At 38.6% G+C, this 57,500-nt stretch overlaps 1 protein-coding gene across 1 annotated transcript; it reads right to left on the bottom strand.

Annotated features, from left to right (window-relative positions):
- Positions 1-2,991: 2,991 nt before the first annotated feature.
- Positions 2,992-18,546, bottom strand: LOC127793435 (origin of replication complex subunit 4-like). The gene is made up of 10 exons (XM_052324163.1): positions 18,273-18,546; positions 17,944-18,034; positions 17,762-17,818; positions 5,129-5,176; positions 4,543-4,593; positions 4,415-4,458; positions 4,214-4,277; positions 3,837-3,923; positions 3,400-3,491; positions 2,992-3,290 (listed from the first exon to the last, which is right to left on the bottom strand). Exons 1-10 carry the CDS (start codon positions 18,380-18,382, stop codon positions 3,122-3,124), a joined length of 813 nt encoding a protein of 270 aa, XP_052180123.1. The 5' UTR covers positions 18,383-18,546; the 3' UTR covers positions 2,992-3,121.
- Positions 18,547-57,500: the final 38,954 nt, after the last annotated feature.

Below are 57,500 nucleotides of genomic sequence, written 5' to 3'. Positions count from 1 at the left end.
GAATTTACATTCTATATACCTAGTTTTGACCTACTTAATTTAAAACATTTGGATACTACTTCGTGCCTTTCTTTTCTCTCATCCATCAAGACAATATTGTTTGTAAATAAAACAACATACACCAAGGCAATTATTCTTCGATGTGCTTTGTGAGTTCATCCATCACAAGAGCAAAGAGACAAATGGGCAAAAAATCCTACTGTAATCAAAAAAGCCTTGATATCTTCTCCACAAATCCTAATACTTTGCTTGGCGACACATGTCCTTAATAATATGAATATAAGCAATCCAAACTCCTTTCTTCTCCAACACCTTCTACAAGACATATTTGGAGACTATCATAGCTTTTTCCAAGTATATGAATACTATATGCAAATCTTTTTATCAAAGGGAAGAAATGCATTCGACATTTTGTGCAATTGTAAAATCTCTCTTCAAAGCTAAAGGGAAGCTTTATCTAAAAGCTATAAGACCATCTTTGTTGTATAGCTCAAAATGTTGGGCAATTAATTACCAACATTTGCAAAATATAAGCATAACTAAGATGATGCAACAATGAATGTCCAATCATACAAGAAAAGGAAAAATAAGTGTGAGAAGTTAGAGGTAGAACTCCAACCTGAAAAGCTAGCTTAACAGGTGGAGGGATCTTCCTCCTTATATATAGCCCAGGTCTCCCTTGTGGAGGCGATGTGGGATTCTCAACACTCCCCCCGCCCCACGCCGAAGCTTCTCCAGTAACTGATACATGCCCAAGTGATCGGGCAAGGTACTAGTCCATGACCACGACAGCCAAGGGTTAGCTCTGATACCATGTGAGAAGTTAGAGGTAGAACTTCAACCTGAAAAGCTAGCTTAACAGGTGAAGGGATCATTTTCCTTATATATAACCCAGGTCTCCCTTGTGGAGGCGATGTGGGATTCTCAACAATAAGAAATGAAATTATAGGCAATAAGATAATAAGGTGCCTATTGAAGGTAAGGTGCAAAAGACACAATTAAGGTGGTTTGGATATATTAGTAGAAGAGCAATAGATTGGCGTGTGATACAAGTGGAAAATGGAGGAAGTTTGTAGTAAATATCGAAGCAAAGGCCAAAAGAGGCTTATGACAAACCCTTAAACATGAAATAGGATACAACAACCTTACAGAGAAGGATAAAGACGGTTGGAGGTCTAGAATTATGTAGTACTAGGATTAAACTTTGGGATCGTTGTTGTTGTTCTTGTTGTTCAAATGTTAGATCCATGAATCTAAAATGTTATTGAGATATATTTGTTTCTCTAGATGCTTGAATAGGATAGTCTACTTGTGGTTTCAAACAATTTACTTAATACTCTCATCATAAGTTAAGCATTAGCATTCTAATAAATGCTCTCTACATTAATAAGAAAAATGCCCAAGTGATGGAGGATATTGGAAGCAACCTCTAAAGACATATAAGAAGTGTTAAAATTGGTTTCAAGGCCCAAGCACTGAATTGGGATGTTTTGGCTGAAGAAAAGCCTCTAGTATATCAAGGGGTATTTTTGTCATTTTGCATAATATTTCCTAAAGTTTTGGTAACTCTAATTATTTGTTCGGGTTTCGTTTTATAGTGTTCAGGTTTTATTTATAATATTCTCCAAGCGGGTTAGCTCTACTTTGAAGGGTGGTATGCGTAAAGAGTTACAATTTGAATAATGAAATCCAGTTGCATGAGTTTGGTGGCAGACATGTGGAGGACTGGGAAGTTTCTTCAGATATTATGGCAAAGGCTGAGGCAACTTGGTTTATTGGCAAAACTCTGGGACTGTCCACTATTGGCTATGAATCCAGATTCTGAATTTAATTATTGCTCGAGATCATGCTATTCAAGGGAGAGGGATGAGATAGTAAGAGCAGCATCTGAGTTATCTTTATAATGATTTTGGGTTGCAATATTGTGAGTTGGTTTTCAGAATTTAAGGCTTGCAGTGTTAGGGGGTCAGGGAATGATGAGTGATGGCCATGGGGAGATTGGAAGTATCAGATCATGTTCTATTTTAATGAGTTCTACTCCTGGTCGGATTTTGCAGGTCTTTGTCTATTTAGGTCAGTCTAATGTGTGGTTGGAAATTCAGTGATCCATGTATTTTTTGGCTTCTCCTTGCTGTGCCTTTGATAGTTTGAAGGTTGTCCTAAAGGATGAGTGTATTGAGTTGAGCTGAAGCAGTTTGTTTCTTCATCTTTTCAAGGGCAAGGGCAAATTTGGTTGAACTTGGAAGCAATGGGTCTCCGAGGTCATGTTCCTGTTTTGAATATTCAGTGCAATCAAGCTTCAGGTCAAATTTTGGTCTGGCATCAGTCTCTACTGGCTATTTTTCATTGTCTAAGGGTGATGATTTCTCAATGTTCCTTGGTAGCAATTCTGTTGTTGCAAGGCTTTTGATTTCAGTATCACATTCTCTGTCTAGTCCAGGCTTTCTTGGGGCTGTTCATATTAGGTAGGGTTGTTGTATCGCTGCTTCTACTGGACTTACAAATTGGAAAAGGATTTCCAAATCCTAGTAAGAATAGGATTACTAGAACTCTATAAATATCATTGTAATCTCTTTTTTCCAATAGTAAATGAATGATTATTTTCAGTTTTCTCTAATCATTGATGCTGTCTTTGAATTGTGTGAAGCAATTTTAACCCAAGATGTGACGCCTAAGGTACCCTATGTATGATGCCCAGAATTCTGATTTTCGTAATGTTTCAATTTCAAATTCTGATTTTCGTAACCCTAGTTTCAATTCAGTTTTCAGCCCCCAAAATCCATCTTTTCAGCCTTCTTTTGCTTGAAATTGCAACCCACCAACCCATTACATATCAAAACCCTAGACTTCTCTACAATTTTTCCTAGCCTTCTAACTCTTACCCTAATTAAGGCTCGAATCAGTTGGTATTAGCAGATTCCAGATCCGTCCTACATCTCCAAGATAAACAATTAAACCTTGTAACAGCTTCATAGGGAAAGGAAAATGGCAGGTGGGGAAGGGGGTAATGAGCTTGAAATGGAAAAATAAAGATACTAGTCAGGTATAGCATCCTATTCATGTTTAAACTTGAAAACACTAAGCAATTAATATGAGTTGGAGCTCCTATCTTCCCTAAAGTTCAAGATACTATTGCTACTAAGGTGTTTGTATGCCCTATACCAAAGATGGCTATGCAATTAGGAAGAACAAATATAGCAAAGGATACAACAAGTTTCTCATTGAACTCAGCTACATAATCACTAGGAATGCTTGAATCTGTTGGCAAGAGTAGGACATGCTTTAACAGTCTGCAAAATAAACAGGAAAGAAGATCAATGCAAAAGTGCTTTTATCTAGAATCATAGACCAGGCAAAAAGCTACAGCAGTATTCTAAAGGCATATAATAGAGAAATTACCTATGCAAATCCTCTTTTGATGGAGGAAGAAACAACAGTTTCCTATGTGAGAAACGAGATCTTACTCTTTTTTCCAAGAGCTGATCAGCATCCTGTATGATATACCACTAAATTTATCAGTGTTCTCAAGAAATTGCAGAACATTTTTCCAATCAGCTTTACATGAGTAGCCCATGCATTACTGATGAGTATTCCACTCAAACAGGCCTTTTGAATGCAATTTTGTTTTATTCTTAAGAAGTTTAAAACTCAAGTTCAACAATAGATAACCAAAACTTTATTTTATTTTTTTGGGATAAGTATCATAAATTACTAAACCTAAGTTTCCATGCACTGACATTCAGATTTCAAACCTATTGGATGCTAATGAAGCTCTTAACTTTTGGAAGAAGGAAATATTCACCACATAAAATTATATTAAATGTGAAGCAACTTACCAATCGACAACTCATGCCAACTACAACAGCTTGTGATGCTACAGATTGCATTGCATCTAGCAAGCTATAAAGCAGCCGTTGCTTGCCCTGACAAAGTGTTGGAGGAAAGAAGAGAACAAACCTCAAAACCATAATACCACTCGCAGATGTCTCTACAAGATAGTTTACAAGGACTATCATCCATGTACAGACACAAAATAATCATGCACATACTTGTCACAAGTAACAAAGGAAAAAGAGATGGACAAGGAAGGAGAAGGAGAAGAAGAAGAAAAGAAGAAAAAGATTTAGAGGCCAATGGGAGGTCTGAGCTCAACTTCCAGATCTCAATACTGAGCAAAGAGAACAGAAACCAAATGGGATTAAGGGAATCACACCTGTGCAAATAGGTCAAACTCATCCAACACAAAAATAACTGTTTTATGAGCTAACCCACATTCCCTGCCAACAATTTATCACAAGTGAGTAGCATATACAAAAAGAACAAGAGATTGAAAAATCATAGAATAAAATTAACAAGAGATTGAATTAGAGGACAACAATGGTACATCAGGGACATATTTCAATAGCACACTCACTTTAACATTGCTATCATGAACTGGGAGTTATCATCAAATGATGCCTACAGGAATCATCTCAAGATCAGAAATGCTTACTCAACTGGCTTTAAAATGCAGCATAAGGTCTGAAACAGTAGCCACATTACCATTTTTGAGAACAATAATTCATGCTCTGCACATAATTGTCTAGCAATTTCCTGAAGAAAATTAGACAAGAATGTAAAGAATAGAAAGATAGAAAGTTACATTTTCTAATAGAGAATATCAATACAAAACCCTTATTTTAACTTGAACTTCAAAAGAGGAGCTGTGTGAAATATATTGCATAAACAGACAACTTTGTTTCAGACAACCACAAGCAGATAACATACACCAAAAGTAATTAGTATAGCTGTATGGTTTTGCACCCAGACAGTTAGGAAGGTATTATTTATTCAGGCTTTTCCATGCACTACTTTACATGGTCTGTCAACCTCCTCTCCCTTGAGTTTAGGATTCCAGCCAAATGTTATGAAATTCAGAAAACGTTTCTTTGTTTCTCTGAAATAATGCTGTCAGATTTATGAACAGTGATTCAGTAGCAATATATAGTTACATAATTTTGCAGCGAAATGAATTGGCTTAAATTCAGTGACTTCCAGGCATATCACCATGAAAGGGAACTTAAATTTAATGCAATACGCATGGCAAGGGATCAAGTTAGTGGAAACAACTGTATCTGAGAAGCTTAACCTTGAGTGCGCAGTTGTCATCACTATGTAAAAGCCCATCCAGTTTTATCTGAAATCATCAAAAGATTACTTAGGCAATCAGAAGAACATCAAATAAGAAAATACTTACATGTTCAAGAAAACTAATAAGACACCACTACAATCATAGAATTTAGAAAAACATAATCAGATTTTTTTGGCATTCAACGTTAACAAACCTAAGGATCTCTCACTTTTCTTTTCAAAGGGGGTAACCAGCTAGGCAATTTGGAAGCTATTCCAGAATTCCCAATGACTCACCCTCAAAATAACACTTCAATAACATTGAGAACTTGAGATCAATGTCACGACCCCAAAGGCAGGTAAGGGCATGGATGTAATTGGTGGTTAGGGGGCAAGGCTGTAATTAGCCAGGTATTGTAATAAGCCTAGTTGTACTTAAAGATTGTAGCTTTAACAACTTGTACTCTTGCGGTTACAACTGTAAGGCTGCCTATAAAAGGGTTAACAGGTGCTGAGGATGGGATTTATGCAATTGAATAGAACATAAATCTTTCCCTCCAAATTCTCTCCCTCTCTTTTCCTCTCAATTCTCCCTCCTTTCAAATTCTATCTCTCCCTCCAATTTGAATTCTACGACTACTTAATTTCCCAAACTGCATAAGTCTCAGATCTGAGACTGTCATTTGGTATTAGAGTTGGACGTCCTCAGAGATTGAAGGCGAAGCCCGTTTGAGCAGAATCGATGGCGGAAGGCACTCGTATGAAGCAATTGGAGACGCACATGGAGGTGCTAGAGTTTGGAATGAACCAAACTCACGAAGATATTGCGCAGGGCAAGGAAGATCAAGTCACTGCCAAAAAGGCGATGCAGCGGGAACTAGAGAAGCACCAGGAGACCATTGATTAGTACGGGCAAAAAATTCATAGCATATTCAATATGCTCTTTGCCCTTCCGCAATTCAGGCTGTCGCCTGAATTCCCACCCTGATCGACGACAAATCCAAGCCATTCCGGCCACGGGATACTCCCACGACCTAGCATTGGGTGAGCCAAGTGAGCCGTCAAAGGCGGACACCGGGACACCAGTAAGAGGTTCGAATTCTCACACTACTACTTCCACTCCTATGCCTCATTTGGAGATTCCCTTGTTTGACGGATCCAAGCCAAGGTGGTGGATCCATCAATATGAGAGATTTTTTCAGTTGTATAATGTGCCCGAGGTGTAGAGTGTCATGGCAGCGGTGTATCTTAATGATACTACCAATTCCTGGTATCAAGGGTGGACCAAGGTGAGGGAGGAGGAGGTTGGATGGAATGAGTTCATGGAAGAGCTACGTGTCTAAGGTTCGGGGAGAAGAACATGTCAGATGTGATTGAGGAGTTCAAGATGTTAAAGCAAACGGGAACGGTGATTGACTACTTGGACAAATTCAAAGAATTAAGGGCTCTTATGTGGAATGCATAGCCATACCTGACGAAGCAATATTTTGTATCAAATTTTGTGAGTGGCCTTAGAGGAGAATTATGATCTATGGTCAAAATGATGTTGCCTACCACTGTGAGGCAAGCCGTGGAGAAGGCCAGGCTTCAAGAACTGACGCTAGAGGCCATCTTTGGGAGGGGTAAGCCGTGGCTTAGGAGTAATGTGAACCCTCCACAACCTATGGGGGTGAACATGAAGGGGATGAATGCTGGATTAGCATTGGGACCCCCTAAGACAAATTACAATAACGTGAAGGGTACTACAATTGAGCAAAGAAGGCAGCTCGAGCTCTGTTACTGAACAAATTTGGTTCCTAAAGTATGGAACCTAGAAACGAGAGACTGATTTGGTGGAAATCCAAAACATAATTGATTTCTCATGAAATAAGAATTATATACAGCTTTCTATGTTATCAATTCCTAATTTCTAGTAGATAATAAGCAACATAATTGAGAATATTTATAAGATAATTTACAAATCTACTCCTATAATTTCTCCTACTTGATTAGGAGACTTATCTTGTTTTTTATCTTTTTATTTCTCCTCCTTTATCTTGATGCGCCAGCCCACAACCGAAGCCCACATCAACAGTAATCTTCTTCTTTGCTTTGGACTCTTTTTTACTTTGAGGTTCCCTCGGATCCTAGGAATCTCCAACACCCCCCCTCAAGCTAAGGAATAGATATCTCTCATTCCTAGCTTATCAATAAGGATCTCAAAACTAGGTCTTGACATGGCTTTAGTCAACACATCTGCTATCTGCTCTGTTGTAGGAATTAAAGCAAATTTATGCCTCCTTCATTAATTTCTCTTTGGATGAAGTTGCGATCAATCTTGACGTGTTTCATTCTATCATGCTATACTGGGTTATTAACAATGCATATGGCTGACTTGCTGTCACTATATAGTTTCGTTGGTTGAGTCAGGGGTATTTGTAGGTCCTCCATAAGCCTCACCAGCCAAATAAGCTCACATATGCCTTGAGCTATTGCCCTAAATTCTGCTTTTGCACTGCTTCTTGCCACTACTGATTGTTTCTTGCTTCTCCATGTAACTAGGTTTCCCCATAATTTAGTGCAAAATCCTGATGTTGACCGACTATCTATTACTGATCCAGCCCAATCTGGATCAAAAAACCCTTCAGCCCCTCTTTCATCGCTCTTTTGAAACAACAGTCCCTTACCAGGAGTTCCTTTTAAGTATCTCAATATGTGATACACAGTCGTCATATGTTGTTGGATTGGAGCATGCATATACTGGCTAACAATACTCATTGCATATTCTATATCTGGGCGAGTTAGGGAGAGATAGATTAACCTCCCTACGAGTCTTTGATATCTATCTTTATCAACCACCAAGTCATCATCCTTTTTCACATATTTCCAATTTCTTTCTAGTGGAGTATACCTAGGTTTGCATCCCAACATTCCAGTTTCTTTTAAGAGATCAAGAGCGTATTTTCGTTGGAGATAACTATACCTAGTTTGCTCCTTGCTACTTCCATTCCAAGAAAGTACTTCATTTCACCCAAATCTTTGACTTCAAATTCTTCTTTCAATTTCTGTTTCAAGGCTACTATCTCATGAGTATCATCTCCTGTAATGATTATATCATCTACATACACAATTAAGATACACTTTTTTCCATTAGCAGCATGTTTAACAAAGAGAGTATGGTCGGCATCACCTTGTTTGTATCCAAATTTAATGAGAGTAGAGCTGAATTTTTTGAACCATGCCCTTGGGGACTGTTTCAATCCATAAAGAGATTTTTGTAATTTGCACACCTTTCCACTTTCTTCAGTATCAAAACCAGGTGGAATCCGCATATATACTTCTTCTTCTAACTCCCCATTCAAGAATGCATTTTTTATGTCAAATTGAAGCAATTCTCAATCCATATTTACTGCAATAGATAACAGTACTCTTATAGAATTTAGTTTTGCGACTGGTGCGAATGTCTCCTCATAATCTATCCCATAGGTTTGAGAGAAACCTTGGGCAACCAGCCTAGCCTTGTATCTGTCCACACTCCCATCTGATTTGTATTTGATGGTGAATACCCATTTGTAGCCTATAATCTTCTTGTTTTCCAGAAAGTCAACAACTTCCCATGTGTGGTTGCCTTTTAGTGCCTTCATCTCTTCCATCACTGCCTCTTTCCACTTGGGATCATTTAATGCCTCTTGAATATTCCGAGGTATAGCAACTGTATCTAAATTAGTGGTGAAAGCCTTGAATTCGGGAGATAACCTGGAATATGTCAAGTAATTTGAAATATGATGCTTTACACATGATCTTACCCCTTTTCTAACAGCAATCGGGAGATGCAAGTCACTGTCAACAGCTGTAATTTCTTCCTCATTCACTGGACTTTCCCTCGGTTCTAGCAGTTGGCAGTTTTGAGGAGCTGGTTGTTTACCTCTTCTTGAGTAGACTTGTATTGGCTTTTCTAGATTCAAGTTGTCCCCTAAATCAGTTTCCATAGATTCAACTGGGATTTGGGGTTCTTGAGGAGATAATAGACTCGGGTGATTAGGTTTAGAGCATACTAGCTGGGAAGGATCAGCTACAGCAATTTGATTAAAAACATTATTTGGGTTAAGCTGAGGTATAGGTAATGAAATAGGCATAGGTACTGCTGGATCCCAATGATTATCTTTCAATTGTAGAGAGGTATTTGAGTAATATGACTCACTCTCCATAAATGTTACATCACAAGAGATGAAGACTTTTTGTGATGTAGGGCAGAAACATTTATAACCCTTTTGGGTAGGAGAATACCCAATGAATATGCACTTTAATGCTCTTGGTTCAAGTTTATGCTGATTTGGACTGGTTTGATGGACATACACCACACATCCAAGAACTTTGGGAGGAAGAGTATTTAGAATACGAGCATGGGGAAAGATGGAAGTGAGATTATGTAGTGGGACTTGGTACTTCAAGACTTTGGTAGGCAATCTATTAATTAGATAGGCAGCTGTTAGAACTGCCTCCCCCCAATATCTATTAGGCATGAAACTTGTGAACATAAGAGATCTAGCCACCTCAAGCAAGTGTCGATTTTTCCTTTCAGCTATTCCATTTTGTTGAGGGGTATAGGGACAAGTGCTTTGATAGAAGATCCCATTGGTAGTAAGATATTGGGTAAACGAGTGAGAGAAGTATTCCCGGCCATTGTCAGTCCTAAGGATACAAATAGAGGACTGGAAGACATTTAAAATGAGTTTATGGAAAGTTTGAAAGATTGCACATGCCTCAAATTTTTCTTTCATCAAGTATACCCAACACACTCTTGTGTGGTCATCAATAAAAGTTATAAACCATCTTGCCCCATTTAGATTTGGTACTCTAGCCAATCCCCATATATCACTATAGATCAAATAAAACGGTTTAGAAGGAGTATAGAGGACTGATTGATAAGTACTATGAGTTTGTTTAGCAAGGATGCAATGATCACACTTAAGTACCACTTTTTCTTTATTGATAAATAGGTTAGGGTACAAGTGTTTCAAATAGGAAAAACTAGAATGACCAAGGCGTTTATGCCATAACAAAATTTCAGAATCTGAACTAACCATAAGAGAAAACCTATGAGAAACTTGACTAAGAGACTCCTTATTATCAGAAAGCCAATAAAGTCCCTCCTTCTCCTCAGCACTGCCAATCACCTTCCCCGAGGATCGGTCATGAAAAATGCAATATGAATGAAAGAATGTTACAATACAATCCAAGTCTCTCGTTAGTTTGCTTACTGATAACAGATTACAACTTAGGTTTGGCACATGCAATACTGATTCAAGTAATAAATCAGCAACACAAACACTTCCCTTTCCTTTCACCAATGATTGAGTCCCATCAGCCATCAAAACAGTTAGATCCTTATCTCCTATCTGAAAATTATCAAGAGTAGTAGTAGATCCGGTCATGTGGTCGAATGCCCCGGTATCTACTACCCAATGACTCTTATTCATTCTCCTAGCAACCAGAGAAAGAAACTGACCTTTTGTGCCATAGATGCTGAATAATTTGGTGCTGCCTCATCTGATTCCTTTGCAATATATGAGCTTTGTAACAGTTTCTATAAGAAGTCAATTTGATCATTAGTTAATCCCATACCTATTCCTTTTTCACTAGTGGGTACACTTGCTGCAGCATAAGCCGATCTGTCCTTCTTTGGTTTCGGTTTCCAATTTGGGGGTTTCCCATGCAGCTTCCAGCATGTACTCTTGGTGTGATAAGGCCGATTGCAATGTTCACACCATTGCTTATCCTTTGGAATGTCTTCCTTTCTTGCAACAGTAAGGGCCGATCCTGAATTAGGTTCGGTTGTTGGTAGCATAACCCTTTTCCTGCTTTCCTCCCATCTAACCTCGGCAAACACCTCCCGAAGAGATGGTAAAGGCTTTATATCCAATAACCTTCCTCTTACCTCATCTAAATCTGGATTGAGCCCTTGGAGAAAATCAAAAATTCTCTCTTTTTCCAGCATTTTGCTATACTTTTGGCTATCATCTGCACACTTCCAGCTAGGATCATAAAATAGATCCATCTCCTACCATAGTTCCACTAGGTTATTGTAGTATTGAGTCACTCCAAGATTGCCCTGCTTGATATTCCGAATTGCAGCCCTAATCTCAAAGCATTGGGTTGTATTTTCGAGATCAGAATAGATTTCTTGAACAGCCTCCCACACTTCTTTGGCTGTTTTGTAAAATAGATAGGGTCGGCCTATCTTGGGCTCCATTGAATTGATAATCCAAGCCATTAAAATCGAATTTTCTATCTCCCATCTTTGATATTCTACTGAATTTTCTGGTGGAGTTTGGATTGTACCTGTGAGGTAGCCATATTTCCCTTTGCCTTTAATCACCAAGGTTACGGATTGAAACCATTCTCTAAAGTTTCTTCCGTTCAACCTATGTTGGGTGATATGCAAAGTGTGACTATCCAATGAAAGAGTGGTGTTAGGCGCTCCAGCAATTGAAGTCGCTGGTTGTTGAAGATCCGAACTCAAGGAAGACTCCGTTGCAGTTGGGGCTGCATTCTCACGGTCTTGAGGCTCCATCTGATTCGGATCTTTGGACTAAGAAGAGCCGAGCTCTGATACCATGAAGAAATTTGGTTCCTAAAGTATGGAACCTTGAAACGAGAGACTGATTTGGTGGAAATCCAAAACATAATTGATTTCTCATGAAATAAGAATTATACACAACTTTCTATGTTATCAATTCCTAATTTCTAGCAGATGATAAGCAACATAATTGAGAATATTTACAAGATAATTTACAAATCTACTCTTATAATTTCTCCTACTGGATTAGGAGACTTATCTTGTTTTTTATCTTTTTATTTCTCCTCCTTTATCTTGATGCGCCAGCCCACAACCGAAGCCCACATCAACAGCAATCTTCTTCTTTACTTTGGACTCTTTTTTACTTTGAGGTTCCCTCGGATCCTAGGACTCTCCAACAGTTACAAATGCGGTGATAATATGGACCAGGCCACTAGTGCAAATGACAACTCTTGAAGATGGAAGGCAAAGAAGAGGAGGATGATGAGGAAGAAAGGGAGGTCAATGAGAAAGACAGGGAGTTGGCAGGGGAGGCAGAGGTAAAAGATGACGAAGGGTAGATATCCTTCCATGCATTGAAAGGAGAGCCTACGGGGAAGATAATAAAATTCAAGGGACAAGCCGGAAGGAAAAAGTTTATGGTCCTCATAGATAGTGGCAGTACACATAGCTTCCTTAGTGAAGCTATTACCACTGATCTACAATGTGAGTTGGTGGCCACCACACCGTTGTCTGTCACGGTGGTCAATGGTAACCGTATGTTTAGCCACTACAAATGCGCGAATTTCAAGTAGCTCATGCAAGGACAGGAGTTCTCGATGGACCTAAGGGTGTTAGAATTAGGGGGTTGTGATATAGTGTTGAGGGTGGACTGGATGAAGACCATTAGTCCTCTGACGTTTGACTTTAATAAGCTAGAGGTGACAGTTGAGGTGGATGGCAAGAAGTAAACATTGGGTGGGAAGTCTGGAGACAGGGGAATGCAAGGTGATCATAGGGAAGAAATTACAGAAGTTGCTTAAAAAGAGGAAGTTCCACATTTCCCAGTTATTCTCCATTCAAGCTGTGGAAATGGAGGAAGAAGGTGACAAGGGGACAAAGGGCAATGAGCAGCAAATAGTGGAACCTACACGATCTCGAGAAGAGGTAACCCCCTTAGACACACTCAATGAACTTTTGATTGAGTTTAAGGAATTGTTTGTTGAGCCTACCTCTCGTCCCCTTACTTGAGCCTTGGACCATACCATCCCTTGAAACCCAATTCAGAACCAGTTAATATAAAGCCTTACCATTACCCACCCATACAAAAATCAAAAATCAAAAGACAAGTCAAACAAATGCTTTCCTCCTTGATCATCCAACCCAGTCAGAGCCCCTTTGCATCACCTGTCCTATTAGTAAAAAAGAAATATGGTACCTAGCGGTTTTGTGTGGATTACCACCAGGTCAACTCCCTAACCATTACAAACAAGTTCCCTATTCCTATTATTAAAGATTTAATGGATGAATTACACAGGGCAACCATTTTTTCTAAGTTGGACTTGTGATCTGGGTACCATCAAATCAAGATACACCCTGCAAACGCCCCAAAAACCACATTTCGTACCCACCAAGGCCTTTATGAATTCCTTGTGATGTCGTTTGGGCTCACTAATGCCTCGGCTACCTTCCAAGCCTTAATGAACCAATTATTTGCCCCTTACCTAAGAAAAATCATATTAGCATTCTTTGATGACATACTAATATATAGCCCTAACCTGGAACTTCATGTCTCCCACCTAAGGACAACATTCCAAATCCTTAAACACAATCAATTGTATATCAAGATGTCCAAATGCTTGTTTGCATAGAAGGAGGTTGAGTATTTGGAGCATGTAATATTGGGGAAAGGAGTTAGCACGGATCCAAGAAAGATCTCTGCTATGACTGAATGGCCGCAGCCTACTACTGTGAAGGAATTGAGAGGATTCTTGGGACTAATAGGGTACTACCGAAGATTTGTCCCACACTATGGGATAATTAGTGTAAGCCCTAACCGAGTTACTAAAGAAGGATAAGTTCCAATGGAATTCCAAGGCTAAAGTGGCATTCACAGCCCTCAAGGAGGCAATGACAAGAGCCCCGACATTAGCTCTCCCTTTGTGATCGAGACAGATGCTAGTGATGTAGGGGTGGGTGCAGTGCTGATGCAAGGGGGCAGACCGCTGGCATACCTTAGTCAAGCCTTAGCCCCAAGGATTTGGGACTAAGTGTATACGATAAGGAGTTATTAGTAGTCTTAGTGGCAATGGACAAATGGAGGCACTACCTGGAGGGGGGCCCTTTCATTATTAAGACTGATCATGACAGTCGGAGGCATTTGTTACGGCAGACTACACACCCAGCTCCAGAGGGAGGGGGTATCTAAGCTACTGGGCATGGATTACACAATCCACTATAGGAAAGGGAAAGAAAATAAGGTGGTCAATGCACTGTCCAAAAGGGAGGGACAAGCTAGTTGTAGTGCTATTACAACTGTCGTCCCTGATTGGGTAAGGGAGATCACAGAAAGCTATGAGCTCACTGAGTGGCTTAAGGAACTGCAAGAGCAGCTGGCAGTGAATCTCACAGGGAGCAACGGATATACCATGGTACAAGGGCTGATCAGATATCATGATCGGATAGTGGTGGCAAATGATCAGGGTCTCAAAAGAAGGATTCTGCAATCCTTGCACAACTCTCCTTTAGGGGGCCATTCAGGAATCCGGGCTACCTACCACAAGGTAAAACAAATGTTCTTTTAGCCAGGGTTTAAGAGGGAAGTAGTGGTATTTGTGTTGTCTTACCCTACCTATTAGAGGTGCAAGCACAAGCATGCGGCATTACCAGGACTCCTCCAGCCATTGGCCATTCCAGAACATGCTTGGGAAGGGGTGTCCATGGACTTCATTGAGGGCCTACCCAAATCATAAAGCAGGGACGTTATACTGGTAATTGTGGATAGATTAAGTAAGTTTGCATACTTTGTAAGCCTCACCCACCCATTCATAGCCCAAGAAATGTCTCAACAATTCCTTGACTTGGGAGTTAAGATTCATGGGGTCCCAAGATCAATAGTGTCCGATAGGGATAAAATTTTTACAAGCCATTTTTTGCAGGAGCTATTTAAAGGCTTGGGGGTAGGGCTGCACATGTCCACGGCTTACCATCCGGAAAGGGATGGGAAAATGGAGAGTGAACCAATGTTTAAAATCCTACCCACGGTGTATGCGTTTTACCAAGCCCAAGAGTTGGAACAGATGGTTATCTATGGAATAGTGGTGGTACAATTCAAGCTGCCACAGTGCCATCAAGAAGTCCCCATTCGAGACATTATTTGGGTATCCAGCCCCTCTTACCTGCCCTAATGAATGCCCACACAACAGTGCCTGTCATGGAAGAGTATTTACAACAGAAATAGAGGATGGCACAGCTATTGAGGAAGGAACTAACTATAGCCCAGAACTAGATGAAGCAAGTGGCTGATAGAAGAAGAAGTGATAGGGAATTTAATGTGGGTGATCGAGTATATCTGAAGGTTAAAAGGTTCCTCCAGCACTCTTTCTCGTCGACCCCTGCCTCTAAGCTAAGCCCCAAGTACTTTGGGCCATACACGGTGCTTGCTAAAGTAGGCAAGGTAGCCTACAGACTGCAATTTCCTAAAGGAACACCCACTCATCTAGTGTTCCACGTGTTACTGTTGAAAAAGGCAATGGAGCCTACAGCCTCAATTAGCCCCCATCTTCCACCAGTGGACAAAGACAAAGAGGTGACCATGGAGCCCCAAGCCATTATGGATCGTAGGATCATCTATAAGGATACTGTGCCCCTAACCAAAGTGCTAGTCCAATGGAGCCACCTGCACCCAGATAATGCAACCTAGGAGTACCTACCGGACCTGCTGAAATAGTACCCCCGAGCAGCCCAACTACTGTCCTTTCTTAGAAACAAGAAAGATCTTAAAGGGAGGGGAAATGTCACGACCCCAAAGGCAGGCAAGGGCAGGGATGTAATTGGTAGTTGGGGGGCAAGGCTATAATTAGCCTGGTATTGTAATAAGCCTAGTTGTACTTAACGGTTGTAGCTTTAACAACTTGTACTCTTGCAATTACAATTGTAAGGCAGCCTATAAAATGGTTAACAGGCGCCGAGGATGGGATTTATGCAATTGAATAGAATATAAATCTTTCCCACCAAATTTTCTCCCTCTCTTTTCCTCTCAATTCTCCCTCCTCCTTTCAAATTCTTTCTCTCCCTCCAATTTGAATTCTACGACTACTTAATTTCCCAAATTGCATAAGTCTAAGATCCGAGACTTATCCCAAACCTCTACAATTAGGACTCATATAACTTACCAGGCGGCAACCTTGCCCATCAAATAACGTGTGTTTGAAAACACTGATAATTCATAAGTGTGCCAACAGATGGATGATTGAGCTTCCACTTCCATCCATTGAATTGTAACCTTATTATAAACTCTCCTGAAGTGGAAAAATCCAAAATAACCTACTAAATAGACCTCAAGAATTTGAGAGACCACATTACAGCTGACCCCAAGTTTTTTAAGGGGAAGCTACTATCATGAAAAAATTAGAATCTCCTCAACTTAACTAGACTCTAATAACCAGATGGGATAGACACAAGGGTGGAGCCACATGAGGCCCAGTCGAGGCAGTTGCCCCCACTGGGATAGAATTTTTTTAAAAAAAAAAATATTTTTTACAATGATTTACTACTAGAAATAAAGAAAGTTATATTATACTTCAATACTAGAAATAAAAAAAGTAAGTATTGAAGAAAGCAAGTATATAATGGCCCAGTAGTAACCATCACAACATTTTTTACAATTTGCTCCAAATTTTATTTTTTCACAATAATGATGCAAAGAAAGCAAGTATTGAAGAAAATTGTGAAGTAAAAAAAGTAAGTATGGAGGAAATTTATATTGAAGAAAATGAACAGTTAACAAAGCAAGTATTGAGCAAATTGATGTTGCACAACTTCCTATGGATCCCAGGTTAAGAACTACAATAATAGATTACAATGTTAATCTTCGAGATCAAATTAGAAGAGCCGACTTGCAAAGAGGTATGTGTTAACCTCGAAATCAAGATGATTCATTCCAACTAAGTTCATTGAATTTGGTGATTGGTTGGAATATAGTATAAGCAAAGATGCCACATTTTGCTTATACTATTATCTTTTTAAAACAAATAATGGGGAACAAGGAGGTGGTGATTCTTTTGTGAAAGAAGAATTCAGTAATTTTTTTTTAAAAAAAAAAGATAGACTTTAAGTTCATGTTAGAGATGCCAATAATGCACACAATTAAACTCGAAACAACTATGAAGTTTTAATGAATCAAGAGCAAAATATTGAGAGAGTTTTCTTCAGGCAGTTAGAACAAACACTATATGATTATTGAATTCGTCTGAATGTATCAATTGATTGTGTTCAACTTCTTCTACAACAAGGACTAGCCTTTCGTGGTCATGACGAATCTAAAAATTCAAATAATCAAAGTAACTTTCTTGAACAATTGCAATTTCTTGTATGAAAAATCGCAAGGAACAATTGTAAAAAGTTTTTACATTTTAATATTATCATTATTATCTTATTTTTGAAATTATATTTTTTATATTTAAGTTTGCCCCCACAGAATCAAAATCCTGGCTCCACCCGATAGACACCTCTTGCACAAAGGAGATAAAGCTCCTTCAGACAAATTCAAATCAAGGATTAAACAAGTTTTATCATTATAAAAGGCAGGGCATCATTCGAGGACATTTAGCTGACTTGAGCATTGTCCTTGGCCAGAAAGAGGTAGAGACGGCTCATTGTTCCATCTAGTTTCAGGGTAATTCTACCAAGACTCACAGCATATGATCCGGATCCAGCCAACATTCACACTAATTGTAGGAATCATTCTCCCAAATCTCCTCCAATAAAAATTCAAATCTTCCAAGGGCGGCCTACAGGAACATATTTCTATACTAACATGGTATCCATTTTCTTTTGTTGAAGATGCAGAAAGTTGAGAAATCGTAGGAATGTGTGCAGTTAGATGAAACATACCACTGATATCATGTCAGGATATTCTTTCAACAGATCTTCAAGAACAAGGTCCACCACCTAACACGGTAAATAAGCAAGCAGACCAATAAATTCAAGACCAAACAACTTAAAAGTGATTAAGAAACACGAGCATTCAACTTTTGACATCCTAATGCAAATCAATGAAAAAGGAGGCATATTACCGCCATTTTTCCGCAGCCACGGGGACCAAGAAGCAGAACCGAATTGTTACATGCCTCAGTGACCGAACTCGATATTATAAATTTCAACTTGCTGAAATTGCAAAAGGAAAACAGAAATGGTGAAAAAAGATATAATGAATACTCGAATTTATTTATGAAATTTATTGCGATTAGACAGGAAACGGTGAAACCCGGTTGAATAGGAGGGTTGCGATAAAAAAAAAAAAAGAAATCATGAAAATTTTCTCTTTCTTTTCCCTGCATTCCAAAGCAACAAATAGAAGGGTTTAGGGATTCGGATTCGGATAGATGGGAAAATTGGATTGGACCTGAAGTTGCTGTGTGGGGAATCGGAGAAAGGAGAGAAGACGAATTTAGGACTGCAGATACGACGTCGGAGGAAGATTAGGGCTTCCGCTGCTGGGTTTGCTGCTCCCATTGATTTCCTTTCTCTCCCTCTGCGAGGAGATACGGTCTATGAGGAAGTATAAAATGGCGGGAAAAATAGCAGCGTGTGGGTGTGGGTGTGGGGCTGTGAAAAGAGTGAACTGGAAACGTTTTTGCCAGTGACCGGCTCAATGGCCAGTGCTACTGTTAGTGCCATCTACACCCATCCAAATAAAATAGGAAAAAATGGGCTCCATGATATGGCCAATGGCTTAAATGGAGGTAGTAAGAGCAAATTTCCAAAAATATTATAATTTTTAAAAATAATTTAACAAATTACTATAGGTTCAAACATATTAACTCATTAGAGTAAGATTAAGGGGTCTGTCGCGTCATTGGCAAGGATGTAATTAGTGCTAGGAAATCAGGGGCATTTTTGTAAATCTAGAAGGTAAAAGCTATAGGAAATTGTATTCGCAGCTACTTTTTGGCTCTTCACAACTATTAAAAATTTATTTTTATTCTTTTATTTTTTGTAACCAATTTAATAACTTTTTGCAGCCAATGTTTTTCAAAAATACTCTATTCCACATAGTTCACACACATTCATCTCTATAACACATCTTCAAACCTCAACAATTTCGATTCACAAATACAAATTTTGATCCACAAATACAAGCTTCACGAGACAATTTTACAAAATAAAAAACACATATATACATACATAAACACATATATATAATACAGACACACACAGATATATATTCTATTCGGCCACTTTCTCTCTCGTCAGCAGCCATACGTAGTTGCCCAAATACAAAAAAAATTTCACAATGGGCGAACACAAAAAAAAATATATGAAAATAAATAATCAGATACTATATATATATATATATATGTATACAAAGACACACATACATATATATACACACACAAACATATAAATATATGCACATATACATATACATATATATATATAGGAAGAATCACCCCCCGAACCCTAGAGTTCAGGGCGCTTGAAGGTCCTCAAACTCCAGCGTTCGGGAGCCTTAATGGCCCCCTAACCCCTGTGTTCGGGGCACACTGAAGGCCCCGAACGCTGGGGTTCAGGAGCCAGCATTTTGCATGTATGCCCATGGAAACACTCCATGCGAGCAACTTCATGGGGGAAAGCAGTACTACTATTTGTAGGCCTCTATCTGGTCGCACTGGGTGTTGGTGGAATAAAAGGTTATCTTTCTCCACATGGAGCAAAGCAGTTTGATAAGAATACACCAATGGGAAGGAAACAGAGATCGAGCTTCTTCAACTATTTTGTGTTCTCCCTCTCTTGTGGGGCTCTAATTGCTATAACTTTTGTGGTATGGGTAGAAGACAAAAAAGAATGGCAATGGGGTTTTGGGATCGCCACAGCAACAATATTGCTCTTCATCCCAATCTTTCTCCTTGGCTCTCCAACCTATAAAACCAAAATTCCAGCAGCCTTATTACCACAATATTCAAGGTAGGATCATAGAAGTAGCTTTAGTCTAGCCTCATGAACTGCACGTTGATGTCTACCCCAAAAAAGACCTTTTAATGTAATTACTTTTTTATTGCAACAAGTTTTGGCTGCAGAGGTATAATTAGCCAGCCATGTATCGTACTAGGTGTTGTTATCTTCCATTTTCACATTATTAAGAGAAAGAGACAGAAGCCACCGCTGAAAATATCAAGCAAACCAGAGCTTCTAGATTACTAGCTTCGTCATTCTAATTCTTAGAAATTGGCTTCCTCGCTATGAATTATATTTGTACATGGTTCATTTATAACCACACCTAGAGATATATATATATGCACACACACACACATATATAGAGAGAAAGGAAGCGGCTGCCATGGCTACCCATTGTAATACCTTTGATGAGCCATGATAAAATTATCAATTAAGAGAATAATGGAATATGAAAATTTTCATAATTGTCCTTGAATCAAAGAGAATGCACATAATATATAGGATGCCTTAAGAAGGGCAAAACGGTAATTTGGAGTCCCATCCCATAAAGGTAAGTTATTTTTGTGGAGAAAATATTTATATATTGGAGAATTAATTTTGGGAGAATTTAATTCTTCTTTAAATGTATGGAAAAATGAATGGATAATTAGTAATTAAAATGGAAGCCAAGTAGGGTAGATTGGTGACACTTGGCAAGATCTCATGAAAGGGATTTAATTGAAATATAGGAATAAGAAATTAGTTGGATTAAGTGTAAGTAGGACACTTGGCATGACCTTGTGAAGCAAGAATGAGATTAAAAGTAATTCAAAAAGAAAAGGAAAATAGTCTCTCAAGTATTAAATGAGAGTCATTATGGTGTGAATTAAATAAATTATTTATTAAATAGAAATTAGTCATGCATTTATGTGGAAAAATAGTGGATTAAAGTAAATGCAAATTAAAATGGAATATGTCTTTCAAGAGTAATTTAAATTAAATCAAAAATAAATAGATACTAGTCTCCATTAAATGCTTGAAAATCTAGAGGATTTAAATTAAAGGAGAAATGTTGGAAAATAATTAATCTTGAAATTAGTCAATATTTATTAATTTTAGAAATTGGGTAATTATGGGAGCTTTGATCCAATGGTTGAGGATTTAGCTTGGAAATTATCAAGATCTAATGGCTCCAATTGATTCTTGAAAGTGGCATGGATTGCCAAATTTGTAAATAAATAAATATCTAATGAGCCTAATAAAAAGAATGAATGACGGAGATTTAGTCTCTAGTTTTTCATCAAGGGTGGAGATTTAAAGAGACTAGGTGGCAATGATTGTGTTTTTCTAGAGAGTAGAGATTAGTTCCTTTAAAAATCAAATGCTAGGATTGAGTTTATCAAAAGCATAAGGATTGTGCTTGTATTTGAGGGTTGAGATTGAGTCTCTTAAATCAAAGAAAAACCAAGGGCTAAGATGGAATCTTGAGTTTTGGCATGGATTGAGTAGGAAATCTCTATAAATAGGGAGTTGAGATTCTAGTTCAAAGTTTTCCCACATGTTAAGAGATTGAAAGAAAGGAAGAAGAAGACTAGGAGAAGGAAGAAGAAAGGCAAGCAAGAGGTAAGCTTAAGCCTTCTTTCCCTCTCATGTAGTAGTTTTTATTTTGTTTATAAGCTAAGGTTATGTTTATTTTCTTCTAAAGGTAGCTTGAACCCAAAGAGAGTCTTGGCAAGTGAGGACTTGAAGTTTCAAGGAAATAGAGATAAGGGATGATCCCAAGTGGTGGGGTTTACTTACATTTGTAATTATTTTACATGAGTTGCATGTAATGGTCATATTTGCATGATTTGTGTTCTAGTGTACCTATGGCCATATGGAGGACTAGTGATGTGGGAGAGGTTGGTTGGTGCCTTAACCCACAGAGGTTATAAGGGCATGAAGGATTACCCATTTATTGCATTGCATTTCCATTACATGTTTTTGCTCATGTTACACTTACTTTTGCATAGCACCCTTACTGAGCGATGGCTCATAAGGTCCTTTGACCTCTTTGTAGGTGGGGAATCTTCTAAAAGAAAGAGAGTTTTGGAAGGTTGAAAGGAATGGAGCAAGAAAAATGCATGTGAAGTTGAATGTATTTTGTTGATGTAGTGTATGTTGATGTATTTATTTTAGTTAATATGTATGTATGCTTAATGTGGATGGATTGAGAAAAACTTTGATGTTTTGGAAGGTTTTTGAGGTATAGTTGTATTCTGAAAATTTTGGTTTAAAAAAAATATATATATTTTTTGGCACGTGGCTGGGGCATGGATGGGGTGCGGCCGCGGGTAACGGGCGCACGCGCGGGGGGCAGGCGGCCAGCGGACACGGCCTACGCTACAACGCGCGCTCGTGCGGGGCCAGCGCGTGGCCCGCGCGCTAAGGGCGTGGCTGGGGGCTGCCGCATGTCCCCTGCTACTGTTTTTAAATTTTTATTTATTTATTTATTATTGTTTATTTATTTTATTTATGCTACTTAAAATTTCTGGAAATAAAGCATTGTTTAAAAATATATATATATATAAATAAATAAATAAATGTGGATTTGAGCCTCCAAAATATTTATTAAATTAATGTAAATTTTGAGGCATTTGTTAAAATTTTTTATATTTTAAAAAATAAATAATTGAGTAATTTCCTTGAATTTGGAAAATGGATGAGGAATCTTCATGATTTGAAACTCAAAAATTTACTTCCTACTGGTTGGAAAATTGAGGTATTTTTTTTTTAAATAAATAAAAGGAAAATCAATAGAGATTTGATAAGGAAAATTTTATTAAATTTCTCCAAAGAAATATTAACCCAAATATTTTCTAAAGGATTTGGAAGTAAGAAAAATGGGTTAATAGTTAGGGCAAAGAAAATTATTTTCTTATAATTAAGGCCTTATGCCATAGTTAAATGAAGCAGTTATGGTTTGCTTATTTTGTCGAATCATGGGAAGTCATCATTGGCTCTTCGTTAAGAGCTTGAGAAGGGGTGACACTTTATGAGGTTTCGGATTTTATTTTCGCAAGGTTGTTTCAATATTTCCTGGAGCCTCGAGAGAAGAAAAGGGAAGGCGAAGTCTAGTTCCCACCTAAGTTGTTTCTCATTGAAACATAGCCCGTCTCTTCATTTTTGTCTTAGCGAGTGAATAGTTAGTTGATTATTCACGAGTGACACTCGTAAGTGGAAGCGAGGCGTCACACCCATGGCCGCCACTTCCTCTATATACATATATATATATATGTATGTGTGCGTATATATATACGTGTGTGTGTTAGGGTTTGGGGCGCATCTCCGGCAGCCATGGCTGCCCCCATGGCCGTTGCTTCCTCTGCATATATATATATATATGTGTGTGTGTGTGTATATGTGTGTGTTTTTGCGTGTGTGTATGTTTGTGTATTGGGTGCATACGTGACTTTCAATGTATATATATATATGTGTGTGTGTGTGTGTGTGTGTTCTTCTACTCTTATATTTTCATCTATTTTTTCGTTTTCGATTGCATCGGATCTGTGGTGTGTTTTTTGTTGCATTGTCTTCGTTATGAATGGGTGGGTGGTTGCATATGATCGGCTGAGAGACAATGTGGCTGTGAGGGTAAAAATGAGTTTTTAAAATAGAGTATTTTAGGTACATTAAAATATAGTTGTGAAAAGTAAAAATGTGGCTGTGAATAGAATTTTCCAAAAGCTAATAAAATGACGTCACTAACTTGGAAGGAAAGTATACAAGGATGGCTTTTAAGGCTGTATAAGAACTAATTGAAATCTCAATGCATCAAAGAGAAAGCATTCTCTCATTATTGAATCTTCAAAATATACAATATTATCAACATCTCATCTCACTTAGACATTGAAAAATGTTGTACCTTATTTTTTAGAAACGACTATTGAACCTTACTTTTAGGGGCATTCTCTTAGAAAAAGAGTTATTCCCAGGAAAAGTACTCCCGAGAGAGAAAGTTCTCCTGGAGAGCCTCATAGATAGTTCTCCTAGGTGTAGTTCTCTTATAGAACACACGTCACGCTATAGCCCCCCTCCCTAGTTAAGCCATCCTTCCAAGAAAGAACAAAGGAGAAAACTTCTCTTAGACAACTTATCTCACGTTGTCTCGAACAATGTGGCCTGACTGAAACAATCTCTACGTCCTCTAACCATTCCCCTAGGGAATTTCTCTCCAATGCCCTTTCTGAGCTTAACTCGAGACAACCATATGCGCCCAGGGGAGTATTGTGCCTTGCGGCTAAAAGAACTGCCCATCTCCTGTACACATGTGCCACATGTCCCAATCACAACTGAAGACAATAAATAACCATTAACCCTTTATCTTCTAGACCTTCTTTCTGACCTTTGGACTTTCTACACCCCCACAACTCCTATTCTCTCAAAGAAATCTATTTCTCCCAGACAACTCTCTCTGCATACTTCACCCATATTTCACCTAGATCTTTGTCTCACCATGACTATTTTTGACTTAACCATCGAAGGGCTTGCACAAGAGAAATCCACATGTGTCTTCTAACTATTTTCTGTCTTATAGAAGCTCTCTTGGGAGCACATCAACTCTCTTGGATAATGGATACTCTCCCGAACTACATTTTCCAAGACAAACACCAACTCTCCCAGACAGCAGATCGAGCATCCTCATAAATACTTCTAACTTTTCCCAAGCCTTGTTCTCCCGATTGGCCCTATCAACTTATTGTTGAGCTTTCCTGAAAACAAATTTTAATTGTTGCATTTCAAAAACAACAATTTGACCCCATATGTGAGAAAAGAGCAAAAAGTTAAGCTTAATGGCAAGAACAATGTCTACTCGTGCTAGAGAATTACACTAACAAATAAGGTGAGGTTGCCAGAGCAAGAATAAGTTCTCCTAGAAAATATCCTTCCTTAGCTTCTCTAAGACCACCTGTAATGCCCTATTTTTCCGAGCGTTGAATAACTTATGGAATTTTAAGAATTTTTTTTTTTTTAACATAAACTCAATATAAATCATTTCCCGACAATCCCGATCTACTTTCTCAGCATACTAAAGTAATAATCAATAAGCTAAGACAGATAATCATCATAAATACGGAAGCTAAAATCGAAACCTGATATGGTACAGAATCGAAATCCACTTTAATCCTAAAATAAGAATCCGTACCATTATATCTTCAAATACTTAATTACATAGAGACTCATTATCAAGAGATAGCAACTAAGTACCTCAAATGATACAATCTAATGATACCTCAAAAATACATTAAACCATAACGATTATACATGATAATAATATATCCTGAATCCTCATGAGGAAGCAAATATCGGGACAACTCGCCAAATCCATCGGCCACGTCATCACGTGCCGTTGCGTCTCAATCATCTCTTTGCCATATCTACAAGTCCTAACTTGAACGTTTGAATGTTTCAGGGGCATAACCGGATTAGAAGATGAATCTTCTAATGAGAGTTTAAAAATATGATACGTAAATGCATGATGCAAATACATGAACAAACATTTACCCTAGTGTAACTTCCCATGTCGACAAGCCCGGTACGGAATCCTAACGTTATTTCATCAATTACCCTTGGGGAATTATGGCTACACTCTTAGGATGACATCCCAATCGCATGCACAAATATCAATATGCCAATAGTACCGTGCCATGCAACATCGCGACTTTCCATGCAATATGATAAAATGATCATAGCATTCATAAATATCATGCATTTATATACAATCATATCATAAATACAAGTTATTGGGATAAAACCACTCACCTTTAGAGATAAAATTAAATTTCTCGAAAAGCGTACATCACCTCGATATGCGTGTTGACCTCGATTTTCTTGCCAACTCTCAAAAGTTGCACCAATCTCTATTCCTCGAGCACAACAATCCTAAAAAATGATATTTAACAAAATATCTCAATATTCCAATTTCTTTCATTTTTCCTTCATTTTCTTCCATTTTGCCTTCTAAAAATCTGAATAAATACCCTCAGGACTATTTTCTCAAATCTATTTCCACAACAATTCATAATGACCTATGAAATTCAAAAGAAAAATACTGAACTTATCTGGATGTTGCATTTTCAATCAAAACGAGGTTGTTCGGTACGAAAACCAAGACATCAGGGAGCCCAACTTCAAAACTTTTTGCACAAACCCCCATAAATTATTTTTCTCTTTTTTTCTGGATTTTTTTGAGTTTGCACGCGGCCCCACGTGCTGGCGCGTCGCTCTGCGCATGAAGGCCACACGCTAGCCTTCTTATCCGGCACCGGTACATCGGAGTTAGGAGATTCTGATGCCATCTTAACCTCCTTCTCCAGTCGATCCAAATGGGCCCTCTTGAGGCCTGAAAGGACCACCGAAAGACGTCCAATCGGGGCCTCGAATGTCCTATCAGGTGGACTGCCTTCCTTTTTCCAGCGAGTTTTGAAACTGGTTCAATCTTGCTCCATTGGCCACCAAAATCTCCAGAATTGATCTTCAGGTCATGGGCAACAAAAGCCCCATGGTCTTGTCTTTCAATTTGATAGAAAACCTTGCCGATTTGAAGCCTCTACTTCTCCAATTTTCAGCCTTCATGGACACCTATTTATAGGCAAAATTGGGCTTCCAAATACCCTTGGCCGACTAACCCATGCCCCTTAGAGCATAAACCTACCTCAGATTGACCTTAAATCACCCTCACCCGACCGCAAAAGCGAGTTGTAGGTGTGCAACAAACCGACCAACTTTCAGTTGCTTTTTTTTTTTTTTTTTTTTTGCTTTTTTGGCCAACCCAGTGGCCGTTGTCGCCTCTTACCTTTACAAAAGATGATCCCCCGACCATCCCTTGTGCAACCCTGAGGCCAGAATTGGTTATGGCCGACCGGCAAGATGCTGGTTGGTTCCCATTGCTACTATTTTTGAGTTTTTGCACTTTTGCCCAATTGATTTTGGTTTTCTCATTTTGACCCTCTTTCACCAAGCCCCTCAACTTTTGATAATTGCATTTAAGACTCTAAAGTCCTAAAACATCCATTTGACCCTTGAAGATTCAGAAAAAACATCATTTTGACCTCCCTCTGATAATTTCAAAAAACTGCACTTAAGCCTAAATCTTCGTTTTGACTTTAAACCCTTTCGTTTCTTCCTGAAACAGCTGAAAGGTTGTTACAACTTATGGAAAACCAAATCCCCCTCAAGCTTTCGTTGAATTCTCAGAAATCGCCTACAACAATTCGATTTTGTAGCCTAAATGACAGTTGCATTTTAGCTGTATCGAAAATCTTTCTCGATCCGATTTCTTTTGATACCATAAATTCTATCTCGGGATATTCGTTGATGCCATATCATTTTCCTTTGGCATCTCGACTCCAGGGTACTCCCTGTAGTCGAATCGGTCATCCATATGGTAATAAATTACCCTCATATCTTTCATTTGTCTGAAAATTCTCTTTTTGCCCCAAGATACATTACTCTTGAGTCCTTTAGAATTTTTTGGGTATTACACCACCTCTTCAAGACAACTTCTCTTTGACCACGTATAGAGTTCTCTTGGAGTTCTGACTCATCATATCACATCATTGATCAAGCCAAGCAACATCAATGTCTTGTGCAAGATCACTATAGCAAAAGTAGGAAACCAGCATGGTTAGAACAAGTCCTCCCAAATAACTTGCAACTTTTCCCAAAGAACATCTCCCTATCAGTTCTCCGAGACAACACTCAACTGCCTAGCCACACCATAAGTCTTCCTAGACAAATATTTGGGCAGCCAAGGGCCAGCCCACAGGTTTTCCCAAATGACTTCCCCAGACAAGCTTCATCGACGTCCGATCAATGAAGGCATCCTCCTGAACAACTTTTTGTTTTTGCCAAATTTTACAACATACACTTCTAGAGGCATGTCACAATTTTGGGGAAGAGTGATCAAGTCCTAATAGGAATCCCAAGAATTTTGGGGGAACAGTACATCAAACTATCTCTTTTATGGAATATCAAGAACTTATAAGGAGTTATGATGAGCTAAAGGAAAGCCATGAAGAAAACACGAGGGTGCTTAAGGACCTTGCAAGTTTCCTACAAGTTGTTCTACCCAATGTTGAGTGGCCACTATCAGTAAGGAACTTAGCATCAAGAGGGAATAAAACTCGTTCGCCCTCAAGACAATCATATGCACTTCCTCAGGTTCTTTAAGGGTCACATCTTCATACATCTACCCTTGAAATGGAATACATTGAAAGATGAAGGCAAACCAAGAAGGGTTCCATGATGAAGAACTTGGTGAAACTATACCACAAAGCCCCTTGCAATCACAAGTAAGAAAGATTGTTGAAGAAATTCTCAAATGGGAGAAAGTTACTTCTACTCGCAATTATGCCCATCAGAGAAGAATGCCTTTCACGACTGAGTTATTGAGGTAACCATTCTTGCTAAAATTTAAACTCCCATAGTTACCCATCTACTTTGAAAAGGGAAATCCCACTCAACATGTGTAGCAATTTAAATCCCTTATGCTCTTTCATGGATGGGATGACACCAAAATATGCTAAGTATTCCCCTTAACCCTAGAGAACCATGCTCATGATTTGTTCTGCAAACTTCCTAAAAGGTTTATTTCTTCAAATAATTAGTTGTGGGGAGATTTTCTCATGGCCTTTTTCATAAATGCCCCAAGTAAAAGGATCCCACCTATTTGCTCAGCATCTGCTAAGGGTCGAATGAGATATTGAAGTAATACATAAACTTCTTTAGAAATGCCATATTGGAAGTTCACAAAATACAAGTTAGCATAGCAATTGTGGCATTTCTATAAGGGACAACCTTTACCTCGCTAAAGTAATCTTTGGCATTTGATCAGCCTATATGTAATACCCGAGATTTTTAGATTCAGATACTTAAGAAAATAGGACATTTCAAGGGATTGTGGAAGTCTTGAGACAAGAGTTTAGTTTTTAAGCCAGGGTCAAAATCGTAATTATTGAAGTCTGGATAAAAATGTAATTTCTTCCAAACTTTGGGATTAGATGCAAGAAATCCTTTCTTCAAGGATGGTTGGGCAATTCAAGCAAGTCCAAGGACTTAAGTGGTAAGGGGCAAAGTATAAATACATGGAAACTTTAGGCCACATCGTAATTTTTTGAAAACTCGTAACTGGGTCATTAAAGTAACCAAACAAAACGGACAGGCAGTTAGCAAAGTACTAATGAGGCTCCCATCCCTAGGCACAAGTGGTAAAAGGGTGTGAAAGTAATTATGACACACAAATCTTGAGGACACATGGCAAAATCCGATTCACTGAAAAATCTATAAATACAATGCTTTGGGGAGAGATCTTGGAGCAACTAAAAGTGAGGAGAGTGAGAGTTTTAGAGAGATTACGCAAGAAAGAAATGGGAGGTTCTACCAAAAATGAGTGGGAAATAGCCTCGCCAGAGTTTTGGGGCCATTCCTAGAAGATCATGTCAAACAGTCAGGAAATCAGCAAGTTAAGTTCTGTATAAGCTTATATTTCGGTAGAAGACTAAAAAATGAGACTGTAGGTTCAAACAAGGGTTGAATCAAAGTTAAAATGAGAGATATATGGCATTTTTAAACTTTTGGAGCGAATTTTCGACGGCTGGCAAGGAAGAAGACTACCGCGCACATGCCAACCAAGCCTACACGTCCAGGCATATGGCTGCCTTTTCTAGCAGCGTCTATGGCCTCCTTTGGCCCTAAAACTTTCTTGTCCTGCTCCTATTTTAATTCCCTATAACCCTATCCAAAAATAATTAAGATTGACTTACAAAAAGGTTGTGTTTTCTGCAAAAAAAAAATAGCCCTCTATGAACAATATCGTGCTATGAACAGTACTATCAAAAGGTAAGCAACCAATGTGAGTGGTTCTTGCATGCTTTTGTTTCATCTCGATCATCTTGGTTGCATTTAGGTGTGGATGTTGGTTTGCATATCATATTTCTCATGGTTTATGCATATTCTTTCTACTTTGTTATACATCATGTCGTTTTGGTGACTATGGCTAGTTGTTGGGACATCATGGGTGATCTCGTGCTCTTACGATGAGCCAAGGAGTTACCATGATGACTGCAGGGGGTGATTGCAACACCTTGGCATTGCTACCACAGGGGGAGGTTTTATACTGCATATTATATTTGCACACATATATTCTTCTTTCACGAACCATTTCACTTAGATTTTATTGTCTAATTTGGATGTTTCATACCTCTGGGATATTCAATGTCCCAAGTAAGTCCGATGTGCCAGGTACCTCGAGCTCGAGTTCAAGAAAAAGCAAAGAGGTGGTAGACATTAGACCTTATACTTTCTGAGATTGTTATACGAGTTGAAATTTGAAGGTCGTATTGTAAATAATAGCTAAGTTACTTAAACAAAAATATGTACAATGTTTATATATATTGTAGTTGTGTTATAAGCTATATGCAAACGCTACTCTTAAAAGTACCGTGAAAATGTTTGGTAAGTGTTAGGAAATGTTTCCGGATATGTGATTTGTATTAGACTCATGTATCCGTGAGGCTGCTATGGTTTCCAATATGTTGGTGCGTGATAAATTTTTATTAAACTTGTGGAAATCCTAGCTATTTAGCATACTCAGGTTCGATCCCCATGATAGATCGCATATTTTCATATTATTTAGCCCTCATATTTAGTCTTTTTGCACGTTAGTTGTGTCATTTTATTCATCTTGATTTTGTTTTATTTTATTTTATAGGAATTGAGCTTCACACTATTTTATTTTATTTTGGACATATTAGGGCTTCCTGGGTCATAAGGAATTTTGATGGCGAGAAGGGAAACAAGGAGATTGGAGACAAAGAAGCAAAAGTGTGCTGACAGATTTGACCTTCTGTTTTTCTTTCAAATTTTTGGCCAAGTTATAATCCCATAATGTGAATGATGTCTTCAGAGATATTGTAGAGGACTCCTTAGGCTTTCTGTAATGGTATGGTTTGTCCAAATCCGAGTTCGTTTGGGCCTCCAAACATCGCTTCAAAATCGGGACCAGATAGCTGGGTTAAATTAGGAAAGCTACACTGAATACTAATTCTTTAAAAGGCCATAACTTGGGCGTCCGATATCCAAATCAAGTGATTAAAAATCCCAAATTCATCTACTCTTCCTGATCTACAATTTTTATGAAGGGGCCAAAGCCCAGAACGCACGTTATCCTATTCGAAATCGGCTGTGAAATTGCGGTAACCTAGGGTTTCCTCCTTAAGCTCTATTTAAGCACCTTAGGAGGCCATTAGGCGATGATATATATATATTTTTTGTCTCATGAACAGTGGCCATTTTTTCTCTGTTTTTGTTTTCTTCTCCATGGAGGGCTAAACACTTGTAACCAGTTGCAAATCCGAACTTATTCCATGGTTTGAATCCCGAAAGCTTCTACGAAATCTGGTTTGAATCTCAATTATATTTGTTTTAAGTTTTCTCTACTTCTTTTTCGCTTATTCTAGTGCATGTTCAAGACGGTTGTATGAACATATATGGGATGGATTTCTCTTTTCTATATTGCGGTTTTAATGTTATAGTCGGTTGATATAACACACGAAGGAAAGAAGCAGAAACAAATAACTTGGTATGGATGGTTATGGATACTAGGTTCTGGAATCTGTGTGAATGAAGATTAAAATTGGTAGACTAATTGAAGGAGATTTTCTTTGATTTTTATATCAGCTTTGATTTGATCTCTAGACGGTCGTTGGAGATTTATTTATGCAGATTTTGGGTGTTGAAACTCGGCTAGATCTAATCTATAAGAAGGGATGATGAAAACCTAGTTTAAGGGAAAGATTTGTAACTGGTTGCGTTTGGATCCATAGACAGTTTCGTTTTTATATTTTTACTCAATCTTCATACTTTCCTTTTCATAAAAAAAAACCCCCTCGTTCAGTTCTTGTCATGACAGATTTGTATTGAGGTTCTTTTGAGAGATGACTTTGGGGTCGCACCCTTGCTGCAGATCCGAAATATATTTTTACAATCATCGAGGTTCGACAGTCTCGATCACCCCACTTCCATTGATAAAGGATTTCCAATAACCCTCGTTTGTTGTAAATAGCCTGAATAGCTTGTATTTAGCATCATCATTTATTTAAAAAATGGGGCGTCACAGTTGGTATCAGAGCTAGAATATAAGATGTTGATTTAGCTTTTGATTTGACTAACCTCGAGGATATTTTGGGTTGATGGCAGGTATGGATCAAGATATTATAGGAAATCAGGGTATTAGAGACATGCCTAATAGAATGGTGGATCCCATAAAGTTACCCGAGGAACGAACCCTTACACCTCCACCTAGATCAGAGACTGAGGAAGACTAATTTTGATGTTGAGAGAATGAGGACTTATGAACATGTACAAGAGAAAATGAGATGGTGAAATGGGATGTTTATGTACACAGATACGGTCAAACGAGGATACAATAGTGATATGAGATGTTTATGTATAAATAGGGATAAAATAGTGGTATGAAGTGGTTATAGCACTTAATTGGTATTACTAACTCTTGAGGTTTCGTGATGGCAGGATGGATTATATGGCTATTTTGGGGATTATAAAGTAGTGATATGGGATGTTTATGATATATAATGTCACTAATCTTTGAGTTTCTCGGTGACATGATAAGTCATGTAGTCTTGATTTGGGTCTTGATTTGATTAATCTTGGGAGATATTTTGATATGTGGCAGGAATGGATCTAGATATAGCAGAGAATCAACCCCAGCATGATATTATGGGTTGGTGGATGGCATAGTTAGAAGGACGATACATGAATCCTTAGGATGCGTTAGGAGACTTTTTGGATATAGCTACCCCTGTTTTACAACAATTTCCACCCCATATGATGATTCCCTATATGGTGGATCTTCAAATATTATACTTGATATCTCTATTAACCCCAGAATGGAAGAACCTCATAAATGATCTTCGCGTTACAAGGCCTTGTGATGATTTTGTGACTTTTACTACCCATCTACCCGAGACTGAGGCATACCTAAACCTTGTAAAGGAAGCAGCAAACCAGGGTTGTGAAGATGAACCTAAAGAACAAAATCTTACGCCTCTTCCAGGGTCAGAAATCGAGGAAGAGTAACTTTGTCCTAAGAAACAAATTTTGTTTGAGGATGTAGACTCACAGATATGTACAAAGGAAACAAGATAGTGTTTAGGTGCACATGCAAATAAAATAGTGCATCGGAAATGGCCATGTACATATGTAGTAGTGAAAAAAAAGAAGAGGAAAACCCTCATACGAGAGGTATTTACTACTATTGGAAGAACTAACCTCGAAGGCCTTATAGTGACAAGAAAGGTAAGTGAAGGACCATAAGGGATTTGATGAGTAAGTATGAATCCCTTGCTACTATCTTGAGTAACCTACTGGATTTTGAGATGCAGTAAGATGGAATTCTCTAAGCAATTGTTTTTCTAGGCATCTAACAGGCTGGGGGCTTGGAAAGCTAACTAGGTTGTGGAAACTAAAAAAAAAAATGTTTTGATTCGTGATTTATAAATGTCTGAAAACATTTTGATGAATTGGTGGATGTTGTTAAATACATATGTGTATAAGGATAAATAGTATTTGAAGGTACTAATTCTTGGGATTCCTTGGTGACAAAACAGGTTATGCAACAGTATGGGACGATGTGAATATTGGTAGGAATTGGATAAATAACTAGAATAAGGATTGGGTACAAGTAAGTATTTTGGCGATTTGATTAAACCCCTTGGCCATAAAACCCTTGTATATGCTTAAGACAAAGATGTTTCAATTTTACTAAATGGTTATGATTATTTTTGGATCATCTTTCTACTAAGGTTTATATATACAAGGTGTCTTAAGCCAACTGGTTGCCTCAGTATCCACCCATCACTCACGAGGTGTCTCTTCACTCTCCTGGTGGCTTTGTACCTCTAGGGAGTGTCCTGATGTTTCTACCAAATGCGTTTTATTAACATTTCTAGCGCTAGAGGCACTTGGTGTATAGCCATTTCTTTAAGTAACTGGTGCCATCTGCATAACATTTATTGTCCCTTTCAAACTCATATCACAAAATTTGTCATAACAAACATTCATTAATTACTCGAGTCAATGCAAGAGGAAGGAAATTCACATTCTATTTCACATAATTATTTAAGTAACAATTTACTATCATGCCTCTATCTAGAGTCGTATGTACATACATTACTAGTGGTACCCCCTACCAACCTAGTAGCACTTGCCTTTCTAAACTAGTACAATACTTTTTAGCTAAGCGAAGCACTTTTTGTCCTTCTTAGCACGGGACGTAGCCTCATCTTCCAAATACGTAAGATTCTCATTATCCCCAAAATTCGAGCTAGATTCATTTGGCTCTCCTTCTAGGTTACTTAACCGCCATATTCCTGCCTTAGATGAGAGTTCCCTAGGAAAATTTTCAATTCTTGTAGGATCGTTACGTGACTTTTAGTATGGCTCCCAGAACTTGGCTTGTTGTTCCACTGCCCTACTAAAATTTTCATATTGGAACTAGAGACTCATATCCTCCATCATCCTTTTGATCAATTGTCTCAAAAAATCATTTATATATTTTCTGGCAAAAATGACTTATTTTTTTGAAAGACCCCACATATGTTCGGTTATAGTTGTCCGAAATACCTGGTTCACCCTACAAAAATAACTCATTACACTTTCATCTTCATGCTGCTTTCCCCCCATGTAGTGGGTCTAGCTCTTGCTCCCATGCATACTAAAACAAGTCTAGTGGTGCACCTGTACCTGAGTTCAAGATTATTGTACTAGGATTTGATCCATTAGGATCCATTTGGTGTCTGAATTTGCATGCAATGTTAAGAGTCAAGTCAATAACCAAAAATATATACATACTTCCCTTGATTTTGTTTTCAAGGCCAAATTTGGGAACCACACATCCCATTGCTTTCTTATTTCGGGAAACAAATTTTCTAAGCAAACCCACATCCCAACACATGCCTATCTGGGAAAGATACCATTTACGATTATGACCTACTCCAACCCATGCAAATCGCAGAAAAACTCTCAAATTCCCAGGCTTAATTAGCACACTACACTATGGTTACAACTCTGGTACCTGAGATCTCATCCTTAACTAAGATCTAACATCCCCAACCTCAATTTGATACCACCTTGTGACACCTTTGGTCCCACATCCGCGATGCCACTATAACCCATGGTTATAATTACGACCATTGGCCAAATTTGAAGGTCGATTATACCCCAACAATTAGGACGTCTTGGGTAGGAACTAGGTTTCACTGCCTTCACCCATTGAGAACTTGAGTTCCAAAGAAATTTGGGCAGCGAAGGCCCTCGAATCTCAATTGGGCTACTCATTTTACAATGTCTTAGGGATGGAAGCCCAATTTAAAATAAAAATAAAAAATTTCTAGAAAATTACTCTAAGTCCCATTTCCAACCTTAAAATCTTGTTTGTCACATATATTCAATACAAAACTAGGAAAATAAAATACTCATAAACTCGTAGTACAACAAAAGCCTTTTTATGGCTGCTCAACCACGTCCACTAGAGAACTGTCCACCACCACCGCTTTTCCTTTACTAGGGCTTGAGTCATCTATGTGGTTAGTGATAAGGGGTGAGTCCTAAGATCCAGTAAAGATAATATGTAAAAATAACAAATTATAGTTCATGACAAACATAAAAAAAATATGAAGTGAATCATGTATGCAGGCTAGTCCACCTCATCCACCATGGACTCTTGGTGGCCCCATATGATTTTTCCTGGACCCCAACACGAGCTCTGTTTCGTTCCTAAAATCTATAATCTCAAGCCTAGGCACTCCCTTATTATCATATGTAAGTGATGACAATATAATTTATACAGAAAACATATAAACCCTTACCACAACAATGTCTACGGCCTTTCTTGACAAATTTCTCTAAGCTGTTAGAATCACCAATGTCACGCCGCAAAATTTCTCTAACAAAATTAAACACAATAAATAAAAAGAGTTGTTTAAATAAGTACCACTAAACCCAAAGTTTTCTAATACCAAACATATCTCACTTACTTTACTCCTTAACTTTAACTATTTTCTTTCTTTTAATTTCTTCTTAAATTCATGCTTGTCTTTTCCTTTCTAATTTCCCCTTTGCTTGTTCTTCACCATTTTATAGCCAATTTTACACACATTTAAGCTATAATTAAAATGTCCCATGTCCCACGTCTTTCTCCTAAAATCCTGACCTTACCTTTAATTTATAAACTTTCCTTAATTTTCTACACTTGATTTAAGGTGGGAATTTTGCAAAAGTGGAGCAGCAACGCCATGAATCAAATAATGTATTGGGTGGCAGCCTTTAAGGAGATGTGTTTGTATATAATAATGCATTAAGTGACAACCTTGTTTAAAACAAAATCCAGCCTTGCTCCCACAGAGGATTGAACCCTAAACCTATCAACTCTATTGTATATAAGTAACTACTAGGCTACGAGACCCATGTGATTATAATTTTTGCAACAATTAATTTTATACTAAAAAAACTCCCAAATTCCAGCCTTATACTTAGATCCCAAAATTTTCAAAACATTTCAATCACTTCCTATTCAAAATTTAATGTTCTCCATTAAATTCCACAATGCTACAAATTTTTAATAAGTCGTAAATAAATTATCTCAAATACAAAAATTAATTACTATTATTTTCCAAAATATTGGGATGTTACACTATATTGATAGTGATCTATTATTACCTCGCTAGATTTGGCAATAGAGCTCGTCGCCGTAGGCCTAGCCATCTCTCCCCACTATCAGTGTTGTGTGCCCTTTATGTTAGATTTGAATGACATATAGTGGGTTTGTTTTAATATATTAATTGTATTTTTGTTTAAATCTATTAAAGATAAGATTTTTTTCATTTATATTTTCTCCAATCAATTATATGAATGAGTCATTACATCTTTTATATGAGAATATTATTCTCAAGGTGTTGAGACTGTGTGATAGGATTCTCTAGTAACATAACTTCTTAAACTATTCATAGTCTTTAGATTATTTGGATAGAGACTCTGATTAATCAAGTATAAACTAGTATATGGGTTACTACCTCGTTTGATATGGGGATACCGATGGAATGATAGTGTGTCACGTGCCATATGACATGAGATGTCGCTAGTAAATTTGCGGGTGGTTGTTCGGGAACGATTAGTTGAATGTGATATGCCGACGACTGATCACATGGCCTGGTGGATAATGGTTGAGCCATTAGGTTGCGATGGTGTGTTGATCCTTATACTTGAATAGACACGATTATGTTTGTGTATTGGTGTATAGATTTGCTAATGAGTCGAACCATCCAATTGAGAGGTGAAAATGTTCATTTATGTGGTTTTCTATTGTTGATATGTGCAGATAAGTGTTGGGAATAAGATCTGCCGCCCTCATTGATATTTGATGGGGGTGAATGTCCTATGTGATCTACTATTAATGTGAAGGGACAGTTCCTGCCCAAGTCAATTGAAAGTTAGAAAAGGTATTTTCTAAGATGTCATCTAGTCACATTAATGAAGTTTGACACATAGTTACTGAGTTTGTCACTTCTTAGCTCTCGCTCAGTTGGGACGTTAGGTGATGGAAGGATTATAGCACATAGTAATCATTAACTATAATAGGTTTGCTTGAGTGTTAGACTTCACTGCCACCTATACTGTCCCGAATCACTGTAGGCGCTATTTAGGAACTCTTGGAACATCGTCAGGATTTGGAAAAGTTCTGGTGATGGATCAAAGGGTTGACTGATACTAAAAAAGATTTTGGTGTTATTTGATTGCTAACGGGTAATGAACCTAGAAAGTCACACACCATATAGTGTTACATTTGATATCAACATCGTGTACCCATAATATTTCAGAAAATTGATTGGTCAAAAGTTGACCATTGACCCCTGCCAATAATGCATAATGTATAGTGCATAGTGCAAAGTAAAATGTATTATTTTGCTGCATTATTAAAAGGGGGTGGATTTGTGAGGAGATTTCAATTTGGGAAAAGAAGAAAATAAGGAGGAGGAATTGTTTAAATAAGTAGAGGCAGGGCCTCTACATTTTATTTGGCACTCTCTCTTTCGATACTGTAACTTATTCTTCTTCTTCTTCTTCTTTTTTCTGCTTCATTCGAAAATTTTCTGTTGCCATAGAAATTATACATGTAATTGTTATATGTAAAATTTTGAGATGCGAGCACTGGTGATACACAGAATCTCTGTGTTTAGCAAGTGAAGAGGTAACCAAAATGGTACCAGTTGACATACTAGGTGTGAACTGACTAGAACCACCACACCTTGATGTGGATTGAATCTCAGTACAGAAACCGTTTCTATACTCTTTCCTTACATCAGACAACAGGTATGGATTTATTTATATATTCAACTGTTGAAAATGCGTGTTGTTTAAATACCCAAATTACGTATAGCGTGTATATAATATTCCACTATGTATTTGATACACAGTACAAATTTTAGTTTTGCCTATATTGCCATACTAGCGATTCCTTTCACCCATAATAACCATCTCAACAGTCAGGGCCCCCACAACGGTCGCCCTAGCCATCGGAAGAGGCCTGTACCGAAGAAAACAAAGAGTTAGCGACGAAGAAGCGGTGGAAGATGAACAGATGCAGTGACGAAAGGTGAACAAACGTGGCAATGGAAGATGACAGACGTAACGACATATTCGACAGTGATTGATAGGATTTGTGTATTTGATTATTGATTTGTGTATTTAATTATTAATTTGTGTTTTGTTTAATCTATCCTTACTAAATTTAATTTGTGTTTGTCTAATTTATTTTCGTTGGATTTTGGTTGTTGAAATTTTATTTTTAACATATTAAAATTTTAGATTTATTATTATTAAGGGTGTGCATTTGGTTATAACTGAATCGAATCGCCCAATTTTAACTAACTGAATCGAACCAAACACCTACATTAACCGAAACCGAACTAACTGATTCTAAATTTGAGCTAGCTGAACCGAAAACCTACCCAAAAAATCGAACCGATCCTACACAAAAACTGACCTAACTGAAATCGAATGACAAATAATTAACATTCATTCATTCAACTTTATTTGTAGGAAAATAATGGTAGCCAAGTACAACAATGTGAAAAATGAATAGAAAATTCACAATCAGAATAAGACTTGATTACCTCTATTTCAAATATGAAAACAACAATGTGACATCGAAGATTGAATGATAGAAAATGAAGCAAAACAAGATACAAAGCGAGCAAATCAACAAGAAAGAGAATTGGTGTTTTGAGAATGAGCAATGATATAAAAACACAAAGTCTACACCAAGAGGATTTAGAGGAGGACTAACCGATTGATAACCATAAATTAAAAAGAGCATCTAACATGCGCTCTCCGACATCATTCCAATGCCAAGATATAGTGCTAGAAGCACATTGCAATTGCCTCCCCTGTTGAAGGACGTGAATAAACTTGAATATGAAACAAATTAACAAATGAGCAAATTGAATCTGAAACAAATTAACAAATGAACAAACTGAATTTGAAACAAGTTAGGGTTAGGGTTTCAAAATCACTCACTCTCGGTCTCTTGAGAAAGAAGGAACGAAGAGGCGACGATGAAGGGACGAAGAGAAGGCAGCCGACAGTAAATGCGAGGTGAGGGTTAGCCAGTTAGGGTTTAGTTTGCTCTTGCTTTCGACTAGTGGGGGTGACTCTCGGGCTATCTGGCGCAGAGGGGTTGGGTATTGGGGGGGAGAAGCCGATGGCGATGGCATTTAGGTTTGACAACAATAGTGAGGTGAGGGTTAGTTGATTAAGGTTCGGTTTGCTCTCGCCTTCAACGGGTGGAGAGGGTGACTCTCAAGCTATCTGGTGTAGAGGGACTGGGTATTGGGGGGGGAGAAGCTGATGACGATGGCGTTCAAGTTTGACTGCAATGACAAGGAAAGGGTTAGCTAGTTACTACCTAGGGTTCGATGCTGTTGCCTTTGATAGGTGGGGGGCGACTCTCGGGCCATTGGGTGTGCAAGAGTTGAAAAATGAATTTGGGTTGGGGGGTGGGTGGTGTGTTGGGGGCTATATGTGTTGTCGGTTTGATTATTTTGACCCAAATAATCGAATTGAACTGATTATCTGATTTTTTACTAAATGGGTAATCGAAACCGAACCTACCATTAAGGTTGCTAGTTCGGTTCGGTTAAATCGGTTTAATCGATTTTTTGCACATCCCTAATTATTATGGAATTATTTCTAAAAATTTTGTTAGATAATGTTATTTAAAAAATATTAGTAATTGATTTTAAAAATATATTAAATAATATTAAAATTTAATAAAATAATATTGAATATTAAAATATAAAATAAATATTAAAATTTTATAATAGTGAAAATTATAGATAAAACAAAAAAATAAAATGAAAGTTTATAAATAAAGAAATGAAAAAGGGAGTTAAATAGAAGTGTGGATGGAGTAATCATAATTTTTAAAATAAAAAATAAAATAAAATATTTATAATATAATAAAAAATAAAATAAAAAACGTGGTTTGAGTCCGCCTAATGCACTATTGGGAATGGGGAGTTTTGTTGTCCAGGTTCCAGTTTGTCTCCCGGTTCTGGCTTGGATTGGTAAAGTGAAGGATTTATAATAGCATGTTAAATAGTTTAGAAAATATAATATTTTATTAATCAGTCTGAACAATTATAGTATTTTTTAAAATTTCTGTAATATAGAAAGATTTTTTCATTTGTTGAAAGAAAGCCACAGCCTTTGGTGCTTGGTTCAGAGACGGAAGAAATTCTTCAAAGTTAGCAGCGACAGCGAAGCCATGGGAAGCACCGCTGCTCTCACCTCTCATCTACAGCTCAACAACACCCGCTACCTCTTCAAATGCCTCAATTCTTCCATCAGAAACCAACCGCCTTCTCCACAATTCAACCGGAGAAAAGCCAAGTTCGGTGTCTCGCACAGAAGAGAGCGGAACAAGTTCATTGGCGTCGCCTGCTTTTCTGCTGACGACGACTTGTCCAAGAAGAAGCAGCAAGAACAATTGGCTGGTGGCGGTGGCGTTGGTTCAGCTGTTGAAGATAGGCCTGGTACGAAAAAAAAAAAAACTCTCCCAGTTTTGTTCATACGTTCATTTCACATCTTAATTAGCTGGGGTATTATTTCTCTTCCCCGAATGTTTTCTGGATTTCTTGATATGGGTAGCTCTTGATTGGGATTTGCTGCAATGGGTTACTGCCCAATATAGCATACGTGCACTTGCGTATTACATTAATTCAATCTGCAGTGCACCGGTGAATTTTGTGTCAATATATTACGAAAATATAAGTATAAGCAATGATGGGCAATTGAACGTTCCCCATAGGGGGTGGTCTACTTTACTCTCTATTGGGTGACATTGGTGCAGATATATTATTGCTGTTTTAAAGGACTTGCTGAAATTTTGAGATCACAGTAGAAAGGGCTAGTTTAGGTTAAAAACTACAGGGGCCTGGGATAGTGACTTACCTTGCTAAAAAAAAAAAAAAAAAAAACACAGGGCTACCTCTGTCTTTGAAATGTATGAAATTCACAATCATTGTAACAGGCAATATGGACCTCCGGAAAAATTGGAAATACCATTTTGGACGGCATTGAGACTGCCTGAGTACTTTGGTTACTACAGAGATTTTTGAGGGATAAAGAGAAAATACAAATTGTGAATCGTAATCATACGTGTGGCTAGCCATCTATGCTATCTTGAAATAGAAATTTGTTCCCAAAAGGGGAAACAGAGAGAGCATGTTTGAGTCAAGCTATATCATTTCATTATCAACCAAGAGAAATATGTTTTATTGCATCTTTATTATCATACAAAGAGGTAATTGGAATATTATTATTTGCAAATAATAATGTGGAAGCTTTTAATATTAAACTTGAGGTATAAGGGGACACCTTATAATTTGAAGGATGAAAAGTTGAATAGATTGAAAACTGAATCAATGGGATGTAGAAATAGAAAGACCAATTTAATTATCTCGGTTTTATTATCGAAAAAGATAGAGAGATTATTGAGAATGTTATTCACAAAATCAAGGTAGGATGGTAAAATGGAGAACTGCTTCCATCATTTTATGTGATTTAAATTACGTTAAAGCTAAAAGAAAAGTTCTATTTGATGGCTATAAGACTACCTCTATGGCATAGAATGTTGGCAATAAATCACAAAAACTTTCAAAATATGAGCACAAGGAAGATAAGAATGTCGTAATGAATGTACAACCATACAAGAAAAGTTAAAATTAGAAATAAAATTATACATAATATGGTTGGAGTGGCTCTAATTGAGGATAAGATGTGCCAAGTGCGATTAAGATAGTTGAGTAATGTAGGAAGAAAACTAATAGATGCTCCTGTGAGTAGATTGGATGAAATGTAAGAAGTTTATGGTAGAAGATGTATAGGACCAAGAAAATTTGATAAGAAACTCTTAGGCGGGATTGAATTATTATGGGATTATTGAAGATTTGACCATAGATATTGATGATTGGTAAGCCAGAATGCATATGGCTGACGATGCCTAGTCGGACTAAGGCTTGATTGTTGTTGTTGTTGCACCTTTATTATCATTTTAAATTCAAATTCTTGTAAAATCACTTTGACTTGTTTGGGGGACTCTTGAAGTATAATGGTTTTGTTGTCTCATTGGCGCTATGCCATCTTTGTTAAATGGTTGTCTTGATGTGGGTTTTGGATTATGATTAGATCTTCTAAAGTAATGTTTCTTTCTAATTTAGTCCATCACAAGTATGGGTCATGACCCTAGGAGCAATAGAGGGGCAATCTTGTAATAAGGTTATAATAGTTTGTTAGGAGATATTTTGAAATTTGTTAGGAGTACATGGGTGCTGTTATGAATTCAGTTAGTAGCCAACATTGCCTCTAAAAGGGCTGCCTGTAAGAGGATGGGATATCATATGAAATGAGATTGAAATCCTTCCTTTCTAATTCTCTCTATCCCTTTCTTGATTCTCTCTAATTTCTCCCTCTATGCTAATTTCTCTCCCTCCTTCAATTCTATCATTCTGATTTTTCCCTTAATTCCAGTCACAACCTCAGGTAACCCTAGGAATGTGACAAGTGGTATTAGAGCCAATCGGTCCTTGGTTGTAAATTCGATCGTTCTTTGGAAGTTGTAATTGAGCCGGTTGATTTTTCGACTGTTAATTTCCGTCGCCGATACAACATAGCAGAGTCTGGCGACATCTATTAATTGTAACTGCAACAAAGCCAATCAAAGAGGAATTGGGATCTCACAATTAGTCTCGGTGGCAAAGCAAGCGATTATGAGTAGTTACATCGGTTCGATTTTGAAGACATCAAAAACTAATTGTAAAGACAAATATGAGCAAAGCAGTTCTTGGCTTGAATTTTGAAGGCGAACTCAGAGGTGGAGCTCCGGTGATCGTTGATAATCTGTGAGTGCTGTTTCTCAAAAACTTCAATCAACAGGTTGCCGAAATAGAAGTGTGTGTCAAGCCTCGCGAATGAGACTTGAGTTTCTGCGCAATTAGAAGGATAGAAAGAGAGAGAGAATTTTGGAGGGAGAGTTTGAAAGAATAAGAGAGAATTTAAGAGGGAAAGAATTCTGAGTATTTTCATTCATGAATTCCCGTCCTCGGGTAGCTAAGCCTTTTATTGGCTCTTCCTTGTGGTTACACTACACAGAGAGGTAGAATGTAATTATGCTATCAACTACTTCTATTGGCTCCTACCATTACATTTGAGAATTCAGAAAAATTACAATTGGACCCTCGGGTCATGACACTCCCCCACCCTTTAAAACCCATTCTTATCCTCAAGAATTTCACAGTAGGCCTGTTGCTCTTGGAAATTGTTTCAACAGCTCCGGGAGGTACTGCCAAGTGTAGTTTGGTTGCAGCTATGACCACTGGACCAATACTTGGGTCAGGGGCTTTGCTCCTTGATAGATCACCCTCCTGTCTAAGATTGCCCTAGGCTCAAGGGTTTCTTCCAATTCATCTTCCATGGTTGGCAGTTGCTAGCTAGAGGGGGCTCCCGGTTCAATGGACCTTTTGAGCAGCGAAACATGAAACACCGGGTGTACATTCACTCCTGGGGGCTACTTCAACTTGTAAGCCATTTTTCCCACTTTAGATTCAATGATATAGGGCTCAAAATACTTGGGACTGGGCTTTGATGCGAGTGTGGTTGTGAAGGGTTGTTGCAAGAACCTTTTCACTTTTAGGAACACCTTATCCCTTTCCTCAAAGGCCTTGTCACTCCTTCTTCTGTTAGCTTTCTACTTCATCCTATTATGTGCTATGGCTAACTCCTTCTTTAGGATGGATAGTCTTGCCTTTGCTGCAAGTATTGCTCCACTGCTACTCAATTGGTAGTAGGTTAGCTATAGCTAGTAAAATGGGTGGCTTGTACCCAAACACTGCTTCAAAGGGGCTTCTCTTGATGGCACTGTGGAAGCAGGAGTTGTACCACCATTGAGCTAGTGGCAGCCACCTGTTCCAATTTTTTGGCTTGGTGAAACACATGCATCTAAGGTAGGTTTCTGGGCACTGATTGACCCTCTTCGTTTGACCATCGGATTGAGGGTGATAGGCAGTTGACATATGCAATCCCACCCCTAACTTATTAAACAATTCATGCCAAAAATTGCTAGTAAAGATTTTGTCCCTATTTGATACAATAGATTTAGGGACCCCATGCAACTTTACCACCGAATCCAAAAATACCCTGGCCACTTCTTGGGTTGAAAAAGGGTGTGTGATGCTGAGGAAATGCCCAAATTTTGTCAGTCTATCCACCACCACTAATATAACATCCTTACTTTCAAATTTAGTCAATCCTTCCACAAAGTCCATTGAAATCCCTTCCCATGGTTGTTTTGGAACCTTTAAGGGTTGTAGTAGACCGGGGTATGGCACCTGCTCATGTTTACATCTCTGGCACGTTTCACAAGCCAGTATAACTGCCTCACCTTGTGATGAGTGGCCTTGATCCCGGAATGTCCCCCTAGTGGTGAGCAATGGAGAGACTTTAAGATCCTCTCCTTGAAACCCTTGTTATCTCTCACCACTAATCTTCCTTGAAACTTGATCAGACCGTTAGACAATAAATACCCCTGATTTCCCATAGGTTGCACAGTAAGTTGGGGCAATAGTTCTCTCACCCAATCTGTCTGGTCATACCTCTACACAAGCTCCTTCACCCATTCGGGCACCATTGCTGTAATGGCATGGCAACTGCCTCCACTACCACTGTCCTCCCTTCTGGATAGGGCATCGACCACTACATTCTCCTTTCCCTTGTGGTAAAGAATGGTGTAGTCTAACCCCATAAGCTTGGTGTAACAACCCGCATTCCCAAGGTGTCACTATTTTGGGATTTTTTTTTCCTGTAATCATTTCAAAATCCCTAACATACCATGTTTAAAATCCCCTAAAACATATATATTTAGCATTCCAAATGATAAGCTAAGGAATGGTAAATTAAAATTCTCACAGAAGCCAGAATCATAACCTGAATGGATATTGTAATTGCAAATAAAATTTCAAATCGTACAATATTGTTCTCAATAACCATAAAATTATAGTATCCAACAAACAAATCAACACATAATAACATGTCTCATATCATTAGAAATCTCACAACTTAATGAGATCAATGAAGATGTGAAAGATCCTCTAAGCCTACAAGGAAGTCCAATCACCCGAGCAAAGGCAAAGAAAATGAGAGAGACACTTAATGGGCTAATTGAAGACATTAGAGCCAAACAAACCTTTACTGATGCATCTACCAATTGGAAGACAGGAAGTGGAACTTAAGCCTATGTCCATTTAATCAGCATGTCCATTTAATCAGCATGCTAGCTGACCTAAATTGATGCATCAACCCATTAGAAGATGACATGTGGCAGCCAAGCTCATGCATATGTGCAGCTGGCCAAAAATATTTGTCTAATTTGTAATTTTAATTTGTTAAATTGTATTTATAGGCATGGAGAGAGAGAGGGCCGGCCATTATGATAGTAGGGTGTGTGTGTGGCTCGTAGTTATTGAGCATTTGGGTAGTTATTGAGTTTATGGGTAGTTATTTTAGATTAGTAGTTATTTCATATTTCCTTTTCTATTTAAAGGGGACTATAAACACTTCAAAAGGGTGGTTATTTTCGTGCTTCTTGAAAGAAGAACTTTCCCATTTGGCTTTTCCAAGAACTCGAGACTCATCAAGATTGTTCCAATCTTGTGGCGTCCAATTACCAAGGCTTATCACTCCCAACTTCTTCTTCTCTTATTCTGGAGTGTGCGTCTATATCATTCTTTTCTTATTTTGTTTTGTTTGCTTGAATCTAGTTTAGCTTCCTTGGGATGATGCTCATCTTGTTCATGGGTTTTTAGATGCAATCAAAGGGATCTTCATTTGCTCACATCACGACTTGTCTTGTTATGGGTGTTGGACTAATACATAAATACAATTGAAATCATGTCTCAGCAATCTCCTTTCTTTTTCTACTACTCGTCCCACCTGGAATGTTAAATATTCTAAGGACAATGTCCATGTTAAAAGATGAATCTTCTAAGTAAGGGTTTAAAATAATTTTCATGAATGTATGATGCATGGACATGAAAGCTTTTGTTAGCATTCTAGCCTCGACACGGAACCCTTGACAATCATCTCGGTAATCATGCACGGCACGGGATATTTCTACGGTTATTCTGGCAAAACTCACTTGGGAAAAATGCAAGTCACGCTACTAGGGCAACCTCTCATCCCACCATGATAAACATGAATGACACGATTGTCAATATGCCAATAATCTTATGTCCAAAATAGTATCACAATTATTGAGACAATACAAAATGAATATGCATATGCATAATAAGACACACATAAATCACATAGACTTGGCAAAATCTCTCGTGAATTTTATGCTTATTTAGGAAAAACATAACACGTATAAATTTTTGGGGAAAATCACTCACCTCGTTCTAGCCTCTTAAGCTTCCTCAGATTTCATGCCCTGTCCTCAAAACTCATGCCCTTATATTTTCCTGACCAAATTTCAGGGAAAATTAATAAAATTTAATTCCCTAATTTTTTGAAAATTTTCCATAATTTCCCCCCCATTTTTTTCTCTATTTTTTCCTTTTTTTTTCTATTTTTTTCTTTCCTTCATGTGCCTACACACGCTCGCACCCACGCGCCTCACGCGTGTTCCCACGTGCTTTCTTCGGTCATCTTCTCTGGTCGCCTTCTCGTCGCTGGTCACTAGTTTTGCTTCGATTCCTTGTTTTTTCTTCTTCTCTCTTGCTATATTCTTCCTCTCGAATACAATGGGATCACTTGTGGCTCAAAAAAACTAGCTAAGACACCCTCGATTTGGTCAATTAATTTTCGGCTCTGGCAATGCCTGATTTTCCGATGAGGGTTCGAAACACCTTCAAACCTGTACCAAAATCTCTCAAACTTTCCAGAAATCTTCCCCTTCCCTTGGAGATCAAAACTCTTATCAATATCCCTCAATTTCTCCCCAATGCTCAGTTTTTTCAACTAAAAATCAATGAAACCTTCGGCTAAAAACCTGACTATTTATAAGTGTTTTTGGCCATTTCTTTGGTCAATTAGGTGGCTCCTTTGCCTTGGACCTTCCCCCTTAGGCCATAATGGCCCTAACCGGCCTCCCGGACGTCGATTTGACGTCCTCGCCAGCGACTACATTGTAGCTACCAGTGGCTTGCAGGTTTCACACCTGCTTCTCACTTTGGTCCGTCTACTTCTTCCTTCTTTCATTTTGACCCTTTTCCCCCCGGGTCCTTAAGTTTTAAAAATTATACTTTAGCTCCCACAACTTTGGAAAATTACATTCCAACCCTAATAAAAATTACACTCAAGTACACAAAAATTTTCGGGTATTACACTTGGAGACCCCCTTCCTTTGTAACTGAGACTATAGCCTTTGTTGTGACAAGAACCTAAGGTGGTGTTTTTTTCGTGTTTTAGTTTTGACTTTTGAGTTTTGATTTCTTTTTCAATTTTGTGTTTTGAGATTTTTGAAAACGTGTTCTTTTTGTCATTTTGAAAAAGTGTTTCTTAAAATAGAAAAATTGAAAATGCGTTTACTTTGAAATTTTGAAAAACTGTTTTGTGTTTTTTTTTTCTCTTTTCTTCTTATATTCTTTGGCACCCAGCATCTTCTTTGGCGTCGACGATCATCGCCGGCCGGAGATTCACACGATTAGAATCTACCATTAGAAACGCTAAGCCAAGGGGGTTAACATACACAAAAATGGGCCAAGTTTAACAGTTGGATTTTTGTAGATCTAATTTTTAATCTTCGGCCAACACCTATATATGCACTACCAGTCGCCACCGACCATTGTGGCCAGTGGTTTCCGGCCATCAGAGGTAACCACCTGACACCCAAGGGTCCATCGACTAACATACCCAAAAATCAGGAAGATCCAATGTCCAAATCTCCTTAGATCTAAACTTAATCGTTCGACCCACTCGCCTATCGCATTGCCAGTCGCCACCGACCACCATGGCCCGTGGTTTCCGACGATCTGAGGAAAAGACCGGCAAGAGAAGGAAGAGGAGAGAGGAGAGAGGAGAGAGGAGAGAGGAAGAAGACCAACAAGATCGAACGGCGGGGCAGTGGCGGGCGTAGTCGATGGTGGCTCGTGGCGGTGATGGAGATGGCGAGTGCAGTCGATGGTCGAGGCTGGAGAAGGAATGGACGAGAGGAGAAAGGAGAGAAGGAATGGAAGAGAAGAGAGGAGAGAGAGAGACGAGTGATCTGGAGATTCAGGGGTGGGGTGGGAGGGGGGCGCATTTTTCGTGTTTTGGCTCAAAACACCCAAAATAACAAAATGTTGTTTTGGGTTTCCTTTACAATATTTTTTCTTGTTTTGAAAAATTCGTTTTTGAAAATAACAAAGTGAACGCCTTTTCAGTGTTTTGAAAAACTGAAAACTCAAAACGGGCTGAAAACAACAAAGAGAACGCACCCTAAGGCTCTCATGATCAGTCTTGATCACAAACGGGTTGCCTTCCAGATAATGTCTCCATTTGTCAATAGCTTTCAGCACTGCTAGTAATTCTTTATCATACACACTCTACCCCAGATGCCTAGGAGCCAATGCTTGGCATATGTAAGCTATGGTTCTTCCTTCTTGCATTAGCATTGCTTTTATCCCCTTCTCACAAGCATCTGTCTCTATCACAAAATTGTTTGGAAAAATCAAGGAGTGCCAACACAAGGGCTTGAGTCATGGCCTTCTTAAGTGCCAGGAAGGCTGCCTCGGCTTGGGGGTTCCAATGGAAGCTATCTCACCTCATTCTTGGCAAAGATACACTTAGATAGCTTGACATATAGTTGGTTAAATCTAAGGACCTCAAATGCGGTTCAAAGGTGGGTTAAATGCTGTTCCAAATTTGGGTTATATATTAGGATGTTATCAAAGAAGACTAGGATTAATTTTCAAAGGTATGGGGTAAAGATTTGGTTTATGAGGGCTTCAAAAGTGGTTGGAGCATTTGTAAGCCCAAAAGGCATGATAACAAATTCATACAAGCCTTGGTGAGTCCTGAAGGTTGTCTTTGGTATGTCTGAAGGTTTCATCCGAATTTGATGGTATCCGGATTTGAGTCTAATTTGGAAAATATCTTGGCTCTTGCCAATTCATCCAACAAATCATAAATTAGGGGAATTGGGAATTTTTTTTTTTATGGTGTGAGAGTTGAATTGACGATAGTCAACACAAAACCTCCAAGAACCATCATTCTTTTTACAAGTAGCACTAGGGATGCAAAAGAACTTTGGCTAGACTGTATAAAAGTAGTGGCTAGCATGTTAGAATTTTGCTTCTCAATCTTTGCCTTCTGTGTGGGTGAGTAACGGTATGCCCGTATGTTAATAGGGGTGGTTTGGGGTTTGAGGGATATGGCATGGTCCAAGGGTCTTTTAGGCGGTAGGGAATTAGGTTTAGTGAAGAGGTCTTTAAATTCTTCCAAAAGTAAGTGCAAGCTATTTGAAATAGGTACTTGAGAAGAAATTGAGTCGGATTCCTCCTTCCCCGCTGGTTGAGCCTTTCCCTCCTTTTCAATGCCATCCCATTCCGCAGCATGAATTGAATAGAGCTGTGTAATCTGCCCTCCTTTTTTTTGTATCAACTTCTGCAACTTGCTTCCTTTACCAGTTTGCATTCTCTCTGTTTCAGGTTGCCTACCAATGTTAGCTTCTTGCTCTCCATTTCTACAGTCACCTCTAGTTTGTTGAAGTAAGTTAATGGGCTAACTGTCCTCATCCAGTCCACCCCTAGCACAATATCACAGCCTCCCAGCTCTAGGACTCTTAGGTCAACCCTGAACTCATGTCCTTGCATCACCCATCTAAAATCAGCACACTTACAGTGACTATACATCTTGTGTTTGTTGGCCACAGTCACTGACAATGGTGTGGTGTGAGTCATTCTACACTTCAATTCAGTGGCCGTAGCTTCATTCAATCTATAAGCACCATAAGTCTCTTCATTCCCACCTATCCTCTGACCTTAATTATCTTCCCAGTAGGGCACTCCCCTTAGTGCATGAAAAGAGATTTCACCCCCTTCCTAACCTTGCTCCTCCTCAAGTGCATCCTCTGTCTTTTCCCCTTTCTCTTCTTGTTCTTCCTCCCCATTGTTTTCATCCTCCTCCTCATCCTCTCTTTCCATGTTAAGCAGGTCTCCCTTACACTGAAGTCTGGGGCTGTATTTGTCACCACACCTATAACATAGTCCCAACATCCTCCTTTGTTCTAGTGTAGTGGTTCTGCTTGTAGATGGATTAGAGTTCCCCTTAAGTCCACCCGCCATAGAAGGAAATAAAGCCTTATAGTTCCCCCTTGTTAAGTGGCCAACATTTTGGAGTGCCCTTGGCACGTGTTTGTTCCTCTTGAAAATTGCCTCTAGTGTCAATTCGTGTAACCTCGCCTTCTCTGCCACTTCTCTCACCATGGCAAGCATCATCATTTTCACCATGGACCTTCATCCTTAAGGCCACTAACAAAACTAGAGACAAAGTACTGATCAGTAAGAGTGGGTTGAGCATTCCACATCAACGTCCCCAACTCCTCAAACTTCTCTTGATACTAAGTGACCGTTCCTTCTTGTTTGAGTTTATTGAATTCTTCAATAACATATTCCATATTCCTCTCCTCAAAGTGGATGCATAATTCTTCCACAAAATCAATCCATCTAGCCCCCATTCCCCTAGATTTGGACCATCCTCAGTACTAGGCATCAACTACATCATTTAGATAGGCTGTAGCAAGGATAATCCTCTGATTTTCAGCAATGTTGTAGTACTGAAAAAACCTCACACACCTAGGAATCCACCAACGTGGTTTGGATCCTTCAAATAGGGGAATCTCTAGCCTCGGCATCGATTAAGGGGATTGAATTCTCTTACCTGGTCACCAGTATCTTCACACTGCGAGGTCCCAGCTTCCGCTACTCCTTGGGGCCTAGGAAGAATTCCTTGTCCGGACATGCCGGTCTTCGGAACTATTGTTGTTAACATCGTGAGTCAACTCGTACAATTTTACGAGTTTGAGTCATGAGGCATAAAACGAGTCAACTTGTTTGTAGGATCGGGTTTTTATAGAATCAGACTCGATTCAAGAGTTTAATGAGTCCGATTTTACGAGTTTACCGGTCTGAGTTTACAAGTTTAGTCTTGCCCACAATTTCGAGGTTAGAGAAAAAAATTTTAATCTCTAACCAACATATATATATATATATATATACACAATCGTTGTCAATCTTCCATTTTGGTTCTTCTACAAACCCTAAACGACGTTGTGTCTGTGTGCTTGTTGCATCCACTTGCTGTGTCCTTCTGCAAACCCTAATCGTTGTCGATCTTGTTTCGACGTTTTTTCTTCATTCGTCACCTTAAAAGTTCAAAGAATCAAACCCAACCTAGGTGTGTGAGTGGGTCGTGAGTGAGAGTGACTATGTTTTGTTAAGTCCAATAATCAATTGCTGTGTGCGCTATGCTAAGCTCTGTGTTGCGTCCAATTGATGTGCTTAGTGAGTGAGTGTGCTGTGCGGCTGTGCTTGTGTGTGGACATTCTCATTTGTGATGATGTTATCTACATGTACAAGTAGGTGTAGATTCAAAGAATTAATCTTAAATATGTCACAATCAGATCATGGATGGGTCTAATTCTATATTAAGATTAATGATTAACAAGAAACAAATATGCCTCTTTGGTATTGGTAACTTAATTAGTGTAATCACATAATGTAGAAGCTTAACAATATTTGTTGTTTTTATGACTTAGTATTTTTATTTATTTTTAACAATGTTTGTTGATGATGATGGTAATGTTTGTTATTTGAAATTTTGATTATGGATATCCAATGATGAATTGATGATAAATGATGGATTTAATATTTAGAAATTTCATATTATTTAGTATTTTTGAAATTGATAGATGGAGTAATTTTGAAATAGGTACATGTATTTCATTTATAATAAGGAATATGTCATTATGAACATATATTCACATAAATTAAAGGGTATTTTTAATTTTTCGTAAAATCTCACGATTTTACGATCCGATTTTATCGATCCTCTTACAATCTTACTTAAAATCTCGATTTTAACAACTTTGTTTGGAATTGATCGAGGAGGAAATTCCGGTGGTAATCGGAATTAAGGGAGCGTGGATAACATGATGATCACTCTGCTGATCTCTTGGTCCAGTGTTTCTCTATACCTTGCCAATTCTCTTTGAACTCCATTCATCGAAGCCGCTATATCCCCGTGGAATTCATCGCGAATTGCTTGCACCTCTTCCCTACTCTGAGAAACCACTGTGACGACCCAAGGGTCTTTATTGTCATTTTTTTTAAATTTTTTGCAAGCAGCCGTGTAACTAACTGATCTGTTGTGGGGGTGAGGACTGTCATACCTCACGTGTAGGCTGTTATCGCCGATGCATGGCCTATAAAAGGCGTACATGCACGAGGATGGGAATTCGTTCATGATAATAACATTGAATTCTTTCCCTCTTATTTCTTTCTCTTGATTCTCCCTCCAAATTCTCTCTCTCTTTCTCTCCCAATATTTCCTTTCTCATTTCCCTTAAATATCGGAAATTCAAGTCTTGATTCAGAGACTTAACAATTGGTATCAGAGTCGGTGGTCTTAGGCTGTGATTTCGAATTAGTGGCCGACCATCGGAGGCGGCTTGGACGACGAAATTCAGAATGGCTGAAGGAACGTGAACGAAGCAACTGGAGAATCAGATGGAAGCGATGGAGTTCGGGTTGACACAAACGCAAGAAGCAGTGACTCAGATTTGAGAAGAGGTTTGATCCATTAGAGAAGAATTGCGGGAGGACATGGCGACTACCTGAGAAAGTATGATGAGAGAATTAGCCCGATAAAGGGAGTCAATGGAGCAACGGATTAGCAGTGTGATCAACATGCTGTCCGCGCTTCCTCAATTCAGGCTACCACCTGAATTTCCCCCTTGATCAACATCGGAGACAGAAACTTCGGGGTAAGGGATATTTCCTAGGCCTTCAGGAACGAGAGAGGCTGATAATGTACACACTGAGGAGACATGCGATTAGGTCAGGGATCTTAATTCCCCTAGAAGTAATCACGGACCCGTACTGGGTTTGGAGATACCTCTGTTTGAGGGATCTAAATCGAGATGGTGCATCTCGAGGTGTGAGAGATACTTCCAATTTTACAACATTCTTGAGAATTAGCGGATCACGATAGCTTCGGCTTATCTTAACGACGTAGTCAATTGTTGGTACCAAGGTTGGTCAAGATCGAGAGGTATGGGGGCGAGATGGATAGACTTTGCAGAAGAGATGTGTGTGAGGTTTGGGGAGAGAAATATGGCTAATGTAATCGAGGAATTCAACAAGTTGAGGCAGAAGGGAATCATGACTGAGTACCAAGAGAAGTTCGAGGAATTGGGATCACTCATGTGGAGTGCTCAGCCCACCCTAACCGACCAGTACTTCGTGTCCAGCTTTATCAGTGGCCTCAAAGACAAGTTGAAATCAATGGTGAAGATGATGATGCCAGCTAAGGTGAGGGAGGCGGCAGAGAAGGCAAGGCTTCAAGAACTAATGCTTAAAGCCATTTTCAAAAAGAACAAGTCAATGGCTAAATCATCCACTATGGGAGGTCCCTTCAATGGGGGTAATTCAAAGGCTATGGTGCCCGTAGTCACCACAGGGGGACGAAAGGGGGGATTCAATGCGGGGCTAAACAGGAGCACCACTCTAGACTAGAGGAGAATGTTGGGATTATGTTTCAGGTGCGAAGAGAAGTATAGCCCAGGGCATAAGTGTAGGAGACAATTGTTTAAGATGGAAGGTGGAGAGGGGAATGAAGAAGAAGAGTTGGATAAGGAGGACGAAGAAGACGAGAAGAAAGAGGAACATCCATCAGAAATACTGGAGGAAGAACAAGGTCCAAAAGGTGGGGAGATCTCCTTCCACGCCTTGAAAGGGGGACCAATGGGAAAGATAATTAAAATCAAGGGCCAGCGGGGAAAGAGGAAGCTCATGGTACTAATAGACAGTGGAAGCACTCATAGATTCCTCAATGAAACTACAACCAAGGAACTGGGATGTAAGTTGACCCATACCAACCCCTTGTCAGTAACCGTAGCCAACGAACATAAGATGTATAGCCATTGCAAGTGTGCAGGGTTCACTTGGATGATGCAGGGTAACGAGTTCAAAGCTGATATGAGGATCTTAGAGTTGGGTGGCTGTGATATTGTGGTAGGGGTGGATTGGATAAGGACAGTTAGCCCCCTAACCTTCGATTTCAACAAGCTGGAAGTCATACTAGAAATGGGCAGCAAACGATTAACCTTGGTGGGAAGACTGGAACAAGGGGAGTGCAAAATGATCAAGGGAGACAAGCTATAGAAGCTGTTGATAAAGAAAAGGGGACAAATATCTCAATTATACTCGATACATGCCATTGAAGGAGAAGAAGCAAATAAAGCAGATGAGTACCTACCAAAAAAGAAGGGAGTGTCCCACGCCACCCATCAAGAGGTAACTACTTTAGATAGCTTGCACGTACTAATAGAAAACTTTAAGGACCTCTTCCAAGAACCTAACTCCCTACCTCCACAAAGGCCTTTGGATCATGCCATAACTCTTAAACCTCAAACCACTCCAGTTAATATTAGAGCCTATCGATACTCTCATACACAAAAGGCAGAGATTGAAAAACAGATCTCTAGCATGTTGGCCACCTCATTTATACAACCTAGCCAAAGTTCCTTCGCATCTCCTGTTTTATTGGTTAAAAAGAAGGATGAAATTTGGAGATTTTGTATAGATTACAGCCAACTCAACTCACATACCATCAAAAACAAATTCCCCATTCCTCTTATTAATGATCTATTAGACGAGCTGGCCAAGGCTAAGGTTTTTTCTAAGCTGGACCTGAGATCCGGATACCATCAGATCCGGATGAAACCAACAGACATCCCAAAAACTGCATTTCGCACTCACCAGGGCCTCTATGAATTTGTTGTTATGCCCTTTGGGCTTACCAATGCCCCAACCACATTCCAAGCCCTTATGAACCAGATATTTGCTCCCTATCTACGAAAATTTATTCTAGTCTTCTTCGACGATATCCTCATATACAACCCAAACCTGGATCAACACCTAAACCACCTTAAAATCGCATTTGAGGTCCTTGGAGCTAACCATTTGTATGTTAAGCTATCTAAATGTATTTTTGCCAAAGATGAGGTAAGCTACTTGGGACACATCATTTCAGGAGGAGTCGTCAAAACTGATCCCAGCAAGGTCACAATAATGGCGGAGTGGCCCAGGCCCCGGACAGTGAGAGAATTAAGGGGATTCTTGGGATTAACGGGTTACTACTGCAAGTTCATTAAGCACTATAGATTAATCAGCAGACCTGTGATGGACTTGCTCAAGAAAGAAGGATTTGGCTGGAACCCCCAAGTAGAAGCAGCATTCTTAGATCTAAAGAATGCTATGACACAAGCCCCTATATTAGCCCTGCCAGACTTTAACAAACAATTTGTGGTGGAGACTGATGCGTGCGATAAAGGGGTGGGGGCAGTATTAACGCAAGAAGGGAGGCCTATCGCATGCATAAGCCAAGCTTTGGGGCCTAAGCACTAGGGATGGAGTGTATATGACAAAGAGCTGTTGGCAGTAGACATGGCCACGGTTCATGAACCGCCGGTTCCGGTTCATGAACCGCCGGTTCCGGTTCAAGAAATCTTTGAACCTGAACCGAACCGCCCAAGGGCGGTTTGGGACGGTTCGGTTCCGGTTCCGGTTCGTGCCGGTTCGGTCAACGGTTTGGACCGGTTCGGTCAACGGTTTGAGCCGGTTCGGTCAACGGTTCCGGTTCCGGTTCAAACCGAATTTTTTTAATTTTTTTTTAAATATTGTTGTATTCAATTTTGGTCCTTGTTCCGTTGTTCGGTTCGGTTTGGTTTCGATTTTTAATTGTTAAATGTAATTGTAAATATAAATATTCTCAACCATATTTTTAATAAAAAAACACTACTAAAAATTGAAGAAATATAAGTAATAATTTCATTAAAAATAATTAAAACAACTAAACAAGTATGTAATATAAGTAATTAATTTTTACAAATGTGAAAAATAAAAAATAAAAAATAGAATTAGACTTAATTTCATTAAAAAATAATTACAACAAAAATGTAATACAAGTAATTAATTTTTACAAATGTGAAAAAAAATAAAATATGGACTTGGATCCTACGCATCTTCATTGGAGTCGGAAGTCGCCGTTGTTGAACCATCATTAACCCATTCGTCAGATGATGATGAATGGATAAGTTCTTCTTGACGTCGCATGTTAGCTCTTTCCCAATCATCGAGGCAAACTTGAGCTTCCAATGATTCTGGAGCCAATCTTGATCTTCTTTCGTCCAAAATGTTGCCTCCACTACTGAATGTTTGTTCAACGGCTACAGTTGAAGCTGGAACTGCAAGAAGTTGACTTGCAATAATTGCAAGAGTTGGAAATGTCTCCTTGTGCCTTTTCCACCACTCCAAAATTTCAAAATTTAAACCTGTATCATCACCAAACTCAAAAACTGTGGTTAGATAAGTTTCGAGCTCCGAATGTGAGCTCGATCTAGGTTTTTTCCTCCTTTGATCTAAAAATTTATGACCCCATTTCATTGGTTGGGAGGAAGAGGAATGCGGAGCCATGGATGGAAATGATTCTTCACTACTAGGAGCAATAACATATGCTTCATATAATTGATTGCATAAAGTTCTAACCTTAGAAATTATAATATTCACATCAATTTCTTCATTATTTTCTAATCCTAACAACGAATAATAGTTAGACAAACACTCAATTAAACCATCAAATTTACACCTAGGATCAAATACCATAGTAACAAGAAAAATTTCAGGAATAAATTGATAATAACGTAACCATTTTTCTCTCATTTCTAAAACAGCATGACAAATTTCTTCAACATTAATTCCTTCCATTAATACACCGGCCACATTCATTGCTTCTATTAAAAATTGATGTGAAGTTGGTTTATAAACAC

The sequence above is a fragment of the Diospyros lotus genome, unplaced genomic scaffold (assembly GCF_014633365.1).
Source record: "Diospyros lotus cultivar Yz01 unplaced genomic scaffold, ASM1463336v1 superscaf3, whole genome shotgun sequence".
NCBI lineage: Eukaryota > Viridiplantae > Streptophyta > Magnoliopsida > Ericales > Ebenaceae > Diospyros > Diospyros lotus.
This window is presented reverse-complemented; position numbering and strand designations above follow the sequence as displayed.

What these genes read in the sequence shown, in the direction of transcription:
- LOC127793435 (XM_052324163.1), bottom strand. Translation starts at nt 18,382, where the DNA reads ATGGGAGCAGCAAACCCAGCAGCGGAAGCCCTAATCTTCCTCCGACGT. An exon ending in TTCATGATAGCAATGTTAAA is followed by an intron (nt 4,278 to 4,414) that starts GTGAGTGTGCTA and finishes AATTGTTGGCAG; the next exon opens with GGAATGTGGGTTAGCTCATA. An exon ending in TCAAAAGAGGATTTGCATAG is followed by an intron (nt 3,291 to 3,399) that starts GTAATTTCTCTA and finishes TTTATTTTGCAG; the next exon opens with ACTGTTAAAGCATGTCCTAC.